The sequence below is a fragment of the Gouania willdenowi genome, chromosome 8 (genome assembly GCF_900634775.1).
Source record: "Gouania willdenowi chromosome 8, fGouWil2.1, whole genome shotgun sequence".
Taxonomy (NCBI): domain Eukaryota; kingdom Metazoa; phylum Chordata; class Actinopteri; order Blenniiformes; family Gobiesocidae; genus Gouania; species Gouania willdenowi.
In genome coordinates, this window is record NC_041051.1 from 1274573 (window position 1) to 1346661 (window position 72089).

At 40.5% G+C, this 72089-nt stretch overlaps 1 protein-coding gene across 7 annotated transcripts; it reads left to right on the plus strand.

Annotated features, from left to right (window-relative positions):
• The first annotated feature begins 7567 nt into the window (after nucleotides 1-7567).
• rnf216 (ring finger protein 216) lies at nucleotides 7568-53645 on the plus strand. 7 transcript variants are annotated; one of them, XM_028454716.1, is made up of 18 exons: nucleotides 9513-9550; nucleotides 9857-9966; nucleotides 13284-13411; nucleotides 24583-25585; nucleotides 25664-25848; nucleotides 25929-26005; nucleotides 26148-26256; nucleotides 27951-28112; nucleotides 28193-28304; nucleotides 29748-29884; nucleotides 30017-30067; nucleotides 30208-30345; nucleotides 32369-32517; nucleotides 33759-33837; nucleotides 46140-46237; nucleotides 50444-50666; nucleotides 50747-50816; nucleotides 53127-53645. In XM_028454716.1, exons 1-18 carry the CDS (start codon nucleotides 9534-9536, stop codon nucleotides 53486-53488), a joined length of 3210 nt encoding a protein of 1069 aa, XP_028310517.1. In that variant the 5' UTR covers nucleotides 9513-9533; the 3' UTR covers nucleotides 53489-53645. The 7 variants fall into 7 exon arrangements, with proteins under 7 accessions (XP_028310513.1, XP_028310515.1, XP_028310514.1 ...); XM_028454712.1 differs by lacking the exon at nucleotides 9513-9550 and adding an exon at nucleotides 7568-7692 and having other exon boundaries at nucleotides 9862-9966; nucleotides 24583-25848; XM_028454714.1 differs by lacking the exon at nucleotides 9513-9550 and adding an exon at nucleotides 7580-7687 and having other exon boundaries at nucleotides 9862-9966; nucleotides 24583-25848.
• The last annotated feature ends 18444 nt before the right edge of the window (nucleotides 53646-72089 follow it).

A 72089-nucleotide genomic window follows, 5' to 3' on the forward strand; every position in this document is an offset into this window, starting at 1 on the left:
CTGGCAATAGTACGGCCTATATCCATACTGTACTTGGAGAACGAGACCCCTGGCCCTGCAGCGGCCACACCCATAACTGGAGACGATCGAGATTGGGGTGCAAGATCTTCCCTCCAGACTGGGACAAGAGGTCCCTCCGGGATGGCAGGCGCCTCGGTAAGCTGCAGCAGAGCCTGCGCAGCAGCGGAAACCAGGTCCTGGCTGGCCAAAACGGGGCTATCAGGATCAATCGATGCCCCTCGTAAGAGACCCTGAGTAGGGTTGGAAAGATCAAGGGAAACGGTAGAAAAGTATACAGTAGAGTTCTGGGCCAGTCGTCCGCCAGTGCATCCAGGCCCAGGCTAGACGTGTTGTTCACGAGACTGAACCATTGGGGACAATGCGTGGACTTTTTGGACGCAAACAGGTACACTTTTGCCTAGCCGAAAGTCTGCCAAACCCGTTCCACCACCTCCGGGTAAAGTCTCCAGTCTCCCGGCAGTGGTGACTGCCAGGACAGGAAATCTCCTGACATGTTCTGTACCCCCGGAATGTGAATGGCCCTCAGGCTGGCAAGACGTGGAGCTGCCCACGTCAGAATCTAAGTGGCTAACTCCACCAAACCCCAAAACCGAGTGCCCCCTTGGTGGTTGATATAAAAAAACCACACTTGTGTTGTCTGACCTGACCAGGACATGTCGTTCTTGTAAATGTGGGAGAAAATGCCCGCAGCACCAATCCCACAGCATCATCATTGATGTATTGCCTTTGTTGCCATGGCAACCACGTCCCCTGTTCCATCCCCCCCTGCCTTGTTGCTCCCCAGCCCCGGGGAGATGCGTCCATGTGGACGACCTAGCGTCGAGCTGGAAGGGAACCCAGTGCAACACCCTGTGTAATGTAGTGACTCTTCCGCCACTGAGAGAGAGACACCAGGCATTGAGAAGACATGCGCAGGCACCTGCGCCTGTGATCGTGTCGCTCGGGATTCAGGTGTAGGCTGTTCAGCCACATCTGAAATGGACGAAGAGACAGAAGGCCCAAAGGAACTACTGTTGACGCCGCCACCAATTTCCCTAGTAGGCGTACGTAGAGGACATAGGGAAGGGCCCTCCCGCGCTGGAACTGCAGGAGCATGTCCAGAATATCCTGAACTCGCTGAGGTGAGGGGTATGCGTTCATGGTTTGGGAATTCAAAACCATCCCAAGAAAAATGGTCACCTGTGTAGGGACCAAGTTGCTCTTCTCCATGTTGACACGCAAGCCTAAAGAGGCCACATGGTCTATCACAACTTGTGTGTCCCGAATGGCTTCCTTGCGAGACGGGGCGCATATTAGCCAATCATCCAGATAGGGCAAGATTTTGAGCCCCCGAACTTGCTGGGGGGACAGAGCTGCCACAATGCATCTGGAGAACACTCGAGTAGAGAGGGAGAGTCCGAAGGGAAGGACTCAGAACTGATAATGCCTCCCTTGAAAAGAAAACCGAAGGAATCGACAATGTTGAGGTGCAATTGAAACATGAAAATAAGTGTCCTTCAAATCGATCGTTGTGCACCAGTTCGGCATTTTGCATTGCTGCTAACACTCGCCCATCCCTTGTGTTGCGTGAAAACGCCTTAGTATCCGTCCAACACGCGTTGGACACATATTCCTCTGAAGGAGGAACAGCAAAAGATGTAGCGGTCATTTGGCACAGAAAGAACACGCTGGACTGGGCCTGTTGTGCATGTGGCACATCCAACCCTAAGCGAGTGAGGGCGGTCTTAATGGCTACAGCCACAGAGTTGTCTCCCATGCCAGGAGAGCCCGTAGAATTATGAGAACCGGACTCTGAGGCTCGAGAGCTTAGCACATCGTGCTCCTCCCGAAACTGGGTATCAGACGCAACGGCAACGGACATCACATCCTCCTGAGAGGCCACTTCGTGTCCCTGTGGAACCACCACATTGCATCGGATTGAAGGTTTTGAGGCAGATCCTTCATTTGAGCCAGCTCCAATGTGAGGTTGTCCACCTTATTGGCATCATCATGCAATTAGGGCAGGTAGTGCTGGTGAGGGCATCCTGCAGATAGTCCACACCAATGCAAGAAGGGCACAAATCATCCTCCGGTTGGAGCTAGGCCAAGCAGAGTATGCAGCACAGCTGTTCCAACATGGTGTCGTAAAAAAATACCCAAATGTCAACTCCCCCCAAAAAAGTCTAGGGTACAGACAATGAGGTGAGCTAGAGTCAGGTCGAGCAGAAAACGCCACTAGTGGCTCTAGAATGTTTGAACACGGGGCCACAACCCGGGTCGAGCAGAAAACACCACTTGCGAGTTGTGATAGGCTCACAGATAACAGCCGATATTCTTCAAATAAACAGTCAATGAATCAAGGAAGACAGCGTTGAGTCTGTAAAAAAAAACAACTAATAACATGGCAGAAACTGATAACAAGCTGAAGCAGCTGTAATCAACGCGAACACAGTATTACGGCAATGTCTGTAGTTAAAATAATAATACAAAATAAAAAGAATATATATACAGGTATATATATATATTCTTTTTATTTATTTATTTATTTTAAACAAAATAAGTAGCACACAACAAAGGTGGGCTATATTAACGAAAAACTACCGATAGCAAAAGCAACTGCGAAAAACAACAATAAACAACTCACCAGCTGATTAACAATACACACAACGGTGATGAAGAAAAGCTGAGAACGCTGCTTCTTCAGCCCTTGGAGGGCGAGAAAACTCGCAGCTCCGACCTTACTAGTGTCAGGGCCACCAGCAACAAACAGCAAAGTAGGTGGAGTTTGCTCACACGCTCACAACCACACACATCCTACCTGCGCGTGAGAAGGTGAAAAAGGACTGAGCTTCCGGTATCACGTGGCTATATAGACTAGCGTGAGCCACCAGGAGGTCACATGTGACTTTGTTGTCATTTAATTCTCGACCTGCGTATGCGCAAGGATGATCATCCTGTTCTTTATGCACCACCTCTGGCGGTCCGAAGGGATCAGAATCAGAATCAGAATCAGAATCAGAATCATCTTTATTCGCCAAGTGTATGTTGTACACACGAGGAATTTGACTCGGTCAACTGTGCTCTCTCCAATAGTGAAACATTCAATAATAAACAATCAACTAGAAGAGATGATAATAAGTATAAACATAAGTATAAATATAAACAGTAGTTAGACTAGAATGTGCAAATAACAAGATGATAATAATAATAATAATAATAATAATAATAATAATAGTATAAAAAAAATAAACAAATACAAAATAAAAGTTAAAAAAAATAAGATAAAAAGAACGAAAAAAGATAATAGAAAAGAAAGATAATAATAAAATATAATAATAATAAAAGGAAAATAGTGCAGTAGAGCATTGATAAGTAGTGCAGGAGAATATTTAAATTAAAGGTATGTACATGAACATTCTCAGTGTCAGATTGATCCAGGGTTGTTATGTTTGGTTCCATGGTTTTTTCACAGAAACAGGTCTGACACTCTTTGACTGTTTAGTGTTGATCAGAGTGACAGCCTGGGGGAAGAAACTGTTTTTATGGCGGGTAGTTTTGGCGTACAGTGATCTGTAGCGTCTGCCAGAGGGGAGGAGTTTAAACAGATTGTGTGCAGGGTGAGAGGGGTCTGCAGTGATGCTACCTGCCCGTTTCCTGACCCTGGACAGGTATAAGTCTTGGATGGAGGGCAGATCAACACCAATGATCTTTTCTGCAGTCCTGACTATCCTTTGTAGTCTGTGTCTGTCTAGTTTGGTTGAAGATCCAAACCAGACAGTGATGGAGGTGCACAGAACAGACTGAATGATGGAGGTGTAGAACATTATCAGCAGCTCCTGGGGCAGGTTGAACTTCCTCAGCTGACGCAGGAAGTACATCCTCTGCTGTGCCTTTTTCCTGGTTGAGTCTATGTGGGAGGACCACTTCAGGTCCTGTGAGATTGTGGATCCCAAGAACCTGAAGGAGTCCACGGTAGCCAATTCCCTATTTAAAATGGTAAGGGGGGGGAGTGGGGGGGGGATTTCTCCTGAAGTCCACTGTCATCTCCACAGTCTTGAGTGGGTTCAGTTCCAGGTGGTTCTGACTGCACCAAAGAGCCAGCTGTTCCACCTCCCGTCTGAAGGCAGACTCGTCCCCGTCCCGGATGAGACCGATGACGGTGGTGTCATCTGCAAACTTCAGGAGTTTCACAGAGGGGTCCCCTGAGGTGCAGTCATTGGTGTAGAGGGAGAATAGCAGTGGGGAGAGAACACACCCCTGGGGGGCGCCAGTGCTGAGTGACCGGGTGCCAGATGTGATGCTTCCCAGCCTTACTTGCTGCTTCCTGTCAGTCAGGAAGTTGGTGATCCACTGACAGGTGGAGGCCGGCACTGTGAGCTGGGTGAGTTTCTGGTGAAGGATGTCCGGGATGATGGTGTTGAACGCAGAGCTGAAATCCACAAACAGGATCCTAGCGTAGGTCCCTGGGGAGTCGAGGTGGTGCAGGATGTAGTTCAGACCAATGTTGACTGCATCCTCGACAGACCTGTTTGCCCGATAGGCAAACTGCAGGGGGTCCAGCAGGGGTCCTGTGATCTTTTTCAGGTGGCTCAGAACCAGCCTCTCAAAGGACTTCATGACTACAGACGTCAGAGCAATGGGTCGATAGTCATTAAGTCCTGTGATGGCAGGTTTCTTGGGGACTGGGATGATGCTGGAACTTTTGAAGCAGGAAGGTACTTCACACAGCTCCAGTGATGTGTTGAAGATCCGTGTGAAGATGGGGGCCAGCTGCTCAGCACAGGCTTTCAGGCAGGAGGGAGATACTCCGTCTGGTCCTGGAGCCTTTTTGATCTTTTGTTTTTTGAAAAGCTGGCACACATCTCTTTCATTGATCTTCAGGGCAGGTGGGGGGACAGAGGGAGAGGTAGGGGGGGAAGTAGGGGGAGCAGGAAGGGCAGAGTCCAGGTGATGGGCTGATGCTAATGAGCTGGGGGGTGGGTGTGAAAACCTGCAGTAGAAGCTGTTCAGGTCTCTAGCTAGTCTTTTGTTACCAGTAGGGTGGGGGGAGGGTTTCCTATAGTTGGTAACTTCATGCAGGCTTTTCCACACTGCAGAGGGATCTTTGTTTGAGAAGCTTTGTTTTAGCTTCTCAGTGTAGCACCTCTTGGCTACTTTGATCTCCCTGGATAGTGTGTACTTGGCTTGCCTGAACAGGTCCCTATCCCCACTCCTGTAGGCTTCCTCCTTAGCCTGACGTAGCATCCTAAGTTGAGGTGTGAACCAGGGTTTGTTGTTGTTGTATGTGCAGAAAGTCTTGGTCTGCACACACATGTCCTCACAGAAGCTGATGTAAGATGTCACAGTGTCAGTCAGGGATGAAATAGAACTAAACTTAACAGGAGTTTACTCTCCACTGCAGCTGCTAATGATCAGTGCTCACGCTGTTGGTGAATGTGTGTTCGCTTTCTGTCATCCAATGCTCCCATGCAGCTCGTAATTTAACTTTGAACGACCTGTTGACACCAATATCCAACGGTTGGAGTTCTTTGGTTAATCCACCCGGAATGACGGCAAGCTCCGAATTAGTTTGCTTCACTTGGATTTTGACAGTATCGGTGAGATGGGCGCGCATGGAGTCGTAGATCAATAGGGATGGAGATGTGTGGAAAAAGCCATCTGGTCTCTTGACGTAAACTTCTCTCAGCCACTCACTCATCTTCTCCTCGTCCATCCAGCCCTTTGGGTTAGCCTTGATGATGCTGGCTGGAAACGTTTCTTTTGGCAAAGTCTTCCTCTTGAAAATGACCATGGGTGGTGTGTAGCTCAGTGGGTAGAGCGCCCGCCCCATGTACGGAGGCTGTAGTTCCTCACCTGCCAGTCCAGGTTCGATTCCCGGCCTGGGACCCTTTGCTGCGTGTCATTCCCTGCTCTCTCTGATCCCTTTCCTGTCAAGCAACTGTCATATAAAGGCCACTAGAGCCCAAAAAATCCTTTACAAAAAAAAAAAAAAAAGAAAATGACCATGGGTGGTAGTTTTTGGCCATTAGCCTGGCAACCGAGAACAACAGTGAAGGATGACTTCTCTTTCCCTGTGGTGCGTATAGATACCGTATGGGTCCCTGTTTTCTCCACAGTACGGTTCACAGGGATGTCAAAGGAGAGGGGGACCTCGTCCATGTTGGTGATGTGTTCCGGCCGGATCTTATTTTCAGTGATCTTATTCTTGCAGTAGGTGCGGAAAATGGCCAGCTTTTCTTTGTAATCCTTTGGCAGTTGCTGCGAGATGGTAGTTCTGGTGCGGATGGAAAGATTGCACCTTTTCATAAACCGGAAGCACCAAGAAGGACCTCCTCGGAAGTCGTTAATCTTCATGTCAAGTGCCACCGCTGCGGCTTTGAGTTGAATAGAGACTGTAGAGACGCTTCTACCTGCTGTCCTCTGTTCAGTAACCCACTGTTTTGTCCTCTAACTGTGGCCATCTCGCTTTGTTCCCTCAGAAACTCTCTTTTTTACTTGGCGGAGGTCGTTTTCTTGCTTCCTCCACTTCCGCACCATTGATTCATTAATGTTGAATTCTCTTGCAGCTGCTCTATTCCCATGCTCTAAAGCGTGATTGATAGCCTTCAGTTTGAAATCTGCTTCGTAAGCATGTCTTTTACCAGGTGCCATTTTGAAGTCCTTAAACACACGCTATAACATCGGTATTACAGGTATGTTGAACCACAGTACCGGTACATATCACTCTGCGAAGCGCCTGACTATGGTAGCCCTGAAGCGCCAAAAATCCCTCAAGCGGTGCAGCTTCATAAGCATGTCTCTGACCAGGTGCCATTTTGGCGTCCTTAAACACATACTATAACACCGGTATTATTGGTATGTTGAACCACAGTACTGGTACATATTACTCCACGAAGCACCTGACTACGGTAGCCCTGAAGCGCCAAAAATCCATCAAGCGGTGCAGCTTCATAGTTTACCAAAGTTGTACTAAAACAGTTTGACATATTACTTCACATACAATATAAGGTGCACCTGATTATAAGGCGCACTGTCGATTTTTGAGAAAATTAAAGGATTTTAAGTGCGCCTTATAGTCCGAAAAATACGGTAATTTTTGAAGACCTGTAGTTAGCCATGGTAGTTTGTGTAATCTTTGCTCAATTGATGATGGCTTTTTATCGCGCTTGTGCACGTAAGTAACCCAAGGTTTATATACTCAGGGTTGATTGACCCACTTCATACCAGCTGTAATGGAATCAGATACACAGATGTTGACCCAGAGTTTATGATAGACTCAGAGTTTAACCCTCCTTCAAGGAATACACCCCAGGAGGGAGTGACCAGTAATGATAAAAACTATAGAAATAAATCTTTTCAGGAGACACTAAATATACTGTTTAATTCCATTTATTTAAAATATGAGTTATCACTAATTCATTCCATAGTTATGCTCTATAGAGACTTTTGAGAAAAATGTTGTAGTGTAATTAAATGAACGTATAAGCCTTCTGTCTGCTGGTAATCATTTGAAAGGCCTGTGTTTCCTGTGCTGTCTCGTGCTCTGGCCTGTATTTCCCGACATGCACCGCGCGTACGTCAGGGATCACCACTACGTCGCTGCCTGGTCTTGTTTTGGCAATTTTGTTTCGATAGCGTCGGATTGTGTGATCATTCAGTGATTCCTGTTTATCGAGGCGTGACGACGGTGCGGTACGTTCATACTTTGCTGCTTTTTGTGCTCATTTATCTGAGTTATTGTTACACACTGACAGGGAAACATCAAAGACACGGTTAAAAACCAGAAGTAAGCTAACTGACCGAGCTAGCCTGGCATCTATCGCTTGATATACCGTTCAATCAGGCTTTAACTCGATCGCGGTCTTACTCAAACTGTCGTGTGCGTTAAATATGTTCGTTGTGGTGTTTAAATAATAATCCAACATGACATAAAACTGATCGCATAACTACAAGCAGACACTGGAAAGCTGTTGTTTGGGAGACTATGCGATGGGGCATCCTGCTAAATCTGCTATTGGATGTCTACACAGGTCAGGCTTTACATTATGACCACCTGTGTAGGCCTTATTCCTCCCTTTAGGGTCAATGCATGAGCTCTACTAGTCCACTAAATGTGTGCTGTGGTATCTTGACCCATGACATCAGTAACAACCTAACATTCTTCAGAGACAATTACGAATTTGACTCATTTGGCCATCTCTAAAGTAAAGGTGTAAGAAAAAATCATTTTGGAAATATATTCCATGGGCGATATGGACCAAAATTCATCTCATTTTTTTTTTTTTTTAAAGAGCGATATACGATATAAATCTTGATCATTTTATTCCAGGTGTGAGTGAGTTCTGTAGTGTGGCTTATTTAAAACTGTACTTTTCATGCTGTTCTGAGAAGTAGTGAAAGCAGCGACTCCTAACTTAAACAAGTATTTCAAAACAAAATAAGATATATGTATACGTGTGTGATATTGTAATTTTCTATATCTCCCAAAATAGAAAACTCGATATATCTCGTTTCTTGATATATTATCGCCCAGCTCTACAGTATATCACAATAAATAGCCAGAGAATGAATGAGCAGGTGCAGAGGAGGACGAGGAGAAAGAAAAAGAGAAACAAATAGTTAGTGTTGGTGTTTTGTGGTGCCGATTTGCTTTTAAACACAGACCATTTATGATATGAACCTTCAAGCTTTGACCAGAACCCGACAAAACAAAAGTGAAACCTACAGGTCTGACAGACCTTAGGTATTTATATCAGAGCTCGACCTGACTATTGGTTCCTTCAACAAGCAGTGATAACATTTCTGTGAAGACCTACCTGCACATTTTAGTGAAAAAGCAAAAAAGGTTTTGTAAAAAAACAAAAATTGAATAAAAATTAAAAAAAATGTTTTAAAAATTGATACTTAGCACGAGCATATCGATAATCGATCGTGTGAAAAAATATTGCGATAGATTGCCATATCGACATATCGTCACACTCCTAGTTATAACCCTATATCACAGCAAATTTTAGGGTTTGGGTTAGGTTTACGGTTATTTTTAGTCTTAGTCACGTGACCTAAACTGGCCAATGAGGGGCGTTACATACGGATAGAATGTCAGTATATTGATACGGCAACCGTACAGATAGCCACTGCCATTACTTTATTTCTTTAATTGCATTGTATTATCAATGCTTCAAATATTCAGCTGCAGACTCTGTCAGTGTGTGTTTGACCATTAAAGTGACCTTTCCTCTTTCACCTTATCTGATCCAAGGTCATTATAGTTTTGTGGGTTTTTTTTTCCTATTAGTTTTTAATTATTATTTAGTTCTGACTTTAGTTTTGAATTATTTTTTTTTACTTCTTGTAAATGTAATGGAGGTAGTTGTTTTGACCAATCGTACTAATGGCACATTCAACCCAAAAGCGTCAGGTGTACATTCACAATATATGATGGACGCGCTTCTAGCAGGGTTGGAGGTCCCGCTCCTGTGCGGCACGTTTTGAAGCTTTTTGCGCGGCAGATGCTTTTGACGCTTTTCTTTTGTATGTATTATTGGAAAAGGTACTTGAACGTTATTTATGTTGGGCATGTAAGCATTTTTGCTTCTGCCTGTTTCAGTTTTGTTTTATATTATTAAATTGTGATTTATGTTTGAAAATTTTTTTTTGTTAGACTGAAACAAACTGATACTGATGTTGTTTCTAGCCACACTGTTTCCCACACAATTTTGACATTATTTCAAGGTTTCCCTTTGAAATAATGTCCCAGTTGTTCTGATCGTCGTCGTCCTGTGGGATTAGCTTCAGCTGGTGGAGTAGAGAGAGAGTGTAAGCAGTGTTTTCATGGAAACTGTCTCTGTGCGTCTAGTGTAGATGGCAGTGGTCTGGCTGTGATTCTGTGTGAAACCACAATGGCAGAAGAAGGCAACGATGATGATGTAATTCACCTGGCGAGCTTCAATGTCCACCGCAGCCAAGGTGGGTCCCCATCGTGTGTGTGTGTGTGTGTGTGTGTGTGTGTGTGTGTGTGTGTGTGTGTGTGTGTGTGTGTGTGTGTGTGTGTGTGTGTGTGTGTGTGTGTGTGTGTGTGTGTGTGTGTGTGTGTGTGTGTGTGTGTGTGTGTGTGTGTGTGCGTGTGCGCGCGCGTGTGTGCATGGAATCCAGGCTTGTAGTTTCATTTTTCTCCTCAAGCCTTTCACGTGTTCTTTTTTATAAAAACACACACAATGATTCCAACTGCGTTCATGCACTTTAATCTACTACACCCTAATTTCTGATCTGTTCATAACACTTCTCCTGTCATCAGCCATGACAAAATATGAATAGCTATTTCAAAGACGATTGATTGATTGATTGTAGAGCTACAGCTAACGATTATTTTCATAATCGATTGAAAGGTCAATAAATTAATCGATCAATAGGATTTTAAAAACGCACACATTTTTAACTTCAGCCTCTTTATTCGTATTTTAGTACGCACACACACAAACACTTGTGCGCACACACAAGCACTTGTGTCCACAGACATACTCGTGCGCGTGCCCACGCACGCACACACACTCGCGCGCGTGCCCACGCACGCACACACACTCGCGCGCGTGCCCACGCACGCACACACACTCGCGGGCGTGCCCACGCACGCACGCACACACACTCGCTCGCGTGCCCACGCACACACACTCGCACGTGCCCACGCACGCACACACTCGCGCGTGCCCACGCACGCACGCACACACTCGCGCGTGCCCACGCACGCACGCACGCACACACACACTCGCACACGTATACCCACAATCACTCGCGCACACACACAATCGCTCGCGCGTGCGCACACAAACACTTGTGCCCGCACACACAAACACTCGTTCGCACACACATGCTTGTGCGAGCACACACAAACACTCGTGCACACACACTCACGCGTGCACACACAAACACTTGTGCCAACACACAACCACTCGTGCACGTATACATGCATACACACAAATGCTCGTGCGCACACACACAAACACTTGTGGCTACGGACAAACACTTGTGCCCACACACACAAACACTCTTTCGCACACACGCGCTCGTGCGAGCACAAACAAACACTTGTGCCAGCACACAACTACTCGTGCAAGTATACACACAAACACTTGTGTGCACACAACCCTCGTGCGCGCACTCACAAACACACAAATGTGTGCGCACACTAAGAATGTGCGATGTTATTGTTTACGATATATCGTCAAAAGCATTCTCACCGGTAAGAATATGTCATCCCACGATAGAAACGATAAATTCCCATATCGGAAATTAGCGAGGGCCACGAGTCATTTGTCCCTCAATTTAGCCAAGAATGTCCCTAAAAACCTTGTTCCATGGGAAAAAATCGCCCTCAAGTTTTTTGTCAACAACTTATTAATCTCTGAAGCGGAGCTCTGTTCACAGGAGCTCCGCCTTGGAGCTTCCACGGTGTGCGCCGCCCCCACCTCTCACACACACACAGACGGTGGTGCTCGTCACGGCTTACCTGAAGCTTCTGGTTAAGACCAGATAACCATTCAACAAAGTGATTCAGTCCAAGATCCTCCACCAGATCCACCCAAAGTTCCACAGTCATGGTGACAGAGATGAACCTTTCATGTGCTTTTTTTGAGAAAATAATTACATTTTAAGTGAGGAAATAAATGAATTGCATACAATATTACATTAATAGTGACCCACATGCACTAATATTATTCATAACATATCAGCCCATGAGCTCTTTGAGTCAGCAGCTATTGTAGTCTTTTAACGTGTCTAGTGTTTATGTATTCAAATTCAGTTAATTACCCATATATTATTAAACAATCTACATATTCACTAATAGTTTATAGCTAATCATCAAAACAGGAAAAAATCAACTAACTGGTGAGTAGTGATCAGATTTATTCCTGTACCTTGTAAAAATCATATATTTTAACCTGTGTTGAAGCTCAATTATGTTTGAACATTGTTTTAGCTCCACACTCATTCTGTTCCATAATTTTACTCCACAAATGGACTTAAAAAAACTTTTCAAAGCTGCTCTGACACTTAAAATCTTTCAATTTAACTTTCCTCTTAATGTGTAACCCATCTCTCTTTCGAATAACATGTTTTGGATGTTTTCTGGCAGTAAATTATTTCTTGCTGTGTATAAAATCTGTGCAGTTTTGAATTCCACAAGTTTTTGGACTGTAGTAGATTATTATTCTGGTGGCTCTTTTCTACAGTATTACTAGTGGCTGTGTTAAACATTTGTAAGCTTTTTCTCAAACCTCTGAACACTAGGGATGGGTGATATGGACTAAAAAAATTATCCCAATAATTTCTGGTATTTATCACAATAACAATAAACATCACGATAAATAAAAAACTATAAATAAATAAAACAATTCCCAACTTAAAGTGTAAACAGGTTCCTTACAAACACAAATACATGTGAATACATCAACACATTATAAAAGGCTACAATAACTGCTGACTCAGTTCATGAGCTGATATTTTATGGAATATATTAGATTCGTGCATGTGTGTCACTTTATTAGTGTTATTGTATATAATTCTTTTATTTCCTCACTTAAAATGAAATTATTTTCTAAAAAAAAAACACATGAAAAGCAAAAATAACTCCATCAGTGTTTTTACTGTTGATTAATCTTGTTTCATTTATCTAATGAGTGACATAAAGTTATGATTAATAAATAAATATGATTTTCTTTAATTAAACCAGATCAAGCTGATGATTTAATCATTCAGTATATTTATGTGCGTCGGTGGTGCACACCATTGAGGCTCTGCTGCAGAGCTGCCGTGAACAGCGTTCCGCTACAGAGAATAAGTAATTTTGACAACAAACTTGTGGGTAATTTTGGCCCATGGAACAAGGTTTTTAGGGACATTCTTGGCTAAATCGAGGGACAAATGGCCCGTGGCCCTCGCTAATTTCTGACGTGGGCATTTATCGTTTCTATCGTGGGATGACAATATATCGTGAATGACAATATATTGCACATTCTTACTGAACAATAATATAAGTGTGACAGAAAGACTAATGAACAATAGAGTGTGGAATGAATTGTGATCCAGAATGTGTTTTTCTTTGGTGAGGCCTGATATGCTTCAGTTTGATTTAGTTTTAATAGGAAAACCAACCAAATTGATTTTTGTTGTCTTGCTATTTGCAGCCCTTTTAAATCTCCTTTTTGTCAGACTGCTGCCATGTGTTTTACTTGAGGATGTGTAAACAATGGTTTCACCTGCTTTGTGTGTTTCCTGGCTGTGTTCAGGCTCTCGTGCTCGTCAAAGAGAGTTTATCATCATTTCCGACGACTCCGACGAGGAGCCGGTGACTTTGGTACCAGGAAGTCCAGTTCTGGTCCCTGATGAAGCAGATGAAGATGTTGGCGTCCTGGAGGTGAGGGAGAGCTGGATTCCAAATTCTTTAATCAATGTGTCTAAACACTAGTTGGTTTAGACAAAGGGTGTGCCATCTGACGTTAAGGATTAAAACATGATGACGATCTGCCAAATCACGGAGATCGTAGAACCATCTGTAGTGCGCTTTTTATCCCTTGCGGTGCCTTGCCTGTGTCTGTGGCCCACACACGGCACATCCCAAAAAATTTATCTGCCAAATCACCCCATTTATGCAAGTCAGGCTCATGTTAGTACTATAGAGTAGTTACACGGAATAATTATTAAACGCTCAATCAGCACAGAAAGTAAGCTCCACCCCCTCCCTCCCAGTCCACGGAGGAGCTGAGCTGCTTTCCCTGTTAGCGGTTGTTTGTCAGAGGCTCAGTGCAGATGTCCGTTTGTCCTGTGAGTGGTGGAAGCACTGAGACGTTTGAGGAAACACTGCATGTATTTCTTTTCTGTAACTGATAGGGGTGTACATCACCAGCTTAATCACGATACGATACAATGTCGATGTGTTTGGATGATGATACGATGTTTACCGATATCACAAAGTCTGTCACGATACAATTTTGAGCCTACGATCAATATGATATATCATATGCCCACCTCACACAATCATTTACATGTATATCAACTCCCAAAAAACAACTGAAATATGATTTGATCATTTTATTTCTAAGGTCTTTCAGGTATCAGGCAATAAATAAACAGTATAAACACCATTCTGTAACATTTAACAGTGTTAGACTTTCAATTGAGTGAGTGATAAAAAGTATGTAATAGTTTTATTTAGATTACTACGGTGCAATACATTTTTAGTATTACAAAAATATGGCTTTAAAAACAGTTGTTTTCACTGTAACAAACTGTAACCAGATCGGGGGAAAGTGTCACTGGCATGTTATTATTAATAATATTATTTTAAGATTGGCATGTTAATGATGCCACACTGTTATATAACTAAGTATAAAAACGTATTTTAAGGGGCATATAAACGGAAAGAACGAAGGGTACACGGTAGGGATGGGCGATATGGACTAAAAAAATTATCCCGATAATTTCTGGTATTTATCACGATAACAGTAAACATCACGATAAATAAAAAAAAACTATAAATAAATAAAACAATTCCCAACCTAAAGTGTAAACAGGTTCCTTACAAATACATCTGAATACATCAACATTAGACACATTTAAAAAGTTTACAATAACTGCTGACTCAGAGTTCACGAGCTGATATTTTATGGAATATATTAGTGCATGTGGATTACTTTTAGTGTTATTGTATATAATTCATTTATTTCCTCACTTAAAATGAAATTATTTTATAAAAAAAAGCATATGAAAAGCAAAAATATCTCCATTAGTGTTTTTACTGTTGCTAAATCTTGTTTATTTATCTGATCATAAGTTACATAAAGTTATGATTAATAAATAAATATGATTTCCTATAATTAAACCAGATCAAGCTGATGATGTAATCATTCAGTATATTTATGTGTAATAATATCAATAGTTACATTAGTCTAATAGGACCAGCTTTGTCTGTGAACACATGAAATATCATTAAAAAATATTGTGTTTCACAAGTTGGGATGAATGAATAGTGACATTATTATTTATGATAACATTTATTTCACACAATGTGTGACATGTTTAGTTTTTATTCTTCCATACAAATGTTAAATCTGACCATAAACAAATCTATGGTTCTCTGTGGTTTTATGACAGTAAGACGTGTTCTTTATATTTGGTCTGTTCCTTATATGGAGTGGTTAGCATTAGCTATTAGCCCAGTGTGTTAGCTTAGCTTAGTTAGCTTTAGTTCAGTTTCCAGTTCGTAATCATTGCTACAGGTTCATCTCTGTCCCTGTGTTTGTAGAACTTTATGTGGATCTGATGGAGGAATTGGATTGGTTCACTTTGTTTGATGGTTGTTTGGTTTTAACCCAGTAGTGGTTCATGATGTATCACTGCTTCAGGTAGCTGCAAAACTATATTGAAAAAAATAAGTTGCCTATCTTAAATTTTAGGAAAAATATAGTGATATGAATATTGGTTCATATCACCCAGGCCTAATGTAACCAAAGCAGTAACATTTTATATTGTAAACTGTGTGAAATGAGGCGTTCAAACACTGTTTAAAGTAGGATTTTATTAATATGAGTGTGTTACCTCAATAACAAATAGAAATGTTGTTATGTAGCAAGTGTTGCTAATGCTACACCACTTTAGTTAAACAAAGTAAACAGACTGAAATGAGTTTTGCATGTCAGCCTTTTAGTTTGATGTTAATTGTACTTGGAACCAGTTTGATAAATTGCTTTAATATAGGCCTGGGCGATATATCGAATATACTCGATATATCGCAGCTTGTAGTCTGTGCGGTGTTGAAAATGACCATACCGTTAAACTCGCGGACTTTTTTTTTTTTTTTTTTTTTTTTTTGAAATGTCATTGTAACCCACGTCATAAAGAAATGTATTATATTTATATTATTTAATTATATTATATTTAGCAGAAGTAAATTTATTATAACATCTACTCTTCAGTTATTTATATACAATATTATTTCACCGCACTAATAGACTGCACTGACGTCACTCATCCACACGCACACACGCCAGCCAATCACAGACCAGTATCCTAGTATAAACAGGAAGCATGAGATACGGGAGGAGAAGGCTTGAATACGGGAAACGATCAAGCAGCAGCTGAAAACGCAGCATATGAACGGTAGCACGCACACCCGGTGCTCAGCAGACAGCACTTTACTAACTGTGCAGACCAGCGGTTGTGCCTTGCACCTGACAAAAGTAGCGATCGGCAGCAGAACGGAGGACTTTGTATAGGCGACTCAGATTGCATCGGCCAGGTTTTTTAAACCCCCCATGGATCTAAAGATGGTGAACTACCCACGGAGATGACGTAGTGGACGGTGAACTGCAGGTCTACCAGAGCGGTAGGACCGCCGCACCGATCCTCTTACCAGGAACGCATGAACTTCAATCCTACCAGGGTGGTAGGATCAACTTTATTTAATTAGGTTCTCTTCCAGTGGACCAACCCAACGAACTTCAGTCCTACCAGGGTGGTAGGACTGACTTCATTTTTCGTTTGAGTGGAACTATTTTTTTTTTCCCCAGGCTGTGACGCCTTATGAACTGAGCTAAATCCCAGCGGGTGAACTGGAGTCTGTTTTGAGACCACTTTTGTTTATTATTATTTTCTGTAATATAATAAATCCATGGTACTTATTTTCTATAAACAACAAATTGTCTGTCTATTCTCTGCACATCTTAGTAATCATTCCCAACTCACACTTGAACCTAGAAACTAATCTCAGAGAAAAAATTTATTAACCAACAGTAAATGTACAATTGGCTACATCATCTTAATGACAACATGCACAAAAGGGCACTATTTGTTTTAAAATATTGTAGTGGCATTATGTACAAAAAGTGCACTTTAATTTTGTGTTTTGAAATGCCATGTGAGTTGCATCCTGCACTAATGTCTTGTTTTGAAATGTCTCTGTGACAATTTTGCACAGAACGTGCACTTTCTGTTGACAATTTTATGTTTGAGCCACTCACTGTTTAATAAATACAGTTATGTCAACTTTGACTTAGTTGTGATATCCCCTTTTTTGCATGAAAGTTTAAAATTGGCATATATTAATGCAGTATGATCAAGAATGTTTTAATGTAGACATATAGAATCATCATACTGGTGTGATTTTGTGCATCAAAGTGTTAATTCAAGGGTAATGCAAAATATCGAGATATATATCGTGTATCGTGACATGGCCTAAAAATATCGCGGTATTTATAAAAGGCCATATCGCCCAGCCCTACTTTAATACATTTTTTTTAAAAATTGAAAATTACCCTGACTAAAATTGTTCTTTATTCCTTTTTTCCATTTAGGGCGATGATTTTAAGTTGTGAACTGGTTTGTTTTATTGGTAAATAACTTTAAGATAGTCTAAATTAGGAATGTGACAATATCTCGATACGACGATATATCGCAATGTTTCGTCTAGCGATACGTTATCGATTCACTGGCGCCAAACATTGAAATTTATTATTTTTTTTTGTCATCCTTCCTATTACACATATGAAGTACAGGGCCCTATAAAATCTTCGTTAACGGAATTCCAGATGAAATCTAATGGACAGAATCTGCATAAAACTGTGAGAAGGAAGGAACCTTTTTTTTTGGGAATACATGTTTCTAGGGAGCTCTTATTAGGCGCGCTGCCCTCCTCCTCCCGTCTTGGCTGCATTAAACAGCGCCTAAACCACCTGAAACCCCATTTAAACTGCCAAAAAACTACGTAAATCATCAATGAGTCCTAAATACAGAGCCCACCAGTGCCTGCTTAACTTTAATGTGCCTCTGAAACGCCGTCCGTTTCTTGTATAGAACAGCAGCGCTCTGAGCAGCTTCACCTGCATTGATTTAAAGTTAGTAAATCCTTTAACCTGTTCTTGGTCTTCCACAGCTGGATCTCTTCCCAGATGACACTAGATGTTAAGAAGAAGTTGGCGACTGAATGATAATCACATTCATTCCTGTCTTTGAACATGTTCGTCTTAAGTTTGACACTCATTGTTGAAAATTATAGTAATAATAATAATAATGCAGACATCAACGCAAAGCGCTTTGAATGTCGATGAAAAGCGCTATATACAATCCAGTGCATTATTATTTATTACCATAAAAACCTATGGACTGATATGCAGACATGAAGCAGTAAGGAGGTGGCTTCATGTGGAGATGTAAACTCATCAGAATACACAAAATCTCTGTTAAACCTAACAGGAGTACAGCCGCCCTCTTACCTGCCTGTTCTGATTGGCCCAGTCGTTTGAAGGGCACCCTCATCATCTAATAGGGTGCAGCCTATGGTTACGTTCACACTGCAAGCCTTAATGCTCAAATCCATTTTTTCCTCTTGATCTGATTTTTTTTATTTGTCCATTCGCATTACCATTTAAAATGTGACCTGTATCTATGGAATCAGAACAGTATCATAATGAATGAACTCTTGCAGGATTTTTCACAAATGCACGCGATCTGTTTCACAAATGTACTCACTGGTTCACAAATATATATTTGTTTTGCAGTTGTATTTCAGATTCACAAATGCACACGATCTGTTTCACAAATATTATTTTGAGGCACACTTGTAATATAAATCCACAGATAATGCAAATTGCTGAATGTGCATTTACAAACCGCTTCTGTGCTGTGAAACCTGTGTATTTGTGAGTGAAATCTCTGCGGTGAATTTTAGACTGTCTTGACGCCGCGGGTCAACGAACGTCACCATTGGCTGATATAACTGATTGACAGATTCATCAGCCAATCAGGTGTGTTTGCTTTCAGCCTATCATATGGCTTCTTACAATTGCAGAGCTACTGATATTTGCGCATGCGCAGTGTTCAAACAAGACGAAGACGCGCTACAATGGCGGACAGAAGAGACAGCATTGAGAGACCGAGTCATCCTCAATCTGTAATATGCTTTACACCAAACGCGTTTTTTGCGGCACACGCGAAGTAGAAGCTAATTGTAGCGGTGTGTGACCACCGGGAGCTGTTTGACACGGCCTGTTATTTTAACCAGGACCAGGACAAGGAAGGATTTGGTGTGGAGGAGAATCATCGAGGAGGTGGAAGCAGCAGGTAAATGTTCTCTCTGTAGTTTTCATCTTTGAAAGTCGGCAGTGAGCGAGGATAGCATTAGCTAATGATAGCATTAGCCGCTAACACCAGCTTTTTTCACTGATGGTTTATGAGAGGAAAAAAAAGTCAGGAGAAGCGTTGTGGGTCAGCTGCAGGAACATCCAAACGGTGGAAATACCCTGTGGTCATGTCCTTCATCGACCCCTTTGTTTCACCGCGAGAGACAAGCAGCAACATGGGGCAGAGGGTTGAGGAAGACAGGACCACAGAGTATGGTCACCCATCAGAGACTGGAGGTTTGTTTATCAGTGCAGACATATAGAAATATATATTCCAGGTTTATATTCAGGCCTTTATGTACCACTTCTTCTAGTGGGGGGGTCTAAATCTAGTATAATGATTTAAAATGTATAATAATGTTTCATATATTGTTTGCTGTCACTCAGAGGTAAACAATCAAATGAGTGATGGAGAAGGACAGGGAGGGGGAACAGATGGTGCTCAGGGAGCAGGAGATGGTGATGATGGTGATGGTGCTACAGCAGCATCTCCTGCAGAAACAAGTGCAGCCAAACCATCTGATATGAACATGACAGAAGTTGTTTTGCATTCTGTTATAAATAAAATGTATCTATAAATGCTTGGCATATCAGTGATGACAATGTTGATCATTACATAATTTAATGTTTAATTAAAATATATCTATTATTTTATTTAAGTATATATATATATATATTTTTTTTTTTTTTTTTTAAGGAAAAAGAGCAAAGAAGAGGTCCAGCCAAGGCTCTCCAAGAGAGGTGGAGCAGCTTATCCTACAGACCTTCAGGAGACCTCCTCCTCACCACCAGCTCTGACTGAGGATGAGATGTTTTTCAGAGACCTGCTTCCTATCCTGCAAAAAGTGCCACCAGAATTTAGGGAACGTTAAATTTCAAAGTTTTAAACTTCTTGATTATCATCCGGTAACACTAAATTTGGAAAATTTTAATGAGGTTTTTGATTGGGCTGGATGGGCTGGGGTGGGCGGGACTCTTTGCATGGCAGGAACCACATTGTGAATAGTTGTTTATACTAGTTTGTTTATTATGTAAGTGTTATATTGAAGTAAATAGTTTGTTTAAAATTGAGGTATTATATTGTTAATGTACATGGTGTTCTTTCAGAATTGTTGATTAAAAACACATTTTAAAGTGTACTTTTGCTTTTTTTTTATTTCTATCAATGCATCTTAACAGCTATGTGTACACCACATCAAGGTTATATATTTTGTTCATACAAGAATATATAGTTTCTTCATTGATTCTCTGTGAGACCTTTAATACCTTAAATTAATTTCAGAGGTGAGGTTTCTTGGATTATTTCTTTCTGGTTAAAAATGAAGCTGACAGACGTTTCTCTCCCCATTCTTCCATATTTATTATACACATGTTAATACAGTAGGAAGTTTGCTCTATAGAAGTATGTGGTTGGCTCTTAAAATAGTCGTTTTGGGTGTGCTGGTGCAATATGTCTAGCCATGGAACGGCTCCTGCAGAGAAGTACGATGTGAAGACCTCTCGTCCATAGCTGTTAGCTCTGGTCAGATACCTGCACAGTGAACAACATAGAAAAGCTCAGATCATTGATAATCATATATATATATATATATATATATATATATATATGTATATATGTGGGTGTGTGTACATAAAAGGGGGAGAGATTAGAGCGAGAAAAGGCCTTATCTCCCAGAATGTGTTGCCAGATGACAATAATTAACAGTAGTAAATAACTAATGATTTATGAATTATTAATAATATGAGTTAAAAACAATAAATATTATTAATGAAACAAGCCTTATCTTCCAGAATAGGTCTCCAGAGGACAAAAAATAACAATAGTAAATAATTTATTGTAATGATTAACTTTTATTTTAATTGTAATATATTTATGATAAAGACAATAATAAAGCAGGCCTTATCTCCCAGAATAGGTGTCTCCAGAAAACAATAATTTTAATAATTCTGCTTTTAAATTCCCTTGGGATTAATAAAGTATCTATCTATCTTTATTGTGTATTTAAGAGATGTCTGATGAATCATGGCATCTTCGGTTGCTTATAATTTAATTTAATTTAATTTATTTATTTATTGGAGGATAGGCCCCTTGAGATGGAACATCTCGTTTTCGAGGGGGTCCTCATCTTACATAAAATGACAGATACAGCAGAGCAGACAATACAAGAATTCAGTGTTTCAAAAATAATGAATACAGCAAAATATACAGTAGATAGACACATACACACCCACACACACACAGTATACATTTAACAGTTGATCAAAAGAGTACATATTTTATACAAAAATAAATAAGTAATAATAGTGATATCATTAATAGTAGCTATCTAATGATAGTAAAAACTTTCATTAGATTAAATGAATAAAAAAGGTTTAGGTTACATAGCCTATAATCAAAAACACTGACAGATATTCTGGAGATGGAGGACAAGAGCATTTTTAAACAGAGACAGAGAGGTTATAGAGCGGATCAATAATGGGAGAATGTTCCAGTCAAATGGAGCTTTATGTTTGAATGAAAATTTACCGACTACTTTTTTGACTCTAGGGACGACAAGATATGGTTGATCAGCATGACGCAAACTGTATGACGATCTGAAAGGAATTATATATTGTTTTAAATAATCAGGAAAACTTAAATTAATACATTTAAATATAAATAATAGCCAGTGAAGCTGTCGTCTAGATGCCAGAGAGAATCATGACAAATGTTCATACATTTGTCAGTGGTGAGTTCTGAAGGGACAGTGGAGGATAAATCTACACAGACTATTGTAAGTGACATTAAGTGGTTGGAGAATCGTGGCAGTGGTGTTTTGATAAATAATATTACTGTAATCAATAATGGGAAGAATCAATTGTGAAATTATCCTTTTTCTAACTGAGTAACTAAAACAATTAACTGATTGATAAAGCAATTTTAAGCGATAAGAAATTTTGTTTGTAATAGTTTGTATATGAGTTTTAAATGACAGTGAGGAGTCTAGCCATAGACCAAGATATTTAAACTGATCAACAACTGGGACTGGTGACAAATCAGAAAAAGTAAGTTTAATCTCATTGGCTGAGACTGGGCGAACCCGCTTCTGGAACAACATAAAATTTGATTTAGAGTTATTGAGTAATAGTTTATTAGATTGTAGCCAGGATTGAACTGCATTGACGTCATACTGAATAGAGTGATTAATATCTGAGATATTAGATTTTGCAGAATAAATCACGGCGTCATCAGCATAAAGTTGGATGTTAGTCATTGCATGCAAGAGGGAGATCATTAATAAATATTGAAAATAAAAGTGGGCCAAGAAAAGAACCCTGCGGAACACCTTTCTCAATAAATAAAAATTCAGAGTAGCTGCCATTGTAAAACACACACTGTTGCCGATGATGAAGGTAAGAATTGAACCAGAGGAGTGAAGACCTATCCAGGCCTATAGAATGAAGCTTGTCTAAAAGCAAATAGTGATCGACCATATCAAACGCTTTGGTGAGATCTATAAATAAAGCACCAGTAAGCAGATTATTGTCAAAGCCAGAAAAAATGGTAAATTTTAATAAAGCAGATGTAGTAGAGAAGTGTTTTCTAAAGCCAGATTGAAATGGAGATAAGAGGTTATTGGTTGAGAGGTGTTCTGATAGTTGATTAAAGACTATTTTCTCATAGACTTTAACAATACTATTAATCATAGAGATTAGTCTGTAGTTATTTATAATACTAGTGTCACCCCCTTTATGCAGGGGGATGACCTTTGCACATTTCCAGGCAGAGGGAACTTCACATGTACTAAATGATAAGTTAAACAAATCGGTTAAAGGAAAACATAGAACATGAGAGGCAAGCTTGATAAACTTGGTCTCAATGCCATCTGGACCAGCACTGCTATGAGAAAGTTCATTTAGTTATAAAACTTACCGGAGACAGACAGACAGTCGTTCGGCTGCAGAGACGGAGCTCCGGTAGTTGGTATCCTGCCGGGACATCCGTGGGCCAATCCGACCCAGGAGGTCGTCGAATCGGGCGCTGGTCATCCACAGGTACCGCTGGAAGCAGTCATCATCCAGGTGTAGCTCCTGAAGCAGGCAGTGAAGCTCATCGAGTTGGATGTGGCGCTGGTTAACCTGGTGAAGCCAGGAAAGCCGACGTTTCTTCCCCTTCCGAGGGTAAGGAGCAGTGAATTGACGGGGGTCCTCCATAGTTGATGGTGGAAACAAACAGAGCCTGGTTGTCGCCTTTTTGGGAGTCTGGTGGGCGGAGCAAATAGGGAAACATTTTTTGATCCTGCGAATCCTGCCGCTGTCTCTTCTGTCCGCCATTGTAGCGCGTCTTCGTCTTGTTTGAACACCGCATGAGCAAATATCAGAGCTCTGCAATTGTAAGAAGCCATATGATAGGCTGAAAGCAAACACACCTGATTGGCTGATGAATCTGTCAATCAGTTTTATCAGCCAATGGTGACGTTTGTTGACCCACGGCGTCAGGGCAGTCTCAAAATTCACAGCAGAGATTTTTCTCACAAATACAGAGGTTTCACAGCACAGAAGCGGTTTGTAAATGCACATTCAGCAATTTGCATTATCTGTGGATTTATATTACAAGTGTGCCTCAAAATAATATTTGTGAAACAGATTGTGTGCATTTGTGAATCTGAAATACAACTGCAAAACAAATATATATTTGTGAACCAGAGTGTGTGCATTTGTGAAACAGATTGCGTGCATTTGTGAAAAACCCTGCAAGAGTTCATTCATTATGATACTGTTCTGATTCCATATGTATCAGACTCCAGTGTGAATGGTTTGCGCCTCCAAACTGACCCGCATGCGCGTGTGTCTCAAAGTTTTTGTGCAGTGGAGGATGAGGAGAAAGTATAAGAGGGACAAATATTTTTGTTTTGGCTTTTTGTGGTGCTGATTTGCTTTTAGACCATTGATGATATGAACCTTCAAGCTTTGACCCAAACCCAACAAAGCAAAACTGAAGACTATAGGACAGACATTAAGTATTTATATCCGTGCTCGACCTGAAACCGACAGTTAAAACCTATTTTTTCCTCATAAAAATGACATACTTACATTTGTTTTAGTGGTAAGCATTGCTTTTATTAATAGACAACTGTTAATGTCAACAGAACATATCAGCGCACGTGGAAACAAGCGCATGTCAAACACACTGGTGCGCAGTGCAAGCCAGAGACAGTGGATGTTTTTACATAATCCACATATCAAACATAAGGATAATCCATGTTCTTGTGCAAAAAAATAATTTATTCAACAGTGGATGCTTAAAGTCCATGTAAAGCAGAATTGTGTTATGAGTTTGTCACACCACAGAAACCTGTGTCAATGACCACTGAGCCAATTATTAGTATTAGTTTGTTGATTTTTTTTTTCTCTCTTCTGCTTTACTTTCCAGAATTTAACTCCTGCACGCAAACACGTGATTCGCCCAGCAGCCAAATGGAACGGCACCTTAAACAAACCGTTTCAGTTTGTGGGCCAAAGTAGCACAACTCCAAAGGAGACACCGGGCCCTGCTCCTTCCTTCTCCACAGCTGCCATACACCCCGTTGCTCACCCGCCACTTACGGAAACGCAGACCCCGGAGAAGCCTAGCACATCTGGATACTCGCGGCCCCAGCCCGGTCCCTCGTTACTCCCACTGTCTGAACCAAAAGCTAGCACCAGCTCCCAGCAGCCCCACGGTACGTCAGCACACAGCCCGCTGCATGCTGCTCAGTCTCCATCTACCTCCAAAAAGGACAATGTTAGCGCCGTGTCGCTCAGAGCTACATCAGTACTCCTTCTCCAGCCCCAGCCCAGCACATCTGGACTCTCACAGCCACAAACTGGATCTTTCAGACCAGCAGAGAAACCAGTGGGGAGCTCTGCATTGAGTCATGAAAAGGCGAGTACGAGCCATGCTTCACAACACAATCCTCAGGCCAGCACCTCATCAGCCCCCCCACAGTCCCACCCCCACACTCTGTCCACGCGATCATCACACGCCCAGACCAATGGAAGCACAGCTCACAAGTTTGTCCTCCAGCAGCCAAGCTTTCAGGCATCTGCGATGAAAACACACCCACAGCCCCTCCCACAGCCACAGCCCTTACCACAGCCCCTCCCACAGCAGCAGCAGTGGGAGGGGCCACAGGTGCTGCTGTTGAATGCCATTGGCAATAAAATGCTGGGCAACCTGATCCAGATAGAGCCTCAGCCCCTGGCCCAGGCCCCCGCCCGGCCGGCCGCCCAGCCACTCCAAGCCCCTCAGGTTAAACAGGAAGTCCCTGGTACTGTTCTGATCGCTGCAGCCCCCGAAAGACTGGGTCCTCCAAAGGCGGGGCATCGGATCATCCTGGGCAGTCAGGCATCAGGTCAGGCCGATTCCACCAACCTGCCACAGGCCGGCCCCTCAGGTGTGGCCCCCAGTGTGAAACTCAATGTGCCCGCTTCGCCAACTCCATCAGGTTCAAACCCCCATTTCCCTTCTCAAGGACGTGAGGATCGCATCATTGTGACCAAAAACCAGGAGCAAATGGTCCCAGGTCCTGCTCTGGTCGTAGTCCCTCACGCAGCAGAGGCGGTTCCCCAAATAGAGGACGCCAGGCCCGGACCCTCTGCACCCCGAGAGAGACCCGAAACTCCAAATCATCACATCAGATCCCTTATCACTAGTGTGGTGAGTATCTCTCGTGCTCCTTCATATAAAACAGTAAATGTCCCCAGTAAATCCTTTAACCAGTTTTTGGTCTTCCACAGCTGGATCTCTTCCCAGATGTCCAAGAAGCCTTTGTAGCAGAACTGATCCAAAAGAATCTCGGGAAAGACTTGAATGTGTAAATATGATTAAACCTTTTTTCAGTTATAATTTTGTTTTGAAATGTAACTATTTACATACTTTTGCATGTAAATTGCATGATGAAACAGACTTCAGTGTATGTAGGGGCCTAATGTAGGCCTCCTCTGCTCTGTTTACAGCATATGTAACCTGCTGTTGGAAAATCCAGAGTATCCTAGGAGGGAAACGGCTCTAGCCATAGGAGCGCCCACTAGCATCTTACTGGAGTCTGGAGAACCACAGACAGAGGTAGATGTTCAACTATGGCCGCGTCAGAATAGTCCCTCCTATTTCCTTTTCTATCCACTTGTCCTTAACCTACGTGTTTTAGTAGCGGCCATGATAAGGAGTCTTCAAATTCTCTAAAAGCTAAGGAAAGGAGGCTCAATGTTTCCTTTATAACCTCCTTTAGCCTAGTAAACACTGATGCACCCTTTACCAAAGGAGACCAGATAATGCTGACCCACAATTCATTGAGGCGACAACATTTAAAGGGACCCACTTTCACAGATACTCACAGACTGAAAAGGGATGCATATCATGTAAGTTACCAATGCAATAATATGCCTTGAACATCTTTAAATAATCTAAAATCCATATGCAGCCATATTATCAGATTATAACATAAAACAGACTCTAGTTCAAGAAAAGGGGATCAGACATTTTTAGCCACAATGTTTTATTCAACATATTACATTCACCTAGGGATTTTTTGTACGGTTGTACAGGTGTATGTCTACGACGTTATGCAACTCTTGCATAAATGTACCAATTTCATAAAATGAATGTTAATTTCTGAGTGGATGGTAAGTGTGAGTAACCATTCTCAATGTGACGTTTCACTTTTGTTTCTCGTAGCCTCTTTTTTTTTGATATACATTTAAACCTTGTGATATTTGAGATTATATCAGCGACAAGTGTTATAAATGTGCTGTTAGTCCATTTTCGGAAATAGGTGGTTTTTTCACCACGGCAGAGGTCACTAACTTTAGCCGCCGTCGGAATAATTACGTCACCTAGTGGTAGTCGTCTGATTGTCAAAACAATGTGATGTCTTTTTCCTAACTCCTTTCGGAAGTCTCCTAACACCTCTCCTTAACCCTGTAATGTCATTCACGGGGGTAAGGAAAAGTGGATTAGGCAAGGAGATAGGAGGGACAATTTGGAATCTGCCGCTGTCAGTTTTTGGTTTTACAGTGTCCAAGAACTACAGATTGAAATGAGCTTTCTGTTAAACACAAATGCTAGAGCAGAAAACCATCTGTGAAACCACAACGTCTAACTAGAATTTTTGCATTTCCTGAAGAAAACGCAAGTGAGGATGCAGGTGCTGGCCAGCATCGCACTGTATTAGCATAGCATTAGCCGAGTTTTAGCATTAACCTAGTATTAGCATTAGCTAACATTAACAACACATTAGCATAGTTATAGCCTAGTGTTATCATTAACCTAGCATTAGCACCAACCTAGCATTAGCATTTGTTTAGCAATAACATTAGCCTAGCATAAGCATTTGTTTAGCAATTACATTAGCCTAGCATTAGCACTAACTTTGGATTAGCTAACCTAGCAATAGCTGAACATTAGCAATAAGTTTGAAATTGGTGGAAAAGGTTGAAGGCAGTAGCTGAACATGTTAAAGGTTGAATGGCCACAATCAGTTGAAGAATGGCTGGAGATGAAGGGGTTGAAAAAGTTGAAAATCCAATAGAAGTGAATGGGATAGAAAAAATGTAATAAGTTTAAATGTCACAAATGACAAAAGTACAAGCATAAATGTCTGGAACTTTCTGATTTTTTTTGATAGCTTATTTGTCAAAATTGGGCAAACAGTGGAGGAGGAGTTAACAATGATGGGAAAAAAAAAAAAAAAACGGATAACAATAGTGAGGATGTGTCCTGCATCTCCACTAATCAATATGATGTTCTGGCTGCTGTTCCAGGTGATTGAGGACTTGTTCGACTATTCCAAACTAGCCAACGTGGCCCCTGAAGTGGTAATGCAGGCTGCTGACTTGCTCATGGCAGATTTCAGGATGCTTAGCTGTCAGGACATCAAATGGGCCCTCAATTCTCTGAAGGGACACTATGCAATCACACGCAAGGTGCACCGCCTTCTCTCTCTCTCTCTCTCTCTCTCCTTTTTCTTCCTCTTTAACTCTTTGTTGCTCGCTCTTCGCCCCAGGCCTTATGTGAAGCTCTAAAGAAGTGGCAGGAATCAGGCGACCAACAGGGAAAGAGGCGACGGAGCAGGACCTCCTCAGAGCGCTGCTATATCGACTTTAACTTTGAGCACGGTGAGCTTACAGTCCACTGCTGTACCTTCACATCAGGGTGTCGAGTTTTTGTTTATCAATTTGTTATTTTTAACACGTAAGTTTAAACAACAAAGTTTAGGGACACAAAATCACCAGCAGGTGGTGCTGTAGAACATGTCAAACATCCACAAGGTGGTCTCTGGGGCTGTGTGTGTGTATTGTGTATAATAGTTGAGCAGGCAGCGGTCCGTCACTGCCAGCACTGACCGGCTGCCTGAGTGGGCGTGTCTTACTGCGTGAGAAGTAACTCCCATAATTAACACATTTTTTGAATTTCCCCCCTAGTGGCCGGTCAGCAGAAAGCAGGGGTTTAGTTACTCTTAGCCCATACCCTGTCAACCCAACACATACGTGCGAGCACGTTGATTTGATGTGAGTTTCTTTAATATCAGCTTTATTTACTAGTTCCTCGTTCTGCATACAGCTACAAACATGACAGGCAGGTTGTGGTCAATTATAATTGTAATTGATAAGTGATTATAATTAAAGCTTAAATTGTAATTGTAATTTAAAAAATGTGTTGCTGTCGTAATTGTAATTAAGGTGTAATTGAGTTCAGCCATGAAGATTCTTTCAAAATTGTCAGTTATAATTTAAGGCAAAACTGGGGAACTATGTTGCAGTTCTATGTAGAGTTCTACACATGAAATAAAAATATTAAAACCTATATCGTCATTGATTAGGAAGCCTAACAAGGTAACCAATAGATAGGAAAGAGATTAGATGATAGATATTTGTTTTTAGTGTATTTTACAGCTGATTTAGGACCTTTTATCATTAGAGATGCTAACAGAAAGCTAACACAAGAGGAAGGTTAACATTTATTAGGTTATTTATTTTAGGCTCAGTATTTGTGATTGATTGTAATTTAACTTTAGTAATTGAGAATGCATTTGTAATTGACTTTCTTAGGATACAAAATAATTGTAATTTAAATTTAGTAATTGACTTTCTGAGGATACAAAATAATTGTAATTTAAATTTAGTAATTGACTTTCTGAGGATACAAAATAATTGTAATTTAATTGTAATTGGAATAAATTAATTGAAACCAAACACTTGTAATTGAAAACGTGATTGTAAGTGAAAAATTGACCCCAACCCTGACAGGCAGCTCCATGTGCCGCTACAGACGCTCTTATGCGTCGTCCCACACTAATCAAAACACATCACCTGATCATTATTTACCGCGCAGCGTTCAAACCCGACTCGAGCCTGATCAAAATTGTTCGGTCAAAACCTTAAAGCTCTAACTGCGGCTGCCTACTGCTCCTCAGGGAGGGGTTAAATGCAGAGAACACAGTTTGTGTATGTAGCTCTACATATATGACAGTACAGTATATTCTACAGTATATTCTACTGTTGACCTCAGTCTGAGTCCAGCGTTGCTCAGTTGTTGTTCATCATTGTGATTTTGTTCAGCAGGTTCAAAGAAGTTTGAAAAGAGGATGTATTTCCTGGAGAACGACCGACGGTACTGCAGAACATACAGCAGCCTGAAACCTTCTGTGCAGAAGGAGCTGACGTTTTATCAGCAGAAGGCCAAAGAACGGGCAGAGGTACACACACACAAACACACACGTGTATATGACCAACCAATGATAATTCTGCATTCTCATCTCACATCAGAGCAAACGCTGCGGCATTATGTTGTAGAATACATCGTAATATATTTTCTCCTTCTCCTCCAGCACGAGGACTTTCTCCTCGCTCTGCAGGTCAACGAGGATGAGTATAAAAAGGTAAGAGCTGTTAGAACAACTAATTATTTGTAAACTGTGTGGTTAATGAATGTCATGAATGTGGCCCTTTTGGTATTAACCGTGACTGAGTTACTTTTAATTAGGGTTCCCTAAATGTGTGTACTGGCTATTGTGTCCAGGACGGTCAACTGATTGAGTGCGGCTGCTGCTACGGGGAGTTTGCATTTGAGAAGATGACGCAGTGCTCAGACGGACACCTCTTCTGTAAGGAGTGCCTGGTTAAATACGCTCAGGAGGCAGTGTTCGGCTCTGGGAAGGTACACACACTGGGATTTGTGCCACTTGAAACTGAATTTGAATAGTTGGTATTGAATTTGAAAGTAACGACTTGAAATCGTATTTTCCTGTTAGAAAAAGATCATCTTAGTATATTCCAAAAATGTTATTAAACATTTTCAAAAATATTTAATGCACCAAATAAGATGCATCCGGGCTCCCATATGAGTTGGGCATACAAAAATATATAGTAACGGCCCCCAAAACGTTGGATAGGAAGACAACGTTCTTGATTGCAAAGTCGCTTTATTGTTGCACAGAACTGAGGTTACTGTTGGCCGTACCCACGCCAACACAACAAAATGCGTCAAAGCTAATCGGGCTTATCCCCTTATCCATTCACCTCCAAACTACTCTCATGCATGCGTGCGCACACAGGATATTTCCTGACCTCTGACCTGCCACATTACAGCTCTGTTTAACAGTACATTAAAAAAAACTCACAATAATCAGAACCATCAGAACATACTGTATATATAAATAGATATAAAAATATAAATGGGTGCATAGGCATATCGGAGGAGATCAGGGTTAAATGTAGCGACAAATGGTCAGTCTGTAAACAATAAATAATAAATCTGGGGCAATGGGACATTTCAGTTGAAGGGGCAGTATTATGAAAAAATCACATTATAATGGTTTTGCTACAGTGATATACATCCTTTAGCCTTCAGAGGGTCAAAGATGAAAAAGTTCTGTTTCCTCCCTCCATTGTTATTCATTTTTTAAAAAGCTATGAACAGGCCAGTTGGATTTTTCTCACTACTTGACGTCACCTAACGGAAACTCCTCCTCCTGACAATCCTGGCTCCTCCTACCCTATAACAATGTGAGCTCCTCCCTCTCAAACTACCTCACATGTAAAACAAACACTACGGTTTAATATATAATATACATAATACTTTATTGTCATATATGTAAAGCTACAAACACTAAATGCGTTCTCTGTATTTAACCCCTCCCTGAGGAGCAGTGGACAGCCACGGTGTAGCACCCAGGGAGCAGTTCCATTTTTAGTATCCATAATATCACCTTGTATAGCCTTTGACTTGATCTGTGTTTGTGTGTGTGACACAATACGACTCAGTGATTGGACAAAACAAATGATTATCACCTTAAACTGAATACATAAAAAATGAATAGAAAATGCACTATTCCTGTAGAAATGAGGAGGAGAAGAAAGTGGTTTAGCAGATTAATACTCCGGTGAGTGTTTGAAGCAGCTGAATGACTCTGCTGCTGCAGGCTGTGTGATAAACACAGCCTGAAGGGCTGAGACGGACTCACAATCACAATAGCCGCTTAAATATCCATGTGTTTTGCTGTAATGTGCTGTTTTTTGGCTGAAAACAACAATGTCTGGATAGCAAAAGAAAATCACTATGGCTATGGTGATCACTGATCTCCCTCGCAAGAGCGAGGCATAAAGTCTGCGTCTACAGACACGCCCACTCATGCATATGTATGAAGGCCCAAAAACAGCCTGTTTTTAGAAGTGTCATGAAAGTGACTTTTCAGAGGCTAAAACTCCAGAAAACAGGTGATTTTGAGAAAATAAACCTCAAATACTATGTTGTTGGGGTTCTTGGAACAAATGGAGATGGGTGAAAAATAGCAGAATACTGGACCTTTAAAGTGTCTTTGTGAGCTTTGGCTGAGGAAGAAAAAAGACATATATGCACATAAACATAAATACATACAAATATATACATACATACACGCAGGGGCAGAACTATGGGTGGGCCTGGATGGGCACAGGCCCACCCAGTTTATGCAGAGTAAAAAAAAAAAATTAATGTCCCTCTACTATCATCACCTGTAAAACCTTTCTGGGTTTCAACAGAAATGTCTTCAATACATTTTGTGTGTGTGTGTGTGTGTGTGTGTGTGTGTGTGTGTGTGTGTGTGTGTGTGTGTGTGTGTGTGTGTGTGTGTGTGTGTGTGTGTGTGTGTGTGTGTGTGTGTGTGTGTGTGTGTGTGTGTGTGTGTGTGTGTGTGTTGCAGTCGGAGCTGAGCTGCATGGAGGACGGCTGCCTGTGCTCCTACCCCGTGTGTGAGCTCGAGAAAGTCCTTCCAGAAAACATCCTGTGTAAATATTACGAGAGGCAGGCGGAGGAGGCGGTCGCTGCCACCTGTGCAGATGAGCTTGTGAGGTATGTGTGCACGCTGGAGTCAAAGCTGTGTAAAGTATTCAAACAAACATACAGAAATCCCTCCAGCTTTTCATCTGCTCTGAAGTTAATCTCCAGCTACCGTGGGCACCTGCTCAGACATTAATGAAGAGAGAAATTAAAGAATGAAGAATAACTCTTCTATTCATCCGTCTCTGAGACATTTTACATCCCACAATGCAATGCACACAATGTTTATAGCTGTGTTTATAAACAGATTGTTTACAGTGGAGATGAAAATACATTTCAACCTTTGAAATCTTTTTCCAGCAAATTATTTCCTATTTATTGAGGAATAAAGCCTACACGATGTCTTCATCTGACAATCATAATTTCTAGCAGCTTTAAGCATGATTTATAATATTTCCAGCATGTTCATTTTGTCTTTTTGAAATATGTTAAGGTTTCATTCATTTCATCAACTTTTTCAGGAAATTTACTTTGATCTCCTGACATGTTTCGATTGCCAACTGTCAGTGTTCCTCAGAGGCATCTACTGATGCTTAGCAGGGATGAGGGAACATTTTTTCTCTCCCTCACCTGAAACTCTCTTCTCCAGAGACCATTGGGCAACAGGAAGCGTGGCCAGCCTGACAGAATTGAACACATAAGGACACATGAAATTTCAAACAAAATTTCCTGAAAAAAGTTGTCTGAATAAATTTATGAAAGGTTCGAGGGCATTTTACACATTAACAGTTATGTTTACACACATTAGATTAAAAAAAAATAGCTGACATGACTCACTTTTCTCTCAATATACCCCTTTCCCTTGTTTTTCCATTTTTGAGTGTTTACTTTATAAACTATTTACTGTATAACCAAGGAGTGTGCACATATGTAATATACAAATAGATACAGTGACAATTCAGCAACAAATTGTTTTCAAATTTATGTCCAAAATATCCTACTTCCAATTGGATCAAAGTTAAATGAATCTTTCTGTTTGTAATCTGAGGGAGAATGTGATTTTTAATTTTTTTTTCCATGATATGAAACAACCTTAACTTTTTAAGCATGATTCATATCCCTGCATATCCTCTTTCACACACTGGCAATTTTTACATTTGGACAACCCAAACTGGCAGCGGTTGCTAATCTGTGTGAGAAGATGCACTCCATGAATAGAGGGAACAGGAGAAATGTTTTTGTAACAATCATCCTTCTGCGTTTCCTCTGACCTTCACTCCCTGATCATCCTCCTCCCTCTCTGCACTTCGCAGGTGTCCGTTTTGCAACTTTCCAGCCCTGTTGGACAAACATATGTCTCTGTTCAGCTGCCCAAACCCTCGGTGTCGCAAGGTCAGTGCTGCTTTCTGTTTCTTTTATCAGATGTAGAGGAAGGCACTGCAGTGCTCAAACCTGATATAAAACACAAGTTTGAATCATAAATCACTAATATCAACTATTCAACACTTGTTAAATAGAAACCAACTCACAAAAGATTGATTCACTTTTAGCAGCATCAGCATTAGTTTATCTGTCTGCATCCTATTCCTTCCTCTGACTGAGGAATGCACACACACAAACACACGTCACACACAGTTATCATTGCATTCCTCACAGGGTGCAGTATCAACCACTGTGTTCTCCCACCTTCTATCATTTTGGCTCAGCTCTGTATTTTGGTTCACTCAGTCTGTTAATGTGTAGCTACCTGTTGGTACAAAGGTTTAAAGTTTAAAAAATGTTGACTTAGTTTAATTTGGAGGAAAGTATTTTGGCAGAAGTTTGTTCTTCTGTGATCTACTATTAACTCATTCAGTTCCAGCCATTTTCAGATTTTCTACCCCCCTCAGAGCCAGCTGTTTTTGAGCATTTTGACTGATTTTAAAGACCCACAGAATATTTTCTACTATGACTATCTGAAATCTGACACCGGATTCTGAAAGATTGAATCCTCTACTTTCATCTGGCTTGTTTTGTTGTAATCAGCCATTGAATAGAGCAAGTTTTGCACAATTCTTCAGTTTCAGAGCAAAAAGCTGAGAAAAAAAAGCCTTTTTGTAAAAAAAAAAAACCCTGTCAGTGACTTTAAAGCTATTTTTTGCTTTAGTGACAACTCTAACATCTGAACATTGTTTCCTTATATAAAACTAAAAAAAAAAACACAGATACCGGGCTTTTGATGGCAAAATTATTATTATTTATCTATCTGGGTCAGAGTTGAATGTATTTCTTACTGTATTTTGGAGTTCCTCCAACTTTCTCTCCCATCATTCTGCACACACATAACTTCCTCTTCCTCCCCGACATACAGAGTGTCACTGCGTTCCCCGTTTTTTTATGGTTTTATCTCACAATCGCCACATTATCCATGAATTCCACACATGCTCTGGTCGAGTGTGCGCTGCTGTGAACGTTAACTCTCGTATGCAGCGCCATTTTCTGTCTCCTAAACGCCTTTCCTCTTCTCCCTCTGAGCGCTGCTGAGCATGGATGATCTCTCATCCAAAGGTGTGCTGCTACCTCCTACATGTCACCTATTATTTTGCTATCTGGCTCACAGGCTGGGGGTGTTTTGTACCCCCCCCCCTCCCGACATGCAGTGATGACCCGTTTGGCCTGGTTAGTTGATGGTTTTAGCTCACCATCTCAACATTATCAATAATCCACTCAGGTCCACACATGTTCTCTGTTAGTATGTGGAGCTATGTGCTGCTGGATACGTCACAATATCACTCTATAGCGCCATAATCTCCATCGTTCCTGCTTCTTCCTCCTTTGCTGGGTAGCATCAGTGGCTAATCTCTCATCTAAAGGTACACTGCTGCCATCTTCAGGACACAGTTGGTCACTACACCCCACAGCTTAGATATTGATGAGGGACCTCCGCCAGGGTGTTTTCTAGTAATCCCCGTGAAAAAAGGCAAATGACGAGTTATCTCGTCAATGGCACTGAGCGTTTGGATTTGAAATGACGAGTTATCTTGTCAATGGCACTGAGTGAGGTAATAAGATGGTTCTGCAATAGTGGTGGATTATTGTGTGTGAAGGGTAAGGGTGTGCGAACCGATATTGCATTGTTAAGGATTAAAACATGACGTTGATCTGCCAAATCACTCAGTCAGTGCAGATGTCCGTCTGTCCTCTGTCTGTTGCTGAGTGTTGGAAGCACTGAGAGACGTTTGAGGAAACACTGCATGTATTTATCTTCTGTAACTAACTCTATGAGTTGCTACGCAGCTCACGGGGCTATTAACACACCTCTTACATGACTGCCCCAACAGGCTGGATTTCTTAAACGGACCACGTCCTGAATGTTGTTTGAAAACTAGTGGTTTAAAAGCAACTTTGATCAACACAGAGCTGCCCTGAAAGAAACAATACTACAGAATTTAATCACACATTTCAGCCTTAATGAAGGAAAAAGTCAAAATGTTGATATTGAGCTGCTAGTGATTAATAAAAGGGTCTTTGTGGCATTTTTATCCATGACCCATTATTGCTTTTATTGTAAAACTATATTGAAAAAAATAAAATCAATCAAGTTTATATCATCTATCACCATTTGGGGAAAATATTGTTGATCCATATCACCCAGGCCTAATGAATCAGAATCAGCTTTATTTGTTATTACACGTTACAGAGCAACAAAGTTTAATTTCAGTTTCATCCTGTCCAAATATCTGGGGGTCCAGGGTGGAGAAAAGAAAAGGATTGCTAGCCGCTGGAGGGCGCACGCATTCAGCCTCTTGTGGGTGCTTCACCCGCCTCCTTTATTGTTATAGCTTGCTGAGAAGGAGGGCGGACGGATGGCTGATGGAGGCTTTGAAATATAATCCCTTCGCTTCCTTCCTGATACAGTCAGATGACGTGCGATGACCTTGAGTAGATCTGGTTCAGAAACAAAGTTCCAGGTGGCAGAGGGGCAGAGTAACCAAAGCAGTAACGTTTTATCTTGTAAAGGATATGATTGTCCAAACTGTGTGAAATGAGGCGTTCAAACACTGCTTAAAGTAGGATTTTATTAATATGAGTGTGTTCCCTCAATAACAAATAAAAATCACTAGACTGTTACGCTGCCTTGTTATGTAGCATGTGTTGCTAATGCTATTGCTACACCACTTTAGTTAAACTAAGTAAAAAGACTGTGTGTGACTAAAATAACTTGGAGTTTTGCCTTTTTGTTTAATGTTTATTGTATTTAAAACCAGTTTAATAAATTGTTTACATAATTTCATAAAAAATGTTTGAAAATTACCCTGACTTTAGATTGATGATTTTAAGTAGGTGAATTGGTTTGTTTTACTGGTAAATAACTTGAAAATAGTCTAAATCATCTGATTGAAAAAATCGTGTTTTTACAAAGAAAAAATTGTGATATGATTTTTTTTTCCACCCCTAGTGAGGGTGAACGGGGACAGTGAGTGAATGAGGGTTGGTAGCAAGTATATGGTCTCATTGTAGTGTACGATGAGACCATATACTGTTAGTTGCTATAAAAGCAAAAGGAACCAAGAGGGTCTAGCTGCAGAACCTCCATGTCCAGCTCCTCCATGCCCAACTCCTCCACGCTCAGCTCCGGAAGTGACATCAGGAAATGAAGAAAAAATTACAAAATAAAACCGATAGCATAGCCATGTCGCCTAGGCATTTCCGGAAGGTTTGTCTGCGTTTTAATACCTTTGTTAACCGAATCCTCAGCAGTGTTACATTGAAAAAACAAAGTATAATGCACCTCATCAACAACACATAAATTGATCAGCATTTTCGTGACTGATTTCTATTGTTTGGATTTCCTCTAGAGAGACAATTGTTTTATTTGTGCTGCAATCCTATGACAACCTCTTTGTTTTAACCTTAAAACGGGGATAATTGTAGGATAAATTCAATGTTTAAAGATTCACAGCATTATTACCTTAAAACTTCATGTACAACACATGAAGGTAAAATATTTAATTAAGTCCATTTTATGATAACTGTCATATATTATTTTTTGTGATTAAAGTGATTCTTACAGCCCAGAGCTAATTGTTTTATGAAACAATATCAAAACGTTCAAGACGTGGTTTTACGTTAGACAGTTTATGTTAATGTTTTACGTATAATGTTATTTATTTTTTTTAAATTGCAATTTTAAGGTTTTACTAGGATGGTGTCTCATGTGCTCATAATTTTACACAATTGCATTATCATTACACTAGAAATAATTAACCATATGCAGAATCACATGGCTTGATAATCACTGTATATTGTCTATAAGTAAAAGCACAGGTTATAGCACAGATCTAGTAAAAGTAGACCTCAAGATATATAGTTATTGCTATATATATCATAAATCTAATATTAACGACATCAGTAAAATATACAAACATTTACATTTTGTTACAGTTGTGAATAGACATACTGTTTTTAACTTATTAAATATATAATGCCAGATACAAATACATTTACATTAGAACCACTAAAACTTACCTTGGCGAGAACTAACAGTAAATGTTACAAAGAAGTATCAAACCAGTATTCTTTATGTTATAAGCAAGTAATATGGATAATAATTTTCTAACTAAAGACACAAATAAGTGGTTCACAAAAGGCAATATTTAGTAATGTCAAAAAAAGTACAAATGAAGTTATGTAAGATCAACACAAAACAATATTAAACAAATACAATGGGCTGTAAACATGATGGAACTTAAAGAAGACATCTGTTTTGTGTCTATATTTAATTTAATTTCAATTCAACTTTATTCATAAAAAGCCAAATAAAAGAAAAAGTTATATCATTGTGTTATAACAAAATATAAAATGAAGATGCTCTCCAAGAATGACATAAAACACACACTTAAATAAAATACTGGAAAAGGAAAGACGTATAAATATATAATACTATAAAACTACTCAGCAAATGATATACATTACCATACACACAATATAAAAATATAAAGTGACCAGTTAGGAGATAAATAATTATGGCTTAGTGTATTACACTTTAATGAGGATTATTGCACATGTAGTTTGAGTCATGGGAGGAAAAAGGTTATTTTTTGTTCAGGGTTCTCATGGCCCAGGGATGCAAACTGTCATTCTGGAGGTGGAGCTTTGATTGATCCATATCTCCTTCTGAGAGGAGCAGGGTGGGAGAGAGGATGGGTCTGGTGGTGGCCCAGGAGAGCTCCTCCTGGATGTGAACACCCAGGAACCTGAAGGATGATACTTTCTCCACCAGGTCACCACTGATGATGAGGAGCGTAGTCTACCAGGTTCCTCCTGAAGGTGATAGTGTTGTTTCTTTTGAATATTTAGGGACATTTTTTCATAATAAGGGGCTACAGTGAAGATATTTGACCATTTTAGATCATACTTTAGATGAAAGAGTGGAGGAACTGGTGCAGGTGTTGAAGCAGGTTGTGAAGGAGAAGGAGTGACTAGGATAGGTTCAGTAGAGGTAGGTAGACATTGGGCACGGCTGCACATATTGTGTACTACCATATGACCCACATCTCTGCACTGTAACGTACAACAGCAAATCAACATAACTAAAACAAATGGAAGCAAAATAAAATGATTACTACAGACAAAGAATAAAACAAGGACAAAAATAACTTGTATAACTAATGGGAGCAATTTGTTTTATCAGATGTGCATTTACACAATAGTCTGTCTGTGTGCATCAAAGTGCTTCTCAGGTTTGACCTCTTTTTTGAAAATTGAAACATGCATCTGAAAAAAAACAAAAAACAAACGTTTAAAACATTATCATCAGTGAGTGAACTAGGTTCGTTTGGAAAAAGTTGCTTTAATTCTACAACAATAATTCTTCGGTTATTTTGTTTCAAAACCAGATATTTTCCGGTATAGATGTAGAATCAACTGTACTTTTTTTTTTTAAAAAAAAGACAAAACAAACAAAACGATATGTTACCATTGGTATTTTGATTATTTTAAACTTAAAAAAAAAAATCATAAATACATCGTTTTTTTTTTTTATTTGGCTTTTCCGTTTACCTGTTTCTGGTTTTAAAAGAATAAAACAAATAACGAAGGGTACAAGGGTATTTTTATATTTCCCAGGGTAAACGTGAAACCGTTATTATAAAAACGCACTCATTACGACTGTTATTACAATCTACTGGTATCAAAATTAACCCTTGCGACTAATTTCAATGGCATGACATAATAGGTACAATTTTAAAGCTTTCTATTTTAAAGAAAAATAGATGATTTGAGCTAATGTCGTTATTGTATTTTACATCGACAGATCATCTGAAGAAACTAATAGTAATAGTCTGCCGCGAGACCACTCTCGTCTGAACACTGCGAACGTTGAGGATTAATAATTTTATCAATAATTTAACATAAACAAAACTCTTTACCTACCATGTTCTGAGAAAGGCTGATCTGAGAAAAAAACACGTGTTCCACGACTATCTCGTCTAACAATAGAAGAAGAGTAGCTTCTTCTTCTTCTTTGGTTGTTGACGGCAGTGGGCACCCAAAATGTTGCATTACTGCTACCTTCAGGAGAAAAGCTGCTGTGCAGGAGCCCATATATGGGGGTTAGCTTCCAGAGCTGAGCGTGGAGAAGCTGGGCATGGAGATTCTGCAGCTGTACCCCTCTCAAAGGAACGCCACTGAGATAAACCTTTTCACTCACACAGAACTATACATGCATTCCCCTGTATTGTAATTGTGTTTGTGTTGGAGGAAAGTTGTCCAGATTTATGTTTATTGAATAGTCTGATAGGATACAATGGTACTGTTGTTTGTCCTGTAGTGGGAAAACTTTCTTTATCACAGCAGTTACATCACTTTATACAATGAAAATACATTTAAAAAGTAATAGTAATTAGAGCTGCTGTACAGCAATAGTTGGGGCCAGGCAATTCTGAGCAACAAGTAGAGTGTAGAAAGATGAAAAGGTAGCATTTTAATGTGAATTTTACATCAGTTGAGGCTTAAACTGACATTTTCTGACACAAGAGATATTGGCTGTGTTGTAAATGTCATACTAACATTAATGCACTACTCATACTAAGTCTCACATCAAAATCAGTATGTAGTGCGTTCACATTTAAATGGATAGATACAGAGACTGGGTAGGTTAGAAATACTGGATGTATACTATACGTGGACGCTTTTTAAGTATAGCTTGGGTGGGTTGCCGGGGTGTCTGGGTTCCTTCTGGATGTCCTCGCGGACCTTTTGCTGTATTTCTCTGCTGCTCTTTCTCCTTGCTCTCCCGTCTCCCATCCTGCCCTCCTCCCCCTCCTTTGCTCTTGTGCCTGCTGTCCTGTTTGGTTGGGCGTTGGGGGGCTCCTGTCGGCCCGGGGTTCTGGTGGGGGGCTGTGGCTTTCGCCTGGGGGGCGGGCGGGGCCGCGGTGGTTGGGTTAGCTTGGTAGTTCACCAATCCACACACATTAAAATTTAGTTTTAGTTTTCAGAAAGAAATGAATCCAACTTTAAATCTTATTTTAGTCCTAACAATTCATTGCAGTCTCATTCTAGTTTCTACCAACCGTATTTATCATTATTTAAGTAAAAATTGGCTAAATCTATGTATTTAAATTTAGTGTTCACCTCCCACACAGAGATTACCACTGATTGGATCATTTAAATTAGGTTCAGCCTTTTTACACGAACTTGAACCAAAAATAGCCATTGGTTGGATAATCAGTTCTGCTTATTCTTATTGTTTTATGGAAACATGCATTGGGATGACTTTGTTGTAATTTGCGCTATACAAATAAAATTAAATGAACATGCATTTCAGTCATTCGGCTTTTCTTTGCGTTTAGTCTCAGTCTAGTTTTAGTCGAGAGGGAAATGTTTACTAGACCTAATCAATAGACAGATTTAGGTGTGTGTGTGTGTGTGTTTTCCATCATGCACAGCTGGACATAGTTGTGTTACTGTAGTTCATTCTATGAACAGGGAGGGGCTTCATTATGCAACTGGCACAGATATTCACATCCACCCACTTTCTTCTACACCTCCTCATTGGTCAGCGACGTCGTCCCCACTCCTCCATCTGCTCTCCTATTGGCCGGTCCTCCGTTTGAAAAAGCGTACCATATTGAGTTTTGACCCAGATTCTCCTCCTCCACTTTAACCTCTCCCTCCTTTTGGGTCTCTTACACACACACACAGGTCCACCATGTTAATGTGTTCCACATGTGGTGATAGGTTTGCATAAGGTGTAATATGTAGGGCAGCAGAGGAAGAGTTCTGTCTGTGAATCATGATTGTTTCACAGGGTAAATGTCCAGTTCTTAGTATTACCACTTGTGTTATTTGGTCGTTTATGTTGGATTTGAATGCCGTTACATCAGAAATATTTATCTTAACCATCATCCACCCATAATAGCAGGGTTTGTGGAAAAATACAGATGGTGAAGCGCCAGATGAAGTGATTAGAATTGTGTTTCTATCGAAATCTCTCTGATGCTCCACATCAGGATGTGGGCTCATATTTAAAGAATGTGTGAATCAGATAAGCAGCGCTTAATTGCTTGCATACTCTCTGTAATGAAGTGTTGGTTGCCATGGTTACATTTTCTTTGAGTCGGAGTCAAAGTAATTTCTCTAATTTGGAAAAGTTCCTCTTTTCAGAAAGCGATGAAGTATATACATGTAAAAGGCTTTGTGCTGGAGGCTGATGCTGCTGCGTTTCTCGTGTGTCACACACAAGATGTTTCTCCCTGTGGTTTATCTCGTCGGGCTGCATACTGCAGGGGGCTTTGTGAGCACACAGAGCTGATAACACACACACATACGCACGCGCACACACACAAAATAAGGCCTGGATTCTCGAATGTTTAAAAAAAAAAAATTCTCCAATATAAGGCCGTGAACTGTTGTATAAGATTGATGATACATTGGTCTTTTTAATTCTGAATAAAAGTTAAATCCTCTTTAAACTGACTCTGTAAACATTTAATTCTGATTTAAGATTAAATCGGAATTAGGTGGCTGGTGTATTTCGATTTTTATTCCCAATTTAAAAAAAATCCCCTATCTTATAAACACTTAATTCCAATTTAAGTTAATTCTGGTCGTTCTGCGAATGCTTGGATAGTCGCAAAGACGCGCTGGCAACGACTTAATCCAAGGTGATCGCCTGGACTAGAGCCAAGACTATTTATTTAATAAAAGCCTTAAAATACATGGATATAATGAAAAGAGTGGATGGACAGAAGCATAAAAATGTGGCAATTCACACAAACTTACCCACATGGACATCAGCAAACGGAACAGGCTTCACCAGACGGGTGATACTAAAACCCAGAGACGGAATAAATGCGTCCCCGTACTGCATTCACAGGCTGGAATATCACCAAGTTTATCATTGTATCGGTTGTGAGAGCTACTATCTTTACCAGGGAACAAATGTTTAGGCAGTAAACTATCCAGAGGAGGAGATGCAAGTATCAGGATGTTCACAGAAAAAGAGGAAGTATGCCCCACAACATCTGAAACAAGCACAATATATTGAATAACCCCCCCACCCACACACACACACACACACACACACACACACACACACACACACACACACACACACACACACACACACACACACGCGCACACCTCAATCAGTCTCAGCTCATATGTTGTGTAAGGCTTGTGTCTCACGGCCTAGGGGTCGAGTAGTCCCATTTAGTTTGCTGAATGGCTTTGAACAAACCCATATTTCATCAGTTTTCAGATATTTGTTAGTGAAAGATTTGCACCTCTGGTTGATTAATAATGTGATTTTCTCTGGCTTTATGTGGAATGCTGAGTGACGTATGTAGACGAGTCAGGGTGACACACCTCTGCTGAATTGATTTTTGTGCTTTTTGTAGTAGCTGAACAAACCCAGTCACACCTCACTTCTGTGTTCCACCACCAGGAGGCGATCACACACTGCACTGAGTCACACATGCTACTGCTTCTTTGTGTAAAAACCAGACTAATGGTTATCTCTCCTTCCCCCGGTGTTCAAAGGCTCTGGACTAAACCATGACCTGCCTTGAGTGTGCAGATGTTTAGTGCACTTAAAACACACACACACGTCTTCACAGCACAAAGAGAGTATTTTCACACTAAGAGACGTTTCCCTCTACAGTCGTGGTGAAAGGTCTTAGCAAAAGTTGAAATGTGAATCACATTCTGCTGCATCAGCACACACACACGCACCACGCTGTGTGAATGTCAGATGAGCCGTTCAAATATTAATGCAGACAATCAGCCAAAGGTTAGCCATCTTTTAGAGTGTGTGAGGCGATGCTAATGCTAACTTCTCCACACGTGGACTTGGTGTTTCTAGGCAACGGAGCCACTTTCACTGCAGTCATTTTCACAGGGAGAGCCACACCTTAGAGAGGCTGTGCACAGCCAGCAGCAGCAGGAGGAAGAAATGAGGAAAATCTACCATTGTTACTCATTAAACCAACAATATGAGAGCAGTATTAACCAATGAGCTGAATCCATCCCTGAGGAGTTCTGAAAATGTCCAATGTGCTTTCCCCCATTAAACAACCTGACATAAAGCTCTGTTTACAACCAGGAGTTCTAATCAGAAATAAAATGGGTTCAAAGTGACCAAAAATGGTGGAAAAGGTGGTGAAATGAGATTTTAAAAAGACAGAAATTGATTTAAAGTTGCTAATTGCGTGGTGCAAAACAGGACAGAAAAAGTGGTTAAAAGTGTTCGAATTGTCAATATTGGCTTAAAAGTGGCAGAAATGGGGGGAGGGGGGTTGGGGTAATGTAATTAAAAAGTTGGGACAATTAGTTTAAACTGTTAAATAATGGCAATTCAAAATCATGAATGTGGTTAAATTGGCAAAAACAAGCTTGAAATGTGGTGAAAAGAGGTTTAAAGTGACAATACTGGGTCACCATATGTGACACTAGGTGGAGAAGTTGTGGAAAGGGTTTATAAGTGCTGAAAGTTTCTTAAAAGTGGAAAAAATGGACAGAATAGGCTTTGAAATTTGATACAGAAGTGGCAGAAATGGGAATATTGTTGCTAAAATACATTACAAATGAATGGATGAAAAATATTCTTAGTTTTGATCCCCTCCCATTGTTTCATGACCCCAAATGGGGTCCTGACCCCAAGGTTGAGAAGCCCTGATTTAGACCAAAGAAGCAGAAGAAATTAGCTATAAAAAAAATGGAATTAAAGCAGACATATGCATTTAAGTCCTTCCTTTTTAGATATTAATCATACAGTTGTGGTCTATATAAAGCGGAACTGCAATGCTTGGGTCTGAATTCCTCATTATTATAGCTCCACCCCTTTTCTACCCTTTTCTGATGTGCTTCTGAGAGCAACTCGTTTTGGTGCTGTCTCTTTAAATGCAAATGAGACACATCATACCCCGCCCCCTCTCCAGGTTCAACTCCACCCTGTTCGGCCATTTTTGTAGTTTGATAGAAGAGATACGATTATTTAGCGGCGCAGAAACTTTTTATTCACACGTTATTTACAAAATGTCAACAACGTTAGACTTGTCCATCCAGCCTTACATGTTCCAGCCAGAGTCTGACCCAGTGGAGCGAGATGAAAATGATGAACCTGCAGAACCCTAACAAGTGAGCTAACGCTAGCGCCGAGGTAACGCTAGCGCCAAGCTAACGTCACGAAATGCATTTTAATACAGTCTTTTCAAAGACAAAAACGTCAAAATGAAATGACTAATGAAAACTTTAGACTTAAATTAAATCACGTAGGCCATATCATCAAGGATCTAAAACGAGCACACAGCGCTAACATATGAAGACGGTGCAACTGCTAATGCTAACAAGACAATGACGGGGACGTCTTATCATCACTTTTTAGCGTTATTTACAGCTTACCGAAGTGCTCTGTTCATCGTCTCCAAAGATAGAAGGAATTGAACCCTCAATCAGACAAAGTCTTTCTGTAAATCCTTCTTTATACTGGTGGAGGTTGATGAAGCAGTCATCATTGAAGTGCTTCACACACACAAAAATGACCTTATCCACAGATGTGGTACATTTCTATAAAAAATAAAACTCAACCAGACACTTTGAAAAGGTGTAATGAAGCGTGTGGGTTACTACATCCAACAACCCAACATTTTGACTTATCCTCTCGTAACTTCTGCATCCTGGAGCTTGGACTACAAAATAAAAGCCAGAAATATAAATGGCGGATTGCTCGAAGTGTTGGGCCTGGAGTTGATGTCCTAATTTGGCAGTTCTGCTGCAAATACTGTGACGTTATTGTTCAAAAAATGTAATAGAGAATAAAAAAATTGAAACGGATTGAAAAATATGACCAAAACAGAATATAAAGATATCTATGGAGCACCTGAAGAGACTAATTTGATTTTTTCTGTACTTCTAAACACTCTAAATATACAACAAAATGCATTTAAGGGCTAAAAAAGTGGATTTAGCATGATGTGTCCCCTTTAAATGCAACAAAAAAGGTTTGAAGTCTGTCAGCTCTTACTTTTTGCTGCATTTAACAAAAATAATTTGTAAATGAAACAAAGGCGATGATGTTTCTATGTTCTATGATCGGCTTTTATGGTCATTCTGGTCTGTTGACAAACACAAAGTATTTAAAAGACATGAGTGAACACTGAGTCTACACACATGCTATCTATCTTTGTAAATGTAACTTCTATCTCTGTATATAGGAGAGCTGTCGGAAGTGTCACGTCCAGTGGAAGCTTCATGTGGGGAAGACCTGTGAGCAGATCCTGGAGAGGGACGAGATCCGCATGAGGGTGCTCATGTAAGGAGGAACTGTTTGATGTGCTGGCTCCTGTTGTGGATATATCCAAACTGTCGTCCATTTTAACACTTGAAACAATCATAGACGTCGTGGTCCCTTTAAGAGCCAAGTGCAAAATAACCCAGTTTAAAAATGACCTCAATTCAGTTTCAAGGTTTACATATTTCCACAATCCGTGTACTAGGGCTGCACGATTTTGGCAAAAAAAAAATCTAAAAGTAGTTTAAATGCATTTAAATTTAAATTTAAATGCATATGCATTTTATTTTTTTTCCAAATTCAGTTTTTTAGAAATATTAATCTATTTTTTTAGAAAATGTATTTTTGACTCGTGAGGAAACTAATACTGATAGATAAAAATATCCATAATTAAACAAAAATGTATGTCAAAAATAAAGTAAGATACAATTAAAAGGTAGATATAAGTTGTACTGTGAGGAAACAAAATAAATACTAATAAAAAGAAAACTGTAATTAAACAAAAATGTATGTAAAAAATAAAAATGTAATTTAATGAGTAAGACAATTAAAAGATATTTATAAGTTGTATTGACATGGATTATTCTGACTGCTCCTTTTTGATTATTCATGTCATAAATGTGTGAGAGCAGTATTAATATCGCCAAATTCCCCTTCAGGGATCAATGATTTATTGAATCTGATCAGATTTATTGATTAAGTTTTGATCAACTTAATTTAAATTAACGTAGTTTAAATGATCCTGATGACATCATTCCAGACCGTAATGATTAAACAAAAATAAATGGACAAAGTATCAGAGGTTATCAATAATCTACGATGTTTCAGACTTTACAATCACTGGTATTGATGGTCTCGTCCACAACAACAGAACAACTTTATCCAGATCTTCTGTAGCTCTGATGAGATGTTTAAACACTGAGCAGGTGAAACTGATTATAGCTGACTCATGTTTTCACGGAGCGCTGCAGCGCTACATGAGAAACGGATGGAGTTTCACAGACACGTTAAAGTGAAGCGGGCACTGGTCTGCTCTGATTTGGGAGTCGGTGATGATTTGCGTAGTTATTTGGCAGTTTAGACTGTTTGAAGTGGCCAGGACGGGAAGGGGGGGCGGGCGGGCTGGCGGTGCACCATAAGCTAAACATTTCCCCATAAAAAAAAAAAACCTCCTTTTCAACCCGATTCTATCCATTTCCGTGTTCAACGGTAGATTCTGTTTTTTTGTGGTTGATTTTGTTAAAGTGAATTTTATAGGACTCTCGTGTAGTTGTTAACACACTCACTGAGGTGTAACTGACTCACTGCAGGGCATACTAGCTTGTGTCCTGTAACCATCTCTGATTGGCCAGCAGCCCAGGAAGGCGGTTCTCTGCATTTCTGATTGGTGAACATATTTATCACTCAAATGATGGAGACTTAAGAAAAAACTTCATCGTCTGAGGTTACGTTATCGCAGTAGTGAAAACCTTAATATTGATGTGATTAAGGTTACTGTGTACCCTTCGTTCTTTGATTATTCCGTTTTAAAACCAAATCAAATTAACAGTGTGGTTATTTTTGTTTTACTGACTTGAAACCAAACCAGAAATACAGAAAAACCAGATAAGCAGCATTTTTCATTTTTAAAATAAAATCTTATGTTTGTGTGATATTTGGAAAATTACGGGTAAACTAGTTTCATGTTTTAATCTCACTCAGGGGACCCACAGACGGACTTTTACTGTGCTGTGTTTGTTAAAATGATCTTGTATCATGTTGTCCACCTCACCCTGACGGTAAAGAGGAGTAATTTGTGTTTTGATGACGTTTCATTAAATAATTATTGATGCTGGAAATCTGAATGTGTGAGTATCTGCTAACTTTACCCAACAGTGTTATGGTCCAAACAGTATCCAAATAAACAGGTGACTGACTATCAGTGTGAGGAACAATAGATGTTAGAACTTCTACCATTTGACACTTTTTCAAAAACAATTACAGCTTTTTTTGAGGTTAGTAAAAAATATTTATTTTGCACGTTATAATACCACTAGCCACTAACAGCAGCAGCCAACACACACAGAGCACCAGTAGATTCATTACACCACCTCTGGTTCCTTTAATCACATAACATGTGCATGTTTTACATAACATCCATTTTTTTTTTTTTTATTAAAGTATTAATAACGTTTCAATTCACTAGTTCATCAGTTGTGTGACCTTTGCATTGCTCTTTTTTTAGTGTGTGTGTCCCCTCTGTGTGGTGAGATTAAAACATGAAGCTCTCGTCCATAGTTTACCTGTAAATATAAAAATATCACACAGACTCAAGATTTAACTTTTGTTTTGATTTTTTTGTATTTCTGTTTTGGTTTGAAGTCAATAAAACAAAAATAACCACACTGTTAATTTGTTATTTTCATTTGGGTTTAAAACAGAAAAACCAAAGAATGAAGGGTACACTGATTCTCACTGGATACTTTCCTGTTTTGTTTCCGTTTTATTGTTTTTCCCAGTTTAGAATACTTTACGTCCTGAAATCATATCAAACATGTGAAGTAAGGTTAATAGTCAACTACTGTTCACTACTATCAATTTTACATTTTATTATGCTTCAGAGAATTTACATCAACTGGATGGTTACGCTGAAATCACACTGTTCATGGTTGCGTGGCAACGCAAAGGTTTCCGGTGGATTCTTCTTTGTTGGTGTTCTGTGGCGTCATCTTCCTGTTGCGGGACTGGGAATAGAAAGTAGGAATCTAAATTTAAAGATTTTACCAATTCTGGTAGAATCAGAAAGTTAGTCCTGGGATTAGGGCTGCAAATAATGACTATTTTAATAGTCGACTAGTCATCGATTATTGAAACAATTAATCGACTAATGGGTTGATAAATCCTACAGTTATTTGCTTTATGTTGCTACAATCTTTTAAATGTGGCTTGGGACAGGTAAGCTTGTTTTATTGTGTCAAGTACGATAAATAAAAACAATAAATAAATACAGCTATTCCCAACTTTAAAGTGTAAATATGTTCCTTACAAACACAAACTAAATTGAATCAACACTAGAATCTGCTTCAGCAATAACATTTTACACATTTAAAAAGCTACAATAGCTGCTGACTCAAAGAGCTATTCTTCATGGGCTGATATTTTATGGAATGTATTTGTTCACGTGGGTCACTATTAGTTTTATTGTATGCAATTCATTTATTTCCTTATTTATGATGAAATTCATTTCTTAAATAAAAAGCCCATGAAAAGCCAAAATAACTCCAATAGTGTTTTTACTCTTTAATATAAACTTTTTTAGTAAGTCATTAGAGTTGGCTTTGAGCCCAGTCTGTTGACGTGTTTGTGGGAACTTTAGCACCGCGGAGAATAAGTTGTTGACAAAAAAACTTTTGGGGCCATTCTTGGCTAAATTGAGGGCATATTGTCATACAGCTCTGAGCAAAGATATATTAAATTAAATTGGGCTTTTTTTGCCTTTATTGGTCATGTGTATGTTAGTACCTCTGCATTTTAACCCATCCCTGGGAGCAGTCGGCAGCCATTTTGTGGCACCTGGGGAGCAGTTCGGGGTTAGGGGACTTGCTCAACATTCCACAGTGATGGCCCAGGTGAGGTTTGAACCGGCAACCTTCTGATTACAAGCCCAGCGTCCTTAACCAGCATGAAAAAGATGGTGGTGACGTAACTGACAATTACGTTTGTAGGTGACTAATTCTGTTATGGATTTTTGTCAACATTGTCAACTAATGGTTGTACCCTTACCTGTGACCAACCCCTGCTTGATGTCCAACTTTAGTGATGTCCCAAATAATGCACGCCAGGCATTTACGTGTCATGTTGGGGACTAGTTTTTTTCTTTTTTGTGATCATGTAAAACTGGAGGCCCTGGCAGCGTCTGAGTGGCAGTGTTTGTGTCTCACTCAGAGGATGCTGGGTAAACAGATCAGTTTCCTAAACCAAACTCCAGGAAGCAGAACGCCTCACTGCTTCCTGTGTCCCAGCAGGCCCACAGGCCTCACTTCCTGTTATGAGCCAGTCTCACTTCCTGCTGTTGAAAAGGACAGGAAATCAGACCTGATGATTGTATCAGGACGACTGAAGGATTCACATGGAACCAGATAGAAATCCCAGATTTGGGCTCATGTTTGTCTAGTGTAAAAAACATCCTCCAGTGTTTGCTTTAATCACTCTGACTGAGAATGTTCACACGTGTTTGTGCTGCTGCAGAGAGGAGCGTATGACGGCGGCGCGGGTCAGGAAGTGTCTGAAGTGTGGGATGGGCCTGGTGAAGTCTGAGGGCTGTAACAGGATGTCGTGTCGCTGTGGCAGCTACATCTGCTACCTGTGCAGGGAGCCAATCACAGGCTACAACCACTTCTGCCAACACGCACGCTCACCTGGAGCTCCATGTAGACACTGTAGGAAGTGCTCACTGTGGACGGACCCCACGGTACACACTCACACACACGCACGGCCATGTCCAGATATGTGAAATGTTTAATCAGTGGTTTTGTGTTTGGCTTTCTGCAGCAAGACGACGAGCGAATCATCCAGGACATCCAGAAGGAAGGAGAGGCTGAGCTCGGAAAGAAATGTGCAGGTGAGGAGTTGATGTGGAGCTTTTCTCCACATGGTACAGCACTCTGATTGACAGGTCCACCTTTAAACAAATTGACAGCCAATCAGGAAGCAGCTGAAAACATCAAGCTAGGCTAAAACATCAAGCTAGGCTAAAACATCAAGCTAGGCTAAAACATTAAGCTTTGCTAAAACATCAAGCTAGGCTAAAACATCAAGCTAGGCTAAAACATCAAGCTAGGCTAAAACATTAAGCTTTGCTAAAACATCAAGCTAGGCTAAAACATCAAGCTAGGCTAAAACATCAAGCTAGGCTAAAACATTAAGCTTTGCTAAAACATCAAGCTAGGCTAAAACATTAAGCTAGGCTAAAACATCGAGCTAGGCTAAAACATCAAGCTAGGCTAAAACATCAAGCTAGGCTAAAACATTAAGCTTGGCTAAAACATTAAGCTAGGCTAAAACATCAAGCTAGGCTAAAACATCAAGCTGATAAATATTTTCCAGTATGATTGTTTTTGTTTAACAGAGGAACTGTTATTATAACAATTATTTGACAAATATATCTTCTTTTCAAGTAATTCATTGTTTATATCACTTAAGTACTGTACTCATGACTTGTTAAGACTTATAAATTAAAGATGAGGACTTTTGACTTGACTTGGACTTAAAGCTGCACTATGTAAGTTTTGTTTTTGGTGTCATTTGGTCAAAAATATATAATCATCTTTGAGCATATTGTAATCCAAAGTGTTCTGAGTGGACTGTGAATCTCTGCTCCTTCTCCGTAAATGTAACAGGAGCCAATCAGAGATCTTTCTACAAACACGTGTGCTCCATGGGCTGTTTTGGGCGTTTCTATTGGCTGCTCGACTGAAGCCAGGCGCGTTCACGTACCAGGTGTAGTGACAGACGTCTCCATCACATCGTTAGATTCACAGAAAATCAAGAGGAAAAAGGCAGACAGAGGTGGAGAAGTAACAGTTTAAAGTCACAAACATGTACAGGAGGAACGGACCTCTTTGTTTCATCCCCGTGACTGTTCAGGGTCTGCCACACATACACCCTGGTGTCAGAGAGAGGGAGTGAGAACAGACGGGATACATTGCGTTTAAACTTAAAAGAAGCTTATTTAGGGTGAATTCATTGATGAATGAGCAGCAGCTGAGATCACAACAGACTGTGTGTGAGCTATGTGGGGGGACGAGCTGACGACAGCAGCCGCTGCTCAGGGCAGTAACTCCAGAGTGATATGTTTCTTTATGTCAGAGTCTCTAAAACACCATAAAGTCCACACATTTGTCACTAGTGTTTTGAGAGCGTTCACAAAGACACCGGTAAGGGAGGATCAGTTTCGGTTTCAAAACAGCGGAGAGAGGATTCTACATGCTGCAGCTTTAAATGGCGTTGACTCGAGACTTCGGTGACATGACTTGAAAAGCAGTGACGTGTTCTCACCTCTCGGGGGGAGAGGACAATGATTAAAAACTTAGATTGTTCTGATCTGACTTTGATATCAGACCCAATATCAACAAAAAACCAGTATCAGATTATCAGCCTGCATCTAAAATATCACACTTAAACACTCAGATACATATTTGGTTTATATTGGATTTAATGAGGTTATTTTTCAAGGTGTTCTGATTTATTATTATTTTTATTCAATTGTAAAATATTATGTTTAAGTTTTAAATGTCTGTAATAGTAAATGGGTCAGTTTTTCTCACTATTGTTCTTTGTTTGAATAATATCACTTGATCAATCATTTCCTAACATTCCACACTACAGAATAAGTAATCAATATATAGATGAGTAGTGTTGATGTCGGCATCAGTATCAATCATAAATTATTGGTGTCGTACAGGAAGTAAAAAACATATCGGGACTTTCTTCTTATTAAGAACATGTTAGCTGTGATGCTAACACAGGTTTTCCTCATTGCGTCAGTTATTATTTGAATATGTGAAGATAAATCCGTCCTCCATGACGTTTCCCTCTAGTTTGTGTTAAAAATGCAGAACATAATAATAATTTATCTATTTTATTTTATTAATTTTTTTTTCTCTCTCTTTTTTTTTTTGGTCTTCACATGCAGTCGAAGGTCAAAATTACAAGAAGTGAAATCTTTTTAAGACAGCAATGCGTGAAAATATATATATCAAGTTTTTATAGCACTTTTTTGGGAATTTAAAGCTACTTTACGTAAGACAAACACAAGTAAAGAAAAGAAAGAAAAAACAAATAAAAATAAGAGAAAGGTGGGTTTTGATTAGTGTTTTCAAGTGTGTGTGCGTACGTGTCCTCCCTACATGACAATCTTTCTGTTCTTTAGATACTTCAGGTAAGCGGGTGGGCCCGCCCCCAGAGCCAATCACAGACGTGAAGCGCCCACGTGTCGGCCCGCCCCCAAACAACCTGGCCAATCCCAACCCTCCGCTGCCCCCCATCCCGGTGCAGGCCCCCCTCTACATGCCTCACGCTCGCTTCGCTCCCATCCAGGGCCAGATGTATCAGATGGCTCTACAACATGTGGACCCAGCTCCATACGTGCCCCCCCTCAACAACCCGTATCATCAGCATCACCATGGCAACAACCAACACGGCCGCAACAACCCACCATTCAACCCCCTCCACCATCGTAACATGGACTTCCTGGACATGCCGATGCACTACGGGCCTCCCCAGCGTTACTAAACACCATCTCTGGATCTGATCACCTTTTCTTTTTAATTGGGTAAATCTCGGGGTTGAAATAACAAACAGCTGAGGAACTCCTGACGTTCATTTCCAGCTTCTAAAGATATTTTTGAGTACGTACGAAATAAAGTGATTTAAAAACGTATTAACGTTACTTTTGTATCTTTTGTGTCTTTGGGGAGACCAGTTTTTGTAAATAAACTCTGCAATTTTTTTCTCTATTTAAGTCAATCTGCTTGTTTTGTCTCATGCACAGAAAAAAAAAGCGCTGACTCATGGAATCAGAGCCCTGAGGGCTTTGAAACAATGACAACAGAGAGAGGGTTTCCAACCAATGGTGACAGCGGCTTTGTGATGTTACAGAGAGTGACTAATCACTTTACCACACAGACTACAGACATACACACTAATGGTTTTAGTCACGGCACAATCAGACCGGCTGTGTTCTGGCACCTGCCAAACCCACAGGAATCAAATGATGTCGTTCTATCCAAAGAACAGGATTGGCTAAAGTTTTGGGCTGCTTGCCTTTACACACACACACACACACACACACACACGAACACAGACAGCAGTACGAGGTCAGCTCCAATTTGCCACCAGCAAAGGCTCCAGTGATGATCCTGGATAGAACCCACACAGGCAACTGGTGGCGTGCAGGCCATATGTGGCCCTCTGTATATTTGATCAGCCCCCAAAAACTAAGACACAAAGGGCCTGTACTCATTTCCTCTTATCATGCTAACTTCCAGGGTTTATTCGGTGAGTCCCACAGGTGTAACTATCGACGGTGCAGTTTACCGGGGCCATAAGGGACCAAAAAACAGAACTCTCCAGAAGTGCCAGATATGCCCCTGTTTCTGTGAATGGAAGAGCTCAGGGCACGTTTAGGTAATGCTTAGTGGCTGGTGCGGGAGGGAGAAATTACAATTTGGCCAATCACTTCGACACCTGTCAGTCATGAGTCACAATGACTATTCAACATGGGAAAAAAAGCAGTACGCAAAAGAAAAGGGAAAGAATTGAATAGGATAAAGCTAAAATGACCAAGTTAGACAAGTTCTTTACTTAAACCCAGGCAACAGTTACATACATTGCTGAGTTTTGAACTCAAAATAAGCCCTATTTGTGGATCGTTTAGCTCAGATGAGTTTTTTGCCGCTCCTTTCACCCTGGAAACTAGATCCATTCCACACACATCTACCATACACAAACATATGTAATTTCTACATATTACTTCGTGGCGGACTAATGTGAGCGCATAACCCTCAGCGCCTGCACCCTGTATGGACCTTCTCGGGACAAGTCACTGGAGTGGATTAAACCGGTTTCACTTGACCGTAAAAACACGCAGTTTGTTCATTCATTCATTCATAAATCCTCTATAGTGACACTGTCAGCATCAGCAGGAACATACTACAGTGAAACAACGTGCTCTCATCCCAGTGTGTGTGTGATAAATACCTGAATAGAAACACGTCTGTGCTGTAATAAAGTGAAACTGATCAGAACCCTAACTGTTCATCATCCCATGGATTATTATTATTATATAATCTCACACTTTACATATTAACAGTGTCAGCAGCTTCCTGCCTGTGTGCTTTTCTTCCTGATTTTTCTGCAGTAACAGTGTTGTTTTTAGTCTGAATTATGGATTTTAATTCTTCACATTTTTAAATATTTATTCCTCAATTGTGAGAAAGTTGCTCTAAACAGTTTCTCTGTGATTGTGATTGGTCTGACGCTGCAATCTCCCCATCACAGGAGCGTTTGCGTAGCCTGGTTAAAATCACCTGGGTTAAGTGAACGTATTTATATCCTGCTTCGTTGTACAGGGGCTCTCTGACAGACAGTGTTGGGTTAGATGAAGTCCGCTAATGAAATGACACTAAAAAAACCTACAAAATCACTCAAATAAAATACACAAAAGGACTCCACAAATGTCCAAAACAACAAAAAAAAATTGAAACTACGGTACGTACAAAATAAACAATTTGAGCCCAAAACAGACAAACCCTAAGTTCTGCGCTGTATTAACGCTGAGATTTGTTTTTATTCTAAATGGCAAGAATGTTGATAACGTGGCCCTCAGATCAGACAATCCCAATTTAGTGGCCCCCCCGCTGTGACAGGTCGAGAGGGATATAAACAAAATCAAACTCTGTGGATATTTCCAACCTAACAGCATTTATAATGTTATTCCAGAGATCATTAGTGTTTTAATAGTGTTTATATTATTAATATTACACATATTCAGACGAGAGGAGGTGTCTAGGGTTTTACGCTGATGTCACTTTCGGCCGATTCGAGCACTTTTAAAAATGGAGCAGCTCAGCAGCAGCAGCAGAAGCAAGGAAGTCCCCTCACCTCCACCCCTGGTGAATGAAAACACCGACTACCTGGGTCTGCAGCGGGTGAATTAGGACTATACCTGGGAGTGATGCACACATCCAGTCAGGGTAGGCAAGGTAGGCAGTGCCTACCCAAGGGTGAATTAATATTTTGATTATTTGTTTTAATTATAATATAAATATAAATTATTTATTTTTCCATTTCCAATCGCCTATAGTACCTATAAGTTTGAAAGTGTCAGCATTTTGTTTCATAGCTCAAATTACTGAACAGCGCTATTTCCTGGTGCGGCTGCACACACTTAGCTGTAAGGCAGGAGGAGGCCACGCCCCCTCCAAAAAGCACGTAGCTGCTCTGCCTCTGTTTCCATAGCATGTTTTTATGTGTTTGCACATGCTCAGTCAGGTCCACAAGATGACAAACATTTATGTCCAAAGGCATTGTAGAGAGCTGCCTTTGGACGTAGCCACGCTATGCTAAATGCTATACGTAAGTTCACAGTGCATTAGTGAATTGATATCATGTGACCACTGCTGCTACGTTCTCTAGCTAGTGGGCGGGATTACACTACAGTCAGGATGACAGCGCTAGAGACTATAAAGAAACTTTTTTTTGAGGAAAAACAACATCTTTTAAAAGATGGAGACCAACACCTGAGCTACCAGACCTTCAGCAAAGGTAAGGTCAGAACATTGTTGGTACTTTCTACAGTGAATGGAACAAAAGGAAGGATTGACTTTGTGGATGCTCCTCACTGAGGATGTTCTGAGTTGTTGTTGTTGTCATTTTCTCTGTGTTTCTGTGTTTCCAACACAAACAACAGATGTGCTGTCGTGTCATGAGATATATGTTGTTGGAGAGTATGGAGGCTATATTAAATAATTGTTTATGTTTCTTTAATGGTGTTTATGATGTTGATTTTGTTAGATGATAAATATTTGTTCATGTGGATCTTGTTGGGTTTTTTCTTTCTTATTATGAATTTTATATTTTGATAAGCACATTGAGATGACTTTGTTGGTAATTGCTTTATGCAAATAAAGTTGAATTGAATTGAATTAACACTTGACAGCAGAAACATATGAAATTGTCATTTATGGTCTCCATTTGCAACGTGCCTACCCAACCCTAGTGGTCACGGCACGTCACTGGTTCCTTCCATCCCCCTGTGTCTGCATAAAAGCAGTGTTGGAACACTGTACTTTGATGAGTCAAAAGTTTAGAATACATTTTGGTCAATAAATTGATTCAATTTTTTCTTTTTCAACTCAAATTGCTTATTTGTTCTATGCTTTAGTTTTAGAATACAATGACACAATAAACTGAATCATTTTCAGTAAAAGTGTGGTGTTCTAAAACCTTTCACTGGTAGTGTATAAAAGTGGTTTTCCCATAAAACACCTAATAAATCTCAGCCTATACCTTCAGACCAGGGTCAGCAGAGCTTTATTACATGTTTCAAAGTTTCCACTTTGCATCTTTTTTTCTTTTTTTTAAAAATGCATATTTTGGGTTTTTCTCATAAAAAAATTGTGTTTTTTATGACAGAAATATAATGAAAACTTTATATTTATGGGTAGGTCTGGAGTTGTTCAAGAGATCTGATGTGAAAAAAATGGGAAAAAAATATGACATTTGAAGACACTTTTATGGAGGGTACAGTTTTAAAACCTAACTGTTTTTAAAGGTGTCCTGAGAGTTTAACACAAAGATGTTTGTGTGTTTGGTTATTATTATGATATCAATCACAATGTGCATGCACACTGAAGGAGCGGTGTGATCTAATGCTCATTTGAAATGCTTCCCAGCTGTCCTGTGACATGTGTTGTAGGATAATGATCCATTTGAAATGCTTGTAGTGTTAGTTATCTTGTGAATGAGTACATACTCCTGTGATGTGTATAGAAACTCTTGAATGAGTCATGGTGGTGAGTTGAAGGCCGTCGGATGGTTCACAGAATCTCCCAGACGAGCATGTGGAGGATGGATCATGGTTGGATGGCATTAGAGGGAATTATCTGGTAATGACTAAATTAATTCAGACAAAGGAGGGGCTTAACAAACGGGATTAGGATGAATAAAGTAGATTCACGCACCCACTCCCCGTCTAATGAATGAGATACTCTTTAATCTCTTTTTGCTTTGCTTTGTGGGCCATAAAATAAGGTTGAAACGTTGGTCAGAGTTTAAAAGGTTTTCTGCTGTTATGAAATAATCACTGTTGAATTACTATGAGTGTATAAAATGTGTTTTTAATGATCAGAGTGGCCTTTGTGTCACTGCTGAGGATTTACAGCAAACAGTTGTATTTAGTATCATGAAGACATTGGCAACTGGTGGCCCGGGGGCCACGTGTAACCCTCTGTCTAATTCTGTGTGGTCCCCAAAGTCATTGGACCAAATAACCCCAAAAGAAAACGTAAAAATGAGCCTGATATAGGCTGTACTCACACTGGTAACCAGGGCCATTCCTAACCAGCTCTGTGCATGTGTGAAACCATGGGGGACCATTGTCTGGTCTGCGTAGGTGTGAACTGCACCACAGGGGGGTAACGGCCCGATGGTCCTGCTGGAAGAGGTGGTCCAAACAGAGTGGCAGACTGGTACGGTGGGCCACGCATGAGCACACACAACTCGACCTGTGCAAAATGTGACGCTTTACGGCACATAAACATCTGCATACCGTAATGATAGCGGTGTCAGAAGTGCTCGTTAGCGATGAAAAGGTCAGAGTGGGTGTTACCTGATATATATATATATATATATATATATGAACAACACAAACCCCTCATCACGTCTCTGCAGAAGAAGACCCTCCGCTGCACCTCAGCACTTTAACAACTCACTAATTTCACAATTTAATTACAATATTTCTACCTTTGTTTTTCTATTTACATGTCGTTTAATTGGTATTTAATAAAATAGTTTCTCTGACAGTTAAATCTACACATTTATACTGTATTTAATGCACATGCAGGATGATGTGTAACAATAATCAGTAAAATTTACTATTATTATTTGGGCCATAATATATAGTCACGTTAAAGATATAAATCCTTGTTTTAATCATAAATAAAATGACTTAAAAGTGACCAAAAATGGTGGAAAACATATTTTAAAAACCATAGAAATTGGTTAAAAGTTGCAAATTAGAGTGGTAAAAAAAGAAAGAAAAAGTGGTTAAAAGTGTCAATATTAGAACAATTAGTTTAAACTAGCAAATAATGGGCATGACAAATCAGGAATGTGGTTAACATGGCAAATAAATAAGAATGAAATATGGTGAAAAAAGGTGAAAAGTGACAATAATGGATCAACATGGGTGACAAGTATTGGAAAGGGTTTAAAAGAATGTCTTGAAAGTGGAAAAAATGTGCAGAAAAGGCATTGAAACTTAATGTAGACATGGCAGAAATGGAAATAATGAAGCTAAAATGCATTAAAAGGAGCAAAAATTTTGCAAGAAAAAGTGATGAAAATAGATTAAATTAAGGCAAGTTTGTTTAGTTTAGTTGTAGAAAAGGGTGAAAATAAGTAAAGCTGGCCTCAAATTGTTGAAAAAATATTCTTAGTTTCTTGAAGGCATCTAGCGACCCCGCAGTGTCTCATGACCCAAAGATTGAGAACCCCTGATCTAAAGCAGTGATTCCACTCATTCAGTCCCACAGTAACACTGCTGTGTTAGTGTGTGTGTGTGTGTGTGTGTGTGTGTGTGTGTGTGTGTGTGTGTGTGTGTTGACACTTGAGCTGAACCAACACAGACACATTTCTACTGCAGCTTCCTGTTTTTCAGCTCCATCAACACAATGGGACAATCCCAGTTCTAATGTTGGAGTCATTTAGTGACCTTTGCACCCAAAGAGTCACACACTATCCATGTTTTAATGTGTATAGGAGACATAAGCAACTGGCGGTCCGGGGGCCACATTTGGTCTAATTTTATGCAGCCCTCAAAGTAAATGTACAAAGGGTAAGAATACATTAAAAAACACAAAGAATTAGAGTAATACATAGAAAATACTCCACAAATGAATAAAACACAAACAGTGGTACACAAAATTACTCAAAAAAAACAAAAAAAAAACTAAATTACAGAAAATGACAACAAAAGTACACAAAAAAAAACATGAAGAATGAGTCCACAAACACAAAACGACAACAGAAATATATAAAAATTACAAAAAAAAAAAAAAAACGCTAAATGACAGCACAAATACACAATATAACTCCAAATACACAAAGGACTACAGAAAGGCATAAAATGCCTCACAACGAGTAAGACGTCAACAAACATACACAGATTGAGAGGAAAAAAAAACACAAAATAACTATAAAAACTTCCTGTATTAATGCTCATATCACTCATTTTTCTAAATGCTGACATGAATGTGGATCATGTGACCCTCTGATCAAGCCCCGCAGTGATAATAATAATAATAATAATAATAATAATACATTTTATTTAAAAGCGCCTTTCAAAACACCCAAGGACACTGTACAGGGCAGTCATTAAAATAAACACAATAAAAACAGCAGAATAAAACAGGGTACAGTGTTGATGTGGTGAATGTGTGACTAGATACAGAAGGATTGTCTGAAGAGGTGAGTTTTGAGTTGTGATTTGAAGAGTGGGAGGAGTCTATGGTACGGAGGTTAGTGGGGAGCGAATTCCAGAGCTGGGGGGCCACAGTAGCTGATGCTCTGTGCCCCATGGTGATGAGTTTGGCCGGAGGTACAGAGAGTTGGAGAGTGGACAGGGGTGGCGATGTGGAGGAGGTCAGATGTGTACGGAGGGCCAGGTTATGAAGTGCTTTGATGAGGAGTATTTTGAACGCTGCCTACCTGTGGTGTAGAGGGTTTGTTTAAAAGCTCTACAGAAGTGAATATTCTGTCACAGGCTGTGATCCACATGGATTATATTTACATTCTTTTCCACATGAATTAATCTAAATGCACCAAATGCAAATAAAGGCAGAATGAGGAAAACTTTGACTAATAAGTATCAAATTTTCATCAAAGTATAAAAACTATATCTAATTTCATTTGATTTTAGGCTAATTTTGAGCTAAAGGAATCTTAGTTTGAAAGGGAGGAACAGGATGTTAAATGATGGCCAGAGATGGACTCACAGTAGAATTCTTAAATACAAAGATTATTGTTTAGTCTTTAAACACATTTTTTTTTTACAGTTTTCTCTCTTTACTGTTGACTTTCTTCAGTTTACTTGGAGAAAGGCACTTTATTTTGAGTTTGTTGTGTAACTGTTTGATGACAAATTATATTTGTATCAGGTTTCAAATGAATCAATATTTTCATTTGTTTGTATAAAGTTTGAAGTTTTAAGATTCAGCAGCATGAAGCAGGTTCTATTTATGACCTGAGCTTCTTTATTCACCGTCTGATGGAGAGAGTTTATGATGTAAATATAGATTGGAGTTAGAATTCATGTTAATGTATTCAACTCTGAAGACTTTGAACCAAAACCTTCTCATGGGGACATTTAGATGAATTAATATGAATCTACTTCTTCAGTAACAGCTTCACTCTTTAAACCATCCACTATCGCTCCACCACAAACTAACTCATTATTACGGAAGAAAAAGACTGTGAGGAGGAGTAACAACAGGAACAATGACTGCAGACGAGAACACATCACAAAAAAAAAAAAAAAGGGACAAAAAAAAAAAAAAAAAAAAAAAAAGGGAAGAAACGAGGTTGGATGTAAAATTATCTGTGTTCAAATCAGGGGACGGATCTGGATAAGCATAATGCTTTTTTCCGTCGCCCTTTCCGGCATGAAAAAGGAAAAAAAAAGGACAAAAAAAAAACAAAAAAAACAAAAAAACAATGATGTGATTTTGCTCTGAATGTCAAATGAATTTCTGTGAATGCGACCATGTCGGAAATGAACTGAATAAATAATAATAATAATAATTATGATATTTAAGTCTAAGATTATGGCATTATAACAGAGTGCTGAGCACATGCACTCACACTCATGGAGAACATGCAAGTTCTGCAGCGAACCAAGGTCACAAACCATGTTATAAACTTTCAGGGCCTGTACTACCAATATTTTTGTTGTCATTTTATGGATTGTTCTGGTTTTTTGGTCCTGCACTATGAAGCTGGATCAGTATATCCTGATATCTCTCCATTAGCGAGCTTCACCTAACCAAACGTTCTCTGTCAGAGAGAAGCTGTACTATGAAGCAGGATATAAACATATTCACCGGTGATTTCAGCCTAGTTACGTGGGCGCTCTAGTGACCAATCACAATCACAGAGAAACACTGGTGTAGAGCAACTTATGTCACAATTGAGGAATAATTAAATATGAAGAATTAAAATCCATAATTCAGACTAAAAACAACACTGTTACTGCAGAAAAATCAGGAAGAAAAGCACACAGGCAGGAAGCTGCTGACACTGTTAATATGTAAAGTGTGAGATTATATAATAATAATAATCCATGGGATGATGAACAGTTAGGGTTCTGATCAGTTTCACTTTATTACAGCACAGACGTGTTTCTATTCAGGTATTTATCACACACACACTGGGATGAGAGCACATTGTTTCACTGTAGTATGTTCCTGCTGATGCTGACAGTGTCACTATAGAGGATTTATGAATGAAAGTGTTTTTATTTATTTTTGTTTTTTAATGAATGAGAATAAATGAGTTAATCCGCCCACGATACGATGTAAATCTGTATCATAAATGATGTCATCAGTAAATGAAAGGATTTCATTTTTCCATTAATAATCTTTCTTTTCTAAACACAGCTGTCAGATCTGCACCAACCAGGATCTTTTAACAACGGCAGCTCATTTTACAAAAGAACTGATTGGTCAGGAGGCGGGGCTTTAGTACGCAGATCTGATCCACTTCATAACCTGGTCCTGACCTGGTTAGGTGTTCAGCCTAAGTTACCATGGTGATTTAGCCCGGTAAGAAGTTAGCCAGCGTCGTAGTACAGCACATACCGTATAAATCCAGGAAGAGGAAATCCAGCTTCTTAGTACAGGCCCTAAATGTTTGAAGGAATGTTTAACCAGAGCTTAGAATAAGTTAACAGGATGTAAAGTATGTACAGCAATAGCCAAGCAATAAATGATCTTCACTTTAAGGGGGCTTTCACACCAGCACTATCTGGTCTGCTTTAAGTGGACTTGAGTTCGGTGCACCTGCAAATTTGGTTCGTTTGGGCTGGTGTGAAAGTGGACCAATGTGATTTGGTTTGAACTAAAGATCAGTACCGAGACCCCCTCCAGAGGTCGATCTCAGTACAGTTCCAAGCGGAGTTCAGTGCGACTCGTGTGTACTAAGAATGTTGACCGGTCTGGCTTCGGCCCAATGCTGTTATGTAGCGTACCTTTTTGGTCTACGAAGGCTTCCGTATTACACCACATGTGGTTTGGAGCTAACTAGAGATGAATCAGGGACAAACATGGTCAAAAGAGGAGGTTCAGTGCCTCATAGAAATATGGGCAGATGCACATTAGTGCTCATCTGTCGAGCATGTGGAGATATACAGTATAACATTCATACGAGTTGGTTCCTTTGCAAAAACACTGGCGTGAATGAGAACTGAAGTAGTTGAAGAATTATAACTATGTAACAACTTTTGGTTAAACCAGTCTACCAGACTAACAGGTGTGAAAGCACTAGTTTACTCAATCTTGTCACTAATTTTGATGTAATTTGGGCAAATTTTGTGGAATATTTTGAGAAAAATTGCAGAATTTTGAAGAATTCAAAGTTTTTTTTAACAATTTGAGATTTAAAATGACAGCTTTGTGTGATATGAGCACATGAGCCCTGCATATATTGCATATAATGTGGAGTTTCAGTTTTGTTAAATTTGCATTTGGAGGTCCAGGAACTGAAGTATTTGTTCATTTACACAATAATTATTGAGCCTTGAGTGTGACACGTGTCTTAGTGATGAAGAGGAGTAAAAGGACAGATGTGAGGATGAAGGTTTGATCACCTCCTCCCCTCACCTCTCTGCTGTTTCCATGATAACGCTGAGGCTGGGAGGAGGGGTGGAGGTTGTGTTCCATTTCACACTCAGCTCCTCCATCTCCACCCACTAAGCTGTGCTGCGTTCAGGGAATGTGGGGCACATTTAAAGTGACTCGTCTTTTTGGCAGAGAGGGGTGTGTTTGTTTTGCTGAGTTGGGTGTCTCTCTGGGATCTGTGGGGGTTGGGGGGGTGTTGGATTAGAGACCTGCTAGAGGCTCCATCATTACATTACAGCATTAGCTGCTAGACTCTGCAGATCCCCCTCCCTCTGCTTTCTCTGTGCAGAAGGAAAGAAAAATACAAAGGATCCATTGAGGAGACGAGGGGGGGCGTGTGAGAGAGGAAAGAGAACATGCAGCCTCTGCGGTCACAAGCAAACCATGAAGCTATGACTACATGAGAAATGAACCGAGGGAGAAACACTGAACTTTCCCTCCTTTAGCAGAAGAGTTTGAACTGAACAACGAGGGGAAAACTTTCTTTCTCTCCTGAGAAGACGTTTTGCATTTAGACAGAAAAGTTTTAGAACATCCACCAGAACTGCAACTTTGATTATTTGGCAGTATTTATGTAATAAGGAGAATTCTGGCAGCCATTTAAAGGGGCAGTATTATGATAAATTGACTTTATAATGGTTTTGCTGCAGTGATATACATTCCTTTTGTAACCTGGTAGAGCTGTATTTTTTGTGGGTGTGCTGTGGGTGTGGTGACACAGGCCTTGTGTGTGTGTTGTGGGCGTGTCTTGTGAGTGTGGTGACACAGGTGCAGGTAATCATCTGGGGAACACTGTCTACTTAAGCAGCAGACTTGCACTGCTCTGTATCTCTGGTTCTTGCTGTTCAGGTAACGCACAATATTAACAGCCTACGCTCTTAAAAAAAAAACCTGAAACTGCACTGGTTCAGAAATGCTTGTTATGTTACATGCTCTCTGTATCTCTGGTTCTTGCTGTCCAGGTGTGCTGGAGGGGATCTACGGGCGTGGCCCATTCAGGAGGAAGCAAGTGGGTCTTAGTCAAATCCCAAGTCCGATAAAGAACGCAGCCCAAGCTCCGCACTGTGCCATTGCTGCGTGGCCCTGTCACTCGGACTGGGACGAAATCGACCAACCTCCTCCACTGACTTCCCCCCTGCCTGATAATTTGCACACCAGCACTTTTGGATATAGCCCCAATTTTAGACTACCTTTTTAATCTTTTAAACTTTGTAATAAAATGTAACCTTTTAAACTACAACCTGGCTTGAGAATTTTGTCCACACAGAACACTGGTTGGTCAGACAGCACCTTGGGCGTTACATCTTGGTGTTGTCGACAGGATCTGACGCAAAAATAACCAGTGGTGGACAAAATGCCAGAAGTAAATGGTTCTCAACCTGGACCCAGTAGACCTGACCCTACTCCAGCTCCAACAATTAGGCCTTTTGGCATGGTTCCCATGTTCAATATGATGACCGCTAAGTTTAAAGGCCAAGACTCAGAAATCAGTCTTGGGGAGTGGAAGAGCAGCTTAAAAACCACTTTTGCATTGCAAAGAGTGCCAGTGGACTTTAGTGCTGAATTAACACTTTGCTGCCTAGAGGGGAAGGCCAAAAGAGACATTTCTATTTTGCCACAAAATAGATGAGACACTGCATTGAAAATCTTTACAGAACTTGACAAACTGTATGGGGATAAAGTCACAGCCTCAGTGTTGCGTTCACAATTTTTTAATGCCAAACAGCCACATGAGGACCTTAGTACTTTTGCTCTTGGAAGAGAACTTTAACAGACTCAAAAACAAAGACCCAAGGGGAATTAACGATAATGATGTTTTACTCAGAGACCACTTGATCGAAGGCCTGAGAGACCCAGCAACCAAGAGTGAGTTTCAAGCCAAAATTTTGCTGGATGACACACTCACGTTTGAAACTGTCAAAGACAAACTGTGTTTAAGAGAACAGGCTCAGTGTTTTACTTTAAAAGGCCATGACAGTAATGCAGTGAATGTTAAAGATTTTGAGCAATTTAAATCTCAATTAAGGGAAGAAATTAACACTCAAATGACGACTAAATTCACTGAACTGTCAAAAACCATTATTGGTGAGATTAGGTCTGAACTGCAGAGGACCCCACCCGGATCAGTCCCCTCTCCAGGCTGGAACCCCTCCTTCTCGCAAACCAGACCTGTTGGCAGGAGCCGCCTTCCTATGGACTCTACAAACCGGTATGATGATCGGGGCAACCAAATGTGCAATAACTGTTGTCAGCCAGGCCACACTGCTCGCTTTTGTAATGGCAGACAAAGATCAGCATCTTTAAACTAATGGACACCACTGTAGCGGCCCACACAGTGGAGTATCCAGAACCTAAAGGGCCTAAAGAGGAAGTTGTTAACAAATTGATTGGACAAGTACCACATGTTGACTGTATTATTGGAAACATCCAGTCCTCTACATCCTGGACACGGGATCTAACTTCTCTAATGAAAAACAGTTTCTTCCTCAGTCATTTTGCCACACAGGGAAGTAAATTAGAGGATGCAGGACACTGGCTAACACTAGAGGCCACCAATGGACTTAACATCCCCTACTTGGGTTATGTGATCCTCCCTATTAAAGTGGGTGAAGCTGAGCTGACACTGTGGTTTCCTAATTGTAAAAGATCACAGCCTTACTGACTCCAATGGTGGTGTTGGGATGAACTTAATTTCTTGTCTGTGGCAAGAAATGGAGAAGCACCCTGTTACCTCTTTGACCCATGACTCCTCCCAGCAATAGGCATGGACTATGGCTTTTAAAATCTGCTCAAGACAGGCGCAGTTTGCAGACTCTGAAGGGACAATTGGATACGTGAGGACAATAAACCACAATCCCATCCAGATCCCAGCTCTGAGTGAAGTTTTTCTGTGGGGCCAGACCAAAGGAGGAATCAACGGGAAGGACTATCAGTGCTTGGTGGAACCACTTGAAGTGGGTGACCTTTCAATTGCCCGTTCCTTATCCACTGTTCAATGTGGACGAGTTTTGATAAGTCAGAAACCCAAACAATTCACCAATGTACCTGTACAGACATCAAATGCTAGCCAAAACTTGTGAAGTTAATTCTGCAGATATAATTCCTGAGAATGTGACCTTGACTTGTGTCAGTGCAAATGCAGTAAGAGTGAGTTCTGACAAAAGGAAAGTGTGTGCTGAGCCCAATACATTGCCTAACGTGAGTGATTTTGACCTGTGTGCAGAAAGCAAAGACCACTTGCAAGCCCTCCTCCACAAACACAGGGTGGTCTTTGCAACAAATGAAGACAATGGACGGACAACAACAGTGCAACATGTAATTCCAACGGCAGATGCACCACCCATCAGAGAACGCTACCGTCAAATACCACCGCAAATGTACCAAGAGGTGAAGGCCTTGATTCAAGGTATGTTGGACTCTGAGATCATTGTACCCAGCACCAGTCCATGGGCTGCCCCCATAGTGTTGGTCCGTAAAAAAGATGGACTCAGATTTTGTGTGGACTACCGCAAATTGAATGCAGTGACTCGTAAAGATGCATACCCACTTCCTCGGATAGAGGAGTCACTAGCTGGCTTGGGCAAGGCCAACGATTTCACTACATTGGATTTAGCCAGTGGGTATTGGCAAGTGCAGGTTGCTCCTAATGACAGAGAAAAAACTGCTTTTATTACACCAATGAGGCTGCATGAATTTACAAGAATGCCCTTTGGTTTGTCCAATGCACTTGCAACTTTCCAGAGGTTAATGCACACATGTCTTGGAAGCCAAAATTTGCAGTGTACCTATTTATTTCGATGATGTGACCATATACTCACCGGATTTTGACTCCCATCTGACCCATTTGGACTCTGTTAGAGAAGTTGGGGAAACACGGCCTGAAACTGAAACCAGAAAAATGCTATTTACTGAAAAAAGAGATTCAATACCTGGGGCACAGTGTCCGCTGCTGGGATTGCCCCCGATCCTGAAAAAGTAGTGTTGAAGAGTGGCCCATTCCTAAAACGGTTAAACAACTTCAGTCATTCCTGTGTCTAGCTGGCTACTATCGTTGTTTTGTTAAAGACTTTGCTAAGATTGCCAGCCCACTTAACCGCTTATTAACTGGAATGAGCCCTAAAAATTCTAAATGTTCTGGACAGCAGCCCCTAGCCAACTGCGATGAGACTTGTACAGAGGCCTTCCAGATTTTAAAAAATGCTCTCACTTCTGCACCAATCCTGGCCTATGCAGACTTTAACTTGCCCTTTGTCTTGTACACAGATGCCAGTAGCTGGGGCTTGTTTGCAGTGCTGTGTCAAACACAAGATGGGAAGGAGAGGGTAACAGCATTTGCCAGCAGAACACTTAGCCCCTCAGAGAGAAATGACAAAAATTATAGCTCTTTCAAGCTAGAGTTTTTAGCCTTAACAAGGGCTGTAACGAAGACATTTGCTGAGTACCTTCATTGTGCTCTTTTTCTTGTATATATGGATAATAATCCCCTAGTGCACTTGAATTCAGCAAAACTTGGTAGCTTGGAGCAAAGATGGGCTGCATGTTTGGGCAGTTTTCAGTTTGACATCAAGTACAAACCAGGGCGCACTAACCAAAGTGCGGATGCTTTATCTCATTTCCCCCTAGAGGTACCTACGCCTGACTCAGAGGCGAGTGAGGGGCTTGAGCTAGATTCCTGCATTTACCCACATTGAAACAACTGTTGCCAGAGCAATGTGTGTTGGAGTTGGAGGACTTGATTCCCCAGACCCAGTTGGTATCCCCGCACTACCAGAACGGACCCAGGTACAATGGCAAAACTTTCAGAGTAATGATCCTGTGCTGGCAAGAGTAACAATGTACATGCAGAGGGGTTACCCCCAAATAGACCAGAGAGGCAAAATGAAAGTAAAATTACTCTGCAGGTCCTAAGCCACTGGGACCGCCTCACTCTGGTTGATGGTGTATTGCACCGGAGGCGGCATGACCCAAAACAACTGGACCTGATCTTACTCCCAGAGGTTGAACGTTATGTTTTGAAAATATACCACACACAAGCTGGCCACTGGAGTCCTGAAAAGACTCATCCTTTGCTGCAGCATAGGTTCTTTTGGCAACTGGTGTGCTGAATGCCAACAATGTCGCATTCGTAAAGCACCTAACCAATCATGGGCTCCTCTTGTCCCCATACAGTCAAATGCTCCTATGGAATTGCTTTCTTTTGATTTTCTTTCAATAGGACACCCTGAGGATGTCTTTCACAATGTTCTTGTGATGGTGGATCACTTTACCAAGTTTGCCTGGGCTGTCCCCACCAAAGATCAGACTGCAACTACTATAGCCAAGGTAGTATCTAACAAAATAATTCAACAGTTTGCAGTCCCTAAAGGTTTGTTTTCAGATCAGATGCCCAATTTTGAGCCTAACTTAATGAAGGAACTGTAACATGTATGGCATGTAAAAGAGCCACACAACACCCTATCACCCTGCAGGAAATGGGGCCTGCGAGAGACTCAACTGGACACTCCACGGCTTGTTGGGCACCCTGGGAGAAGAAAGAAGGAATTGGCATGAGCATCTACCTGAAATGATACAGGTATACAACAGCTCTGTTCACAGCACAACAGGATATACTCCCCACTATTTGATGTTTGGGAGAAATAGACTCCTCCCTCAGGATCTTCTTTTGGGTCTCTCTGAAACCATGGGCTGCTCATCTGTGAAAAACTGGGTCACTTGTCTGCAGTTTGCGGTGGAGAGAGCAAGAAAATGCAAAGACTCTGAAATGGCTCGGCAAAAACTCAAAAGGTACTTTTGCAGGACATGAAGGCCAAAGGATGTGGAAAACTGGCTAACAAGTGGGAAGAGAAGCCTTACCTGATAGTGAAACAACCAGACCCTACTTTTCCTGTTTATGTGATTAGACAAGACAGAAGTGGCCTTGAGAATGTCGTGCATGGAAATTTGTTAATTCCTGTGCCGGGGCCAAACGAAGGACAAAGTAACCGTGAGCCTGTGCCCACAATTCAGCAGGGAGGACCCCAGGTCCTCCATGGGTTGGGCTTTGGGTCCCTACAAGTTCGGACACTGAAGGGAGCTCTTGGCCCACAATTGAACCCAGGGTCCATCCAGAGGCTGCAGAACCAAGGCGATCCACCAGGGCGACCAGAGGACTACCACCTCGACGCTACAGAGATGTCTAGGCTGTGCCGAGTGGTCATTGGGATTATAGCAGGGAGGGATGTATCCTGGTAGAGCTGTATCCTCACCTCTTTTTTGTGGGTGTGGTGACACAGGTGCAGGTAATCATCTGGGGAATCATCCGGTCTACTTAAGCAGCAGACTTGCACTGCTCTGTATCTCTGGTTCTTGCTGTCCAGGTAACGCACAATATTAACAGCCTACACTCTTAAAAAAAACCTAAAACTGCACATGTACCTTCTCTCATTTTCCCTTTATCATATTTGGTTCAGAAATGCTTGTTATGTTACATGCTCTCTGTATCTCTGGTTCTTGCTGTCCAGGTGTGCTGGAGGGGATCTACGGGCGTGGCCCATGCAGGAGGAAGCAAGTGGGTCTTAGTCAAATCCCAAGTCCGATAAAGAACGCAGCCCAAGCTCCGCACTGTGCCATTGCTGCGTGGCCCTGTCACTCGGACTGGGACGAAATCGACCAACCTCCTCCACTGACTTCCCCCCTGCCTGATAATTTGCACACCAGCACTTTTGGATATAGCCCCAATTTTAGACTACCTTTTTAATCTTTTAAACTTTGTAATAAAATGTAACCTTTTAAACTATAACCTGGCTTGAGAATTTTGTCCACACAGAACACTGGTTGGTCAGACAGCACCTTGGGTGTTACACTTTATCCTCATTCAGAGGGACAAAGTGTAAAAAGTTCTGCTTCCTCCCTCCCTTGTTCCATATTTTGTAAAGATTCGGCTCCAAACGGCCAGTTGGATTTTTCCCCAATAATGTCATAAGGTGAAAACTCCTCCTGCTAACAATCCTGGCTCCTCCTTCCCTATAATAATGTGAGCTCCTCCCTCTCAAACTACCTCACAGCTTAAACAATCACTGGTGTTTAATATATAATATACATAATACTTTATTGTCATATATGTAAAGCAACATACACTAAATGTGTTCTCTGTATTTAACCCCTCCCTGAGGAGCAGTAGGCAGCCACGGTGTAGCACCCAGGGAGCAGTTAGGGTTAATATAAGGGACTGATCAACATCCCACAGTGATGGACCAGGGAGATTAGAACCAGTGAGACTACCATTACAAGCCTGCTCCCTTAACCACTAGTCCCTTTATCCACAGATAATATACTTACATTTAGTATATAGATAATCCGAAGCACAGTGAGCGCTCACAATCAGTTCCATATTTAGTAACCGTTACATTGCCTCGTTTTTGTCTGACATGATCTGATGTGTTTGTGACCCAATGCAACGCAGCGATTGGACAAAACTAATGATCATCACCTTAAATGGTCTAGTTCTGTGGTTAGAAGAGGAGGATGACAAGAATGCGCAAACTGGGTGTCTGTGCCAGAACACACAATAATGGAAGAGATGCAAATTAAATTATCAGATACAATGTGATTTACTAAAGCTAGAGTTGATGGCAGTGGCTGTTTGAGCACATGTAGCATGTTTGACAAGCAGGCCTTTACTGTCCCAGCTTTACCCACAGATGGCTGCAGTTATTGTTGTTAGATGAAGAGACGTAGACAGAACTAAAGATGTGGGGAAAACTGTTTAAGCATAAATTTGATGTTATCCGTGATATAAACAATAGATAAGCTACTAGTACTGAGTGGTATTCCAAAAAGCGAGTTATGTTCAAACTCTGAGTATGTTTGGGCTCAAATGAGGGAAACTCTGAGTATATCATTCCTAAATGCGAGGTATGTTCTTCTCTGAGTACGTTACCATGGTAACATTCTCCGTGAACTAAATCTGCTCGGTGGCAGTATTTTTATCAAAGATACCCTGGGTTTCTACCTGGCTCCGCCCACCTGACCAAGCTTCTCAAAGAACACTTTAATGTAACTTGACACACATTTAACATTACACAGCAAAGACGTGCTCACATCATTACAAACGTGTCGCTTTACCTTTTTTTTTATTGTGATAACGGTAGTTTTCTTTATAACATTGTGGATGTGAAACACACTGAGAGGTTGATCTAAAACATCTACTGACGTCTGTAGTAAAGTTCTCTGAATACAAA

Excerpts from the sequence above, each read along its gene's own strand:
- rnf216 (XM_028454710.1), top strand. Across the intron at positions 26,257-27,950 it reads CTGGAGAACCACAGACAGAG|GTGATTGAGGACTTGTTCGA; the intron begins GTAGATGTTCAA and ends CTGCTGTTCCAG. Across the intron at positions 30,068-30,207 it reads ACGAGGATGAGTATAAAAAG|GACGGTCAACTGATTGAGTG; the intron begins GTAAGAGCTGTT and ends TATTGTGTCCAG.